Genomic DNA, 72,089 nt, shown 5'->3' with positions numbered 1-72,089 from the left:
CATAATCCTGTATTATATACTATCCTCTCTTTAATAATCCTGTATAATATACTATCCTCTCCTTCATAATCCTGTATAATATACTATCCTCTCTGTAATAATCCTGTATAGTATACTATCCTATCTGTAATAATCCTGTATAATATACTATCCTCTCTTTAATAATCTTGTATAATATACTATCCTATATTTAATAATCCTGTATAATATACTATCCTCTCCTTCATAATCCTGTATAATATACTATCCTCTCCTTCATAATCCTGTATAATATACTATCCTCTCCTTCATAATCCTGTATAATATACTATCCTATCTGTAATAATCCTGTATAGTATACTATCCTATCTGTAATAATCCTGTATTATATACTATCCTATCTGTCATGTTTTGTCATTTATTATCTTGTCTTGTCCCTGTGCTTCCCATTCTATTCGTTTCCCTCTGCTGGTCTTATTAGGTTCTTTCCCTCTTTCTATCCCTCTCTCTCCCCCTCCCTCTCTCACTCTCTCGCTCTCTCTTCTCTCTATCGTTCCGTTCCTGCTCCCAGCTGTTCCTATTCCCTAATCAATCATTTAGTCTTCCCACACCTGTTCCCGATCCTTTCCCTGATTAGAGTCCCTATTTCTTCCTTTGTGTTCCGTTCCTGTCCTGTCGGTTCCTTGTCTAGAATTCACCGTGCTGTGTTTGTGTATCGCCCTGTCGTGTCGTGTTTTCCTCAGATGCTGCGTGGTGAGCAGGTGTCTGAGTCTGTCTGGTTCAAGTGCCTTCCCGAGGCAACCTGCTGTTCACCTGCTGTTCAAGATCGAGTCTCCAGTTTGTCCTCGTCATTTCGAGTGAAAGTTGTGTTTTTTGTTTGTATTTACTTTACTGGATTAAAGACTCTGTTTTCGCCAAGTCGCTTTGGGTCCTCTTTCACCTGCATGACAGAAGGAACCGACCAAGGAATGGACCCAGCGACTTCAGACGCTCGTTACACTGCCGTTGAGATCCAAGGAGCCATGCTCGGCAGACACGAGCAGGAATTGTCTGCTGCTCGCCATGCCGTGGAGAACCTGGCCGCTCAGGTTTCCGACCTCTCTGGACAGTTCCAGAGTCTACGTCTCGTGCCACCTGTTACTTCCTGGCCTGCCGAGCCTCCAGAACCTAGGGTTAATAACCCACCTTGCTACTCCGGGCAGCCCACTGAGTGCCGCTCCTTTCTCACGCAGTGTGAGATTGTGTTCTCTCTCAACCCAACACATACTCTAGAGAGAGAGCTCGGGTTGCTTACGTCATTTCACTCCTTACTGGCCGGGCTCGAGAATGGGGCACAGCTATCTGGGAGGCAAGGGCTGATTGCTCTAACAAGTTCCAGAACTTTAAAGAGGAGATGATTCGGGTTTTTGACCGTTCAGTTTTTGGTGGGGAGGCTTCTAGGGCCCTGGCTTCCTTATGCCAAGGTGAACGGTCCATAACGGATTATTCTATTGAGTTTCGCACTCTTGCTGCCTCTAGTGAGTGGAACGAGCCGGCGCTGCTCGCTCGTTTTCTGGAGGGACTCCACGCAGTGGTTAAGGATGAGATTCTCTCCCGGGAGGTTCCTTCAGATGTGGACTCTTTGATTGCTCTCGCCATCCGCATAGAACGACGGGTAGATCTTCGTCACCGGGCTCGTGGAAGAGAGCTCGCATCAACGGTGTTTCCTGCTCCGCATCGCAACCATCTCCTCCTCTGGCTCAGAGTCTGAGCCCATGCAGCTGGGAGGGATTCGCATCTCGACTAAGGAGAGGGAACGGAGGATCACCAACCGCCTGTGCCTCTATTGCGGAGTTGCTGGACATTTTGTTAATTCATGTCCAGTAAAAGCCAGAGCTCATCTGTAAGCGGAGGGCTACAGGTGAGCGCAACTACTCAAGTCTCTCCATCAAGATCCTGTACTACTTTGTCGGTCCATCTACGCTGGACCGGTTCGGGTGCTACATGTAGTGCCTTGATAGACTCTGGGGCTGAGGGTTGTTTCATGGACGAAGCATGGGTTCGGAAACATGACATTCCTTTCAGAGAGTTAGAGAAGCCTACGCCCATGTTCGCCTTAGATGGTAGTCATCTTCCCAGTATCAGATTTGAGACACTACCTTTAACCCTCACAGTATCTGGTAACCACAGTGAGACTATTTCTTTTTTGATTTTTCGTTCACTGTTTACACCTGTTGTTTTGGGTCATCCCTGGCTAGTATGTCATAATCCTTCTATTAATTGGTCTAGTAATTCTATCCTATCCTGGAACGTTTCTTGTCATGTGAAGTGTTTAATGTCTGCCATCCCTCCCGTTTCTTCTGTCCCTACTTCTCAGGAGGAACCTGGCGATTTGACAGGAGTGCCGGAGGAATATCATGATCTGCGCACGGTCTTCAGTCGGTCCCGAGCCAACTCCCTTCCTCCTCACCGGTCGTATGATTGTAGTATTGATCTCCTTCCGGGGACCACTCCTCCTCGGGGTAGACTATACTCTCTGTCGGCTCCCCGACGTAAGGCTCTCGAGGATTATTTGTCTGTGTCTCTTGACGCCGGTACCATAGTGCCTTCTTCCTCTCCGGCCGGGGGCGGGGTTCTTTTTGTTAAGAAGAAGGACGGTACTCTGCCCCCTGCGTGGATTATCGAGGGCTGAATGACATAACGGTTAAGAATCGTTATCCGCTTCCCCTTATGTCATCAGCCTTCGAGATTCTGCAGGGAGCCAGGTGCTTTACTAAGTTGGACCTTCGTAACGCTTACCATCTCGTGCGCATCAGAGAGGGGGACGAGTGGAAAACGGCGTTTAACACTCCGTTAGGGCATTTTGAGTACCGGGTTCTGCCGTTTGGTCTCGCCAATGCGCCAGCTGTTTTTCAGGCATTAGTTAATGATGTTCTGAGAGACATGCTGAACATCTTTGTTTTTGTCTATCTTGACGATATCCTGATTTTTTCTCCGTCACTCGAGATTCATGTTCAGCACGTTCGACGTGTTCTACAGCGCCTTTTAGAGAATTGTCTCTACGTAAAGTCTGAGAAGTGCTCTTTTCATGTCTCCTCCGTTACTTTTCTCGGTTCCGTTATTTCCGCTGAAGGCATTCAGATGGATTCCGCTAAGGTCCAAGCTGTCAGTGATTGGCCCGTTCCAAGGTCACGTGTCGAGTTGCAGCGCTTTTAGGTTTCGCTAATTTCTATCGGCGTTTCATTCTGTAATTTCGGTCAAGTTGCTGCCCCTCTCACAGCTCTTACTTCTGTCAAGACGTGTTTTAAGTGGTCCGGTTCCGCCCAGGAGCTTTTTGATCTTCTAAAAGAACGTTTTACGTCCGCTCCTATCCTCGTTACTCCTGACGTCACTAGACAATTCATTGTCGAGGTTGACGCTTCAGAGGTAGGCGTGGGAGCCATTCTATCCCAGCGCTTCCAGTCTGACGATAAGGTTCATCCTTGCGCTTATTTTTCTCATCGCCTGTCGCCATCTGAGCGCAACTATGATGTGGGTAACCGTGAACTGCTCGCCATCCGCTTAGCCCTAGGCGAATGGCGACAGTGGTTGGAGGGGGCGACCGTTCCTTTGTCGTTTGGACAGACCATAAGAACCTTGAGTACATCCGTTCTGCCAAACGACTTAATGCCCGTCAAGCTCGTTGGGCGTTGTTTTTCGCTCGTTTCGAGTTTGTGATTTCTTACCGTCCGGGTAGCAAGAACACCAAGCCTGATGCCTTATCCCGTCTGTTTAGTTCTTCTGTGGCTTCTACTGATCCCGAGGGGATTCTTCCTTATGGGCGTGTTGTCGGGTTAACAGTCTGGGGAATTGAAAGACAGGTTAAGCAAGCACTCACGCACACTGCGTCGCCGCGCGCTTGTCCTAGTAACCTCCTTTTCGTTCCTGTTTCCACTCGTCTGGCTGTTCTTCAGTGGGCTCACTCTGCCAAGTTAGCTGGTCATCCCGGTGTTCGAGGCACTCTTGCGTCTATTCGCCAGCGCTTTTGGTGGCCGACTCAGGAGCGTGACACGCGCCGTTTCGTGGCTGCTTGTTCGGACTGCGCGCAGACTAAGTCGGGTAACTCTCCTCCTGCCGGTCGTCTCAGACCGCTCCCCATTCCTTCTCGACCATGGTCTCACATCGCCCTAGACTTCATTACCGGTCTGCCTTTGTCTGCGGGGAAGACTGTGATTCTTACGGTTGTCGATAGGTTCTCTAAGGCGGCACATTTCATTCCCCTCGCTAAACTTCCTTCCGCTAAGGAGACGGCACAAATCATTATCGAGAATGTATTCAGAATTCATGGCCTCCCGTTAGACGCCGTTTCAGACAGAGGCCCGCAATTCACGTCACAGTTTTGGAGGGAGTTCTGTCGTTTGATTGGTGCGTCCGTCAGTCTCTCTTCCGGGTTTCATCCCCAGTCTAACGGTCAAGCAGAGAGGGCCAATCAGACGATTGGTCGCATACTACGCAGCCTTTCTTTCAGAAACCCTGCGTCTTGGGCAGAACAGCTCCCCTGGGCAGAATACGCTCACAATTCGCTTCCTTCGTCTGCTACCGGGTTATCTCCGTTTCAGAGTAGTCTGGGTTACCAGCCTCCTCTGTTCTCATCCCAGCTTGCCGAGTCCAGCGTTCCCTCCGCTCAAGCGTTTGTCCAACGTTGTGAGCGCACCTGGAGGAGGGTGAGGTCTGCACTTTGCCGTTACAGGGCACAGACTGTGAGAGCCGCCAATAAACGCAGGATTAAGAGTCCAAGGTATTGTTGCGGCCAGAGAGTGTGGCTTTCCACTCGCAACCTTCCTCTTACGACAGCTTCTCGTAAGTTGACTCCGCGGTTCATTGGTCCGTTCCGTGTCTCCCAGGTCGTCAATCCTGTCGCTGTGCGACTGCTTCTTCCGCGACATCTTCGTCGCGTCCATCCTGTCTTCCATGTCTCCTGTGTTAAGCCCTTTCTTCGCACCCCCGTTCGTCTTCCCTCCCCCTCCCGTCCTTGTCGAGCGCACCTATTTACAAGGTACATAAGATCATGGACATGCGTTCTCGGGGACGGGGTCACCAATACTTAGTGGATTGGGAGGGTTACGGTCCTGAGGAGAGGAGTTGGGTTCCGTCTCGGGACGTGCTGGACCGTTCACTCATTGATGATTTCCTCCGTTGCCGCCAGGATTCCTCCTCGAGTGCGCCAAGAGGCGCTCGGTGAGTGGGGGGGTACTGTCATGTTTTGTCATTTATTATCTTGTCTTGTCCCTGTGCTTCCCATTCTATTCGTTTCCCTCTGCTGGTCTTATTAGGTTCTTTCCCTCTTTCTATCCCTCTCTCTCCCCCTCCCTCTCTCACTCTCTCGCTCTCTCTTCTCTCTATCGTTCCGTTCCTGCTCCCAGCTGTTCCTATTCCCCTAATCAATCATTTAGTCTTCCCACACCTGTTCCCGATCCTTTCCCCTGATTAGAGTCCCTATTTCTTCCTTTGTGTTCCGTTCCTGTCCTGTCGGTTCCTTGTCTAGAATTCACCGTGCTGTGTTTGTGTATCGCCCTGTCGTGTCGTGTTTTCCTCAGATGCTGCGTGGTGAGCAGGTGTCTGAGTCTGTCTGGTTCAAGTGCCTTCCCGAGGCAACCTGCTGTTCACCTGCTGTTCAAGATCGAGTCTCCAGTTTGTCCTCGTCATTTCGAGTGAAAGTTGTGTTTTTTGTTTGTATTTACTTTACTGGATTAAAGACTCTGTTTTCGCCAAGTCGCTTTTGGGTCCTCTTTCACCTGCATGACACTATCTGTAATAATCCTGTATAATATACTATCCTCTCCTTCATAATCCTGTATTATATACTATCCTATCTGTAATAATCCTGTATAGTATACTATCCTCTCTTTAATAATCCTGTATAGTATACTATCCTATCTGTAATAATCCTGTATAGTATACTATCCTATCCATATGGGACAGATCTGTGCCGCGGGTCTGGCTTTCTTGAAGGTGAAACTCTTTACTAGTATTCCCTTGTCTCTACCTCGCTCGCTTGTTGCTAATTTAGGCCAGCGCTCAGTCACGTGAACGGCCAAGAGAGGAAGGTACCAAGAGAGGAAGTCACAAGGTGAAGAGAAAAAAAAAACAAGTGTAAACATCCAGAACTGTCTGTACTGTTCCACGCAATGTTGAAATATTATGCAGAAGAGAAGGCGACTAGGAGCGATACAGGCCAGAGGGGTAAGAGGAAAGACAGGAAAATGGAAAAAGAGAGGTGAGGGATGACGGATAGAAGGATTACAACAGGGGCATATGGGCAGTGGTGTAAAGTACTTAAGTAAAAATACTTTAAAGAACTACTTAAGTCGTTTTTTGGGGTATCTGTACTTTAAAGGTAAAAGTGAAAGTCTAAAAGTATTTGGGTTTAATACGCTATATTTACTTTTACTCAAGCATGACAATTGGGTACTTTTTCCACCACTGCATATGGGGTCATTTCAAGTTCCCTATAGCATTTGTCTTATATCTATAGCATTATAGAGGATATACATCCCAGCCTAGCCTCCTAGCATGTCTGGCTGTAGGTCTGGTTTCTACAAGGAGGTAGACAGATTCCTCCAAGGTCTCTCCTGTTCAGTAAGCATGAGGTACTAGGTGACATGTACTGCCGGGGGAGGAGGGAGGAGGGGAGGGAGGGAGGGGAGGGGAGGGAGGGAGGGAGGGGAGGGGAGGGAGGGAAAGGGGGAGCGATATCCTTTTACAGTCTGGAAATAAAGCAAACCAGTGATGGTGGAGGAACTGTCTGTCTGTCTGTCTGTCTGTCTGTCTGTCTGTCTGTCTGTCTGTCTGTCTGTCTGTCTGTCTGTCTGTCTGTCTGTCTGTCTGTCTGTCTGTCTGTCTGTCTGTCTGTCTGTCTCGTCTGTCTCGTCTGTCCCGTCTGTCTGTCTGTCATGTCTGTCCCGTCTGTCTGTCTGTCATGTCTGTCCCGTCTGTCTGTCTGCCTGTCTGTCTGTCTGCCAGTTTTGTGGTGCATCACCCCTGACCTGTCTAATCATTAAAGGTACATCACCCCTGACCTGTCTAATCATTAAAGGTACATCACCCCTGACCTGTCCTGTCTACTCATTAAAGGTGCATCACCCCTGTCCTGTCTAATCATTAAAGGTACATCACCCCTGACCTGTCCTGTCTAATCATTAAAGGTACATCACCCCTGACCTGTCCTGTCTACTCATTAAAGGTGCATCACCCCTGTCCTGTCTAATCATTAAAGGTACATCACCCCTGACCTGTCCTGTCTAATCATTAAAGGTACATCACCCCTGACCTGTCCTGTCTAATCATTAAAGGTGCATCACCCCTGACCTGTCTAATCATTAAAGGTACATCACCCCTGACCTGTCCTGTCTAATCATTAAAGGTGCATCACCCCTGACCTGTCTAATCATTAAAGACTACTCCTAATATGCTGTATTTACAGCATGACCTGACCTTTCAGACAACCTCACCTGTTCATCTTGTCACCCAGTAACCACTCCTCCTCCTCTTTCTTTCTTTCTTTCTTTCTTTCTTTCTGTCTTTCTTTCTTTCTTTATTCTCTATCTCTCTCTCTCTCTTTCTCTCTCTTTTTCTCTCTCTTTCTCTCTCTTTCTCCTTCTCTCTCTAACCCTCACCTATTCATTTTAGCCCATCAGACACCTATCAGGCACTCTCATCATAATTTTGATTTAATTTGTTTTGATTTATTAGAATCCTCATTAGCCAACATCAATGCCGATAGCTAGTCTTACTGGGGTCCGACACATTACAAAAAAATAATTCCGGACAAAATAATGTACAATTTACATACATTTAAAAACATTAAAATGTAGTGTGTTTGTGTACATCTATCAGTTACACATACCTGTCAGTACATACACACAACCAGTAGGTCACATGTCAGTACATACACACAACAAGTAGGTCACATGTCAGTACATACACACAACAAGTAGGTCACATGTCAGTACATACACACAACCAGTAGGTCACATGTCAGTACAGACACACAACCAGCAGGTCACATGGGGGAGAGTCGTGATGCCGTGAGGCTTTGCTTTATTAGTTTTTTAAAAACCAGGCTTGCTATTCACTTGCGCTATATGAGATAAAACTAGAGCCTGCAGGACTTGCTTTGTGGAGTGTGGTGTCAATAAAGCAGAGCATCTCTTTAATAGGGACAGACCTCTCCCCATCTTTACAACCATTTAATCTATATATTTTGACCATGACAGTTTACAATCTAAGATAACACCAAGTAATTTAATCTCCTCAACTTGTTCAACAACCACACCGTTCATTCATTACAGCCACACCGTTCATTCATTACCAGATTGAGCAGAGGTCTAGAATTTAGGGAAGGATTTGTACCAAATACAATGCTCTTAGTTTGGGCTCCCGAGTGGCGCAGCAGTCTTAAGGCACTGCATCTCAGTGTTAGAGGTGTCATTACAGACACCCTGGTTCAAATCCAGGCTGTATCACAACTGGCTGTGATTGGGGGTCCGTAGGGCGGCGCACAATTAGCCAAGTGTTGTCTGTGTTTGGCCGGTGTAGGCCGTCATTGTAAATAAGAATTTGTTCTTAACTGACTTATCCAGTTAAATTAAGGGTACATTGTTTTAGAGATGTTCTGGACCAGTTTATTACTGGCCACCCATTCCAAAACAGACTGCAACTCTTTGTTAAGGGTTTCAGTGACTTCATTGGCTGTGGTTGCTTATGCGTATATAGTTGAATCATCAGCATACATGGACACACAAGAGTAGAGGGCCTTGAGAGCTGCCCTGCGGTACACCACACTTTACATGTTTGACATTAGAGAAGCTTCCATTAAGAAAACCCTCCACAATATGGCAGAGGTTGAAAAGCCAAAAGACAAAAGGTTTTCTCAACAACAGGTTATGGTCAATAATATCAAAGGCTGAACTGAAATCTAACAGTACAGCTTCAACAGTACAACAGTATAATCTATATGCGTTATGATACATCAAAGTCGTAGCTTATTCGTAACAGTGCAGATTAATTTATGCAAACACACACAGTGTATCTATCACCTCTTGCTGAAATCTCTATTTTCTCTATTTTCATCCCCTCTCTCTGTTGACGCTCTCTGGTGATGTCATCATGAGGTAAAGAACTGGCTCACAAATGGCTGATTATTGGGGTCAAGGGTCAGACGACCTCAGGTCCAGGGTTGTATACCTGACAACTGGCAGGTGGTGTGTGTGTGTTTTAAATGAGTGACAGTTGGTAATAAGCGGTGACAGGAATGCACTTGAAAGACACGCTGGCCTGTTAGTTAAATGGCTGCGGTCCAAACACTTAAAAGACACACCCTATCCCCTCAGCCCTCAAATTAAGTGAACACTTCTGATGACGCATCATGATGTCTGACGAGTATACACTTGCAGGGCAAGGGGTGAGGGAGGAAGGAACGATTTTTAAATGTACCACCGTTGGCCGGGAATTCGTCACTTGTTCATCCCACGATGATTGTATTTTCAGCCACCGGTGGCTTGTGGGTGCTTTATATGCGCTCCGTTCAATTATGATTGCATGTCTACTTATATTAAATATATCATTATTAATATATGCCTGCTGTATGATAGCTAGCAAATGAATTAGCTAACTAACGTTAGCTTGCCTAGCTGGAGCTTCTGAATAAATTTTATTTCTGCAATTTCCAACTGATAAACATATTGACTTTTTATGTAGTAGCAAAATGTCTAACTTATTTGCATTCGTTTTGACTTACACTTGTATGTTGACTTTTCCATTGATGTTGTTTAGAAGTTTTCGCTGACTTCTCTTAGCGGATGTACAATTGTCGCAAATTGAAATATGGGGAGATTCAGGCCGGAGATAATTGTACACTCGCAAAGCCGACCAAAAACCAGGGCTGAGGGGCTTACGTTGCAAACTTCCCTTGCTTGGCTAATCATTTGGACCACCCTCCAAGATGGCGACGGGGATTCCCCAAGGACATAAGGCGAGGGTAAGTGGACGAGGGTGTGTCTTTTAACTGTTTGGACCACAGCCACTGAAAACTTGTTTTTTAAAACAAAGACTTCATTACAAATCAAATTCTAGTTGAGGTAATATGTACATGAAGGTAGAGTTATTAAAGTGACTATACGTAGATAATAACAACAGAGAGTAGCAGCAGTGTAAAAGAGGGGGAGGGGCAACAAAAATAGTTTGGGTAGCTATTTGATTAGGTGTTCAGGAGTCTTATGGGATAGAAGCTGTTTAGAAGCCTCTTAGTCCTAGACTTGGCGCTCCGGTACCGCTTGCCGTGTGGTAGCAGAGAAAACAGTCTATGACTAGGGTGGCTGGAGGCTTTGACTATTTTTAGGGCCTTCCTCCAACACCGCCTGGCCCCAGTACTGAGCTGTTTGCACTACCCTCTGTAGTACCAGGCGGTCGGAGGCCGAGCAGTTGCCATACCAGGCAGTGATGCAACCAGTCAGGATGCTCTTGAAGATGCAGCTGTAGAACCTTTTGAGGATCTGAGGACCCATGCCAAATCTTTTTAGTCTCCTGAGGGGGAATAGGTTTTGTCGTGCCCTCTTCATGACTGTCTTCGTGTGCTTAGACCATGTTAGTTTGTTGGTGGTGTGGACACCAAGGAATGTGAAGCTCTCAACCTGCTCCTCTGCAGCCCCGTTGATGAGAATGGGAGCGTGTTCCATCCTATTTTTCCAGTAGTCTACAATCATCTCCTTTGTCTTGATCATGTTGAAGGAGCGGCTGTTATCCTTGCACCACATGACCAGGTCTCTGACCTCCTCCATATAGGCTGTCTCGTCATTGTCGGTGATCAGGCCTACCACTGTGTGTCATCGGCAATCTTAATGATGGTGTTGAAGTCATGCCTGGTCGTGCACTCATGAGTGAACAGGGAGTACAGGAGGGGACTGAGCACGCACCCCTGAGGGGCCCCTGTGTTGAGGATCAGCTTGGCAGATGTGTTGTTACCTACCCTTACCACCTGGGGGCGGCCCGTCAGGAAGTCCAGGATCCAGTTGCACAGGGAGATGTTTAGTCCCAGGGTCCTTAGCTTATTGATGAGATTTGAAGGCACTATGGTGTTGAACACTGAGCTGTTGTTATGCAGGTGAGTGAGGACTCAAAAGCGACTTAACAGAAACAGAGTTTATTCAAGTCCAAACAGAAAACGACAAATCCTGAATCCTTAACAGGAAATGTCCAAACGGGGAATAACAGAAATCCTCTAGTCTGTAGAGGGGAATAACATGAGAAGCGGCCACAGACTGCAGGTCGCTTCGGGTAGGCGCAGGCCGTAGCTGACAGAGACACCTGCTCACACGCAGCATCTGATGAAGGCAAAAACACGACAGGACGGAACAAGAACACAGCACAGCAAACATCAAACAAGGATCCGACAAGGACAGAAGCAGAAACAGAGAGAGAAATAGGGACTTAATCAGAGGGCAAAATAGGGGACAGGTGTGAAAGAGTAAACAAGGTAGTTAGGAGAATGAGGAACAGCTGGGAGCAGGAACGAAAAGATAGAGAGAGAGGGATAGAAACCTAATAAGACCAGCAGGGGGAAACGAATAGAAGAGAAAGCACAGGGACAAGACATGACAATATATGACAAAACATGACAGCTGTAGTCAATGAATAGCATTCTCACATAGGTGTTCCTTTTCTCCAGGTGGGAAACAGCAGTGTGGGGTGCAATAGAGATTGCATCATCTGTGGATCTGTTGGGGCAGTATACAAATTGGTGTGGATCTAGGGATTCTGGGATAATGGTGATGATGTGAGCCATGATCAGCCTTTCAAAGCACTTCATGGCTACAGACGTGAGTGCTACGGGTCAGTAGTCATTTAGGCAGGTTACCTTAGTGTTCTTGGGCACAGGCACTATGGTGGTCTGCTTAAAGCATGTTAGTGTTACAGTATTGGACATGGAGAGGTTGAAAATGTCAGTGAAGACACTTGCCAGTTGGTCAGCGCATGCTTGCAGTACACGTCCTGGTAATCCGTCTGGCCCTGCGGCCTTGTGAATGTTGACCTGTTTAAAGGTCTTACTCACATCAGCTGCAGCGAGCATGATCACACAGTTTTCCAGAACAGCTGGCGCTTTCATGCATGTTTCAGTGTTATTTGCCTCGAAGCGAGCATAGAAGTAGTTTAGCTCATCTGGTAGGCTCGTGTCACTGGGCAGCTCTCAGCTGTGCTTCCCTTTGTAGTCCGTAATGGTTTGCATGCCCTGCCACATCTGACTAGAGTCAGAGCCAGTGAAGTACGATTCAATCTTAATCCTGTATTGACGCTTTGCCGGTTTGATGGTTCGTCAGAGGGCATAGCGAGATTTCTTATAAGCTTCGGGGTTAGAGTCCCGCTCCTTGAAAGTGGCAGCTCTATCCTTTAGCTCGATGCGGATGTTGCCTGTAATTCATGGCTTCTGGTTGGGGTATGTTCTAGAGGTCGACCGATTATGATTCTTCAACACCGATACCGATTATTGGAGGGCCCCCCCCCCCCAAAAAAAAGGTGATACCGATTAATCGGCCGATTTAAAAAAATTGTATTTGTAATAATGACAATTCCTACAATACTGAATGAACACTTATTTTAACTTAATATAATACATAAATAAAATCAATTTAGCCTCAAATAAATAATGAAACATGTTCAATTTGGTTTAAATAATACAAAAACAAAGTGTTGGAGAAGAAAGTAAAAGTGCAATATGTGCCATGTAAGAAAGCTAACGTTTAAGTTCCTTGCTCAGAACATGAGAACATATGAAAGCTGGTGGTTTCTTTTAACATGAGTCTTCACTGACCCCTCCTGTCTCAGCCTCCAGTATTTATGCTGCAGTAGTTTATGTGTCGCGGGGCTAGGGTCAGTTTGTTATATCTGGAGTACTTATCCTGTCCTATTTGGTGTCCTGTGTGAATTTAAGTGTGCTCTCTCTAATTCTCTCTTTCTTTCTCTCTCTCGGAGGACCATGCCTCAGGACTACCTGACATGATGACTCCTTGCTGTCCCCAGTCCACCTGGCCGTGCTGCTGCTCCAGTTTCAACTGTTCTGCCTTATCAATATTTGACCATGCTGGTCATTTATGAACATTTGATTTGATTTGATGTCACGGCCTGGCCATAGAGAGGCTTTTTATTCTCTATTTTGGTTCGGCCAGGGTGTGACTAGGGTGGGCATTTTATGTCCCTTTTTCTATGTTTTGTATGTCTATGTCTTGGCCTGGTATGGTTCTCAATCAGTGGCAGCTGTCTATCGTTGTCTCTGATTGAGAACCATACTTAGGTACCCTTTTCCCCCACCTGTCTTTGTGGGAAGTTAACTTTGTAGTTGTTCAGGGGCCCGAAGCTTCACTGTTGTTTTTTTTTGTTCTTCGTTTTGTCGGCGTCATTTTTAAATAAAGTTAAAATGTACGTTTCCCTGCACCTTGGTCCTCACCTTCTTCCACCAACAACGGCCGTGACAGAACTTCCCAACACCAAACGGACCAAGCAGGTGGACTCCTGGACATGGGAGGACGTTCTGGAAGGCAAGGGAGTCTCTCCACAAGGGAGGAGATCCTTGCGGGAAGGGATCGGCCGGTTGTGATACAACCTGAGATCGAACCCGTGTCTGTAGTGACACTTCTAGCACTGTGATGCAGTGCCTTAGACTACTGCGCCACTCGGGAGACAAACTAAGAGCATTTATTTGGTAAAAATCATTACAGACATATTCTAAAATGAATTAAATAAAACTTTTTCCTCAGCAATCTACACATAATGACAAAGCGAAAACAGGATTTTCCAAATTTCAGCAAATTTATACAAAATTAAAAACTGAAATACCTTATTTACAGAAGTATTCAGTATTCATCCTGTTTCCATTGATCGTCCTTGAGATGTTTCAACAACTTGATTGGAGTCCACCTGTGGTAAATTCAATTGATTGGACATGCTTTGTAAAGGCACACACCTGTCTATATAAGGTCACACAGTTGACAGTGCATGTCAGAGGAAAAACCAAGCCAAAGGAACTGTCCATAGAGATCCGAGACAGGATTGTGTCGAGGCACAGATCTGGGGAAGGGTACCAAAAAATGTCTGCAGCATTGAAGGTCCCCAAGAACACAGTGGTGTCCGTCATTCTTAAATTGAAGAAGTTTGGAACCATCAAGACTCTTCCTAGAGCTGGCCTCCCGCTGGTCACTCTGACAGAGCTCTATAGTTCCTCTGTGGAGATGGGATACACTATCAGAAGTACAACCATCTCTGCAGCACTCCACCAATCAGGCCTTTATGGTAGAGTGGACAGACGGAAGCCACTACTCAGTAAAAGGCACATGACAGCCCGCTTGGAGATTGCCAAAAGGCACCTAAAGACTCTCAGAGCATGATGAACAAGATTCTCTGGTCTGATGAAACCAAGATTGAACTCTTTGGCCTGAATGCCAAGCGTCATGTCTGGAGGAAACCTGGCACCATCCCTATGGTGAAGCATGGTGGTGGCAGCATCATGCTTTGGGGATGTTTTTCCACGACAGGGACTGGGAGACTAGTCAGGATTGAGGCAAAGATGAACGGAGCAAAGTACAGAGAGATCCTTGATGAAAACCTACTGCAGAGTGCTCAGGACCTCAGACTGGGGCGAAGGTTCACCTTCCAACAGGACAACGACCCTAAGCTCACAGCCAAGACAACGCAGGAGTGGCTTCGGGACAAGTCTCTGAATGTCCTTGAGTGGCTCAGCCAGAGCCCGGACTTGAACCCGATCGAACATCTCTGGAGAGACCTGAAAATAACTGTGCAGCGACGCTCCCCATCCAACCTGACAGAGCTTGAGAGGATCTGCTGAGAATATTGGGAGAAACTCCCCAAATACAGGTGTGCCAAGCTTGTAGCGTCATACCCAAAAAGACTCAAGACTGTAATTGCTACCAAAGATGCTTCAACAAAGTACTGATTAAAGGGTCTGAATACTAATGCATATGTCATATTTCATATTTTATTTTTAATAAATTAACACAAAAAAAACGTGTCATTATGGGGTATTTTGTATAGATTGATGAAGGAAAATGATAATTTAATCAATTTTAGAATAAGGTTGTAATGTAACAAAATGTGGAACAACCAAGTGGCACCCTATTCCCTATAAGTCGCTCTGGATAAGAGCGTCTGCTAAATGACTTAAATGTAAATGTAATAGTACGCTATACTTTTGACAAGAGAGAATAGGGTGCCATTTGAGATTGAACTATATTTAGAGGGCTGAGGGAGGGGATAAGGTTAGCATTTGGGAAATAACCATACAGTTGTTGGGGAAGACTATTAAATGCCTAGGCGTTCAACCTTTCCATATGTATATTTTATTTTTCAAACATTGAGGATGTATTTGAGTACTCAGGAATGCTCAACCTTTTGCAAACGATATTGGACACTTTAACAAGCCTGAAGACGGTGACGCGTACCTGTAACCTAGATTAATGCACAGTGATGACTTCGTTATAACTGAATGATATTCGATAGGTAGCAGACATCGTTTATGATCGACATCCAATCGACGGTGAGTGTTTTATTCTTCAATAGGCCTAATTACCGCTTCGGTTTGTTAATGCTGGAGGCGTCGTGCCGCTTCGGAGACAGCTCACTTGGCTAAAGTCAATCGTTTTGAGGAAACGTGCCTTCACTTGTTGTCACTATAAAAACAGACCTTCATCGCTGTTCTCTCTCAACTGTTCACACAATAAGCAGCTAGGCTACCTGACTGTCTCAGTATGTTCTAGAACAGTCTTCAGGGATGTTCAAGATGAGACGCTGGACTTTACTTGTCGTGATTGCTCTTTGTGTGTCTCCGTTTCTTTTGGCTGGTGAGTAAAGGAATAGTAAAGTTTATTTTTTTCTCATCCTTGTGCGGGCTTGGATTGAGTTGGTACTCGCAAACTTTAGCGCGAGTCTGTCCAAGTACGGATGCAGGCATTGAGGATGATTTGATTATCGCGTAGAGTATGTTGCTTTGACATGTTTGTTGACTATCGTGCATCTCTCCCATCTACAAAAACGCTTTAATGTCTGTCCAATAGATCATTTTAAAATGTCAATGTAATATTGGATATTGTTTTGGCTAATCAGGCTGGTATCGTAATCTGTGAAGATTAATTTAAATTGGAACAGTGAATTTTGTGTTAGATACAAATACATTTATCCCCCAAAAATATATTCTCTCTCTCTCTCTGTATCCCCCCCAGGTCCTTCCAGCTCTTCAGGTCCAGTCTCAGAGACCCAGAGCCGCTGTGATGGCCGGGCCTGTAACCCTCCCATGGGGAACCTCGCCTTGGGCCGAGGACTACTCACCCAGTCAGTGTGTGGAATCAACTCCACTGAGCCCTACTGCTCCTACCAGCAGATGTTTAGCTCTACCTCTTCCTTCCACAGAGACACTTCCTGTCCAGCAGCACCCAAATGCAGCGAGTGCAACGCAGCTCTCCCCCACCAGGCTCACCTGGCCTCTGCCATGACCGATTCCTCATTCCGATACCCAGATACCTGGTGGCAGTCTGCCGAGGGGGCGGAGACAGAAACCCTCCAACTAAACCTGGAGACAGAGTTCTACTTGACGCATCTGATCCTGGTGTTCCGCTCCCCCCGGCCCGTCGCCATGTTGCTGGAGCGTTCTCAGGACCACGGGAGGACCTGGAAGATCCTCAGGTACCATCGAGGACCACTTTGGAAATGACTGTTTTAATTGATGTATTGACCCTCTACGGTCAAACACACATCTTATTGATGGATGTGATTGTTTTCTACCCAGGTACTTTGCGAGGGACTGTGAGGACACCTTCGGCCTGGCAGAGGAGGCTCGTGTGAAGGAGAAAGGAGAGAGCGGTGCGGCCTGCACCTCCAAATACTCAGGAGCGTTCCCATGTACCCGAGGAGAGGTTAGAGTTGTGTATTGTGGGGTCTCTGATTGCACTTACCTATCCTCTTCATGCCTGCTGACACATAAAGGCAGAGACTTATACCACTTCTGACTGTCTAACGCCTGTTTTCAAGCTTAGCTTAAGTTCCTTGTGGCTACTAAGATTGTTGAGAGCCCAGACACACAGCCTTTAGGACACAGGGGAAGGCAACATCCAGCTGTACGTTGTGGTTGCAGGGAAGATGGAGGACAGGACACAGGGGAAGGCAACATCCAGCTGAACGTTGTGGTTGCAGGGAAGATGGAGGACAGGACACAGGGGAAGGCAACATCCAGCTGTACGTTGTGGTTGCAGGGAAGATGGAGGACAGGACACAGGGGAAGGCAACATCCAGCTGTACGTTGTGGTTGCAGGGAAGATGGAGGACAGGACACAGGGGAAGGCAACATCCAGCTGAACGTTGTGGTTGCAGGGAAGATGGAGGACAGGACACAGGGGAAGGCAACATCCAGCTGTACGTTGTGGTTGCAGGGAAGATGGAGGACAGGACACAGGGGGGTTGAATAGAACAGAGCTGTGACAGATTTCAAAGTCTCCCGTTCGAAACAACCTGTTAAACAATCTCAATGCTTCACAGCGGTAATTCATAACATCTGTGCCATCTAATTGTTTGCTGTGGTGCTCAAATACATCTGTGTGTGTGTGTGTGTGTGTGTGTGTGTGTGTGTGTGTGTGTGTGTGTGTGTGTGTGTGTGTGTGTGTGTGTGTGTGTGTGTGTGTGTGTGTGTGTGTGTGTGTGTGTGTGTGTGTGTGTGTGTGTGTGTGTGTGTGTGTGTGTGTGACAAGCGTTGAACAAACAGACTAAGCTGTGTGTTTAAAGTAAACAAATCTAAACGGAGGCTTTTCAGATCGCATTTCTCAGCTGCACAAAGCCCATGACGACATCCATGCATCAGTAGAATATCAATGTTCACCTTATTCCTCTGATGAGGCGCCCTGAGGTCTTTTTTTTTAGACGTGCCATATCAACGGAGAGAGGAAAGTTTGAGCCAGAGAGCAACAGGCCTTGTTGGTTTATTCATGAGCATCGTGATTTTCATTCCTCGTCAGTCCTAGGGACTCGCAGCAAAAATAATCTGCTTTTTCATTTTCACTACTTCAATGTATCTGCATGTCCAGCTGTTATATTTAGCCTCACAATGAAGTGTTTTACCATTCTATTTTCCAGGCAGCCAGGGATACAAGTAGAACATAACACTATTTGACATAAACAGTTGTATTGATGAGTTTTATTAACAAATGTCAATAATTGAATAAGGTCTGCCAAGAAAAACCTAATAACAAATGTTTTTATGAGAACGCTGTAAGTACAGAAATGGTTTGCTCAGTGGGAAAATTAATATACAACTAGTCAGTGACAACTGTTTGGAGTTTGTGACAGCAACTATGTGACCTTATTACAATATTATAGACACAATGTCCTGGGATTTACTATGATCTATGTAGAAGAACCCCTTACAGTATTATAGACACTATGACCTGGGATTTGCTATGATCTGTGTTTTGGGCTGTGTCAGGTCATGCTGTGTGTTGGGCTGTGTCAGGTCATGCTGTGTGTTGGGCTGTGTCAGGTCATGCTGTGTGTTGGGCTGTGTCAGGTTATGCTGTGTCAAGTCATGCTATGTGTTGGGCTGTGTCAGGTCATGCTGTGTGTTGGGCTGTGTCAGGTCATGCTGTGTGTTGGGCTGTGTCAGGTCATGCTGTGTGTTGGGCTGTGTCAGGTCATGCTGTGTGTTGGGCTGTGTCAGGTCATGCTGTCTGTTGGGCTGTGTCAGGTCATGCTGTGTGTTGGGCTGTGTCAGGTCATGCTGTGTGTTGGGCTGTGTCAGGTTATGCTGTGTCAGGTCATGCTGTGTGTTGGGCTGTGTCAGGTCATGCTGTGTGTTGGGCTGTGTCAGGTCATGCTGTGTGTTGGGCTGTGTTAGGTTATGCTGTGTGTTGGGCTGTGTCAGGTCATGCTGTGTGTTGGGCTGTGTCAGGTCATGCTGTGTGTTGGGCTGTGTCAGGTCATGCTGTGTGTTGGGCTGTGTCAGGTCATGCTGTGTGTTGGGCTGTGTCAGGACATGCTGTGTGTTGGGCTGTGTCAGGTCATGCTGTGTCAGGTCATGCTGTGTGTTGGGCTGTGTCAGGTCATGCTGTGTGTTGGGCTGTGTCAGGTCATGCTGTGTGTTGGGCTGTGTCAGGTTATTCTGTGTCAGGTCATGCTGTGTGTTGGGCTGTGTCAGGTTATTCTGTGTCAGGTCATGCTGTGTGTTGGGCTGTGTCAGGTCATGCTGTGTGTTGGGCTGTGTTAGGTCATGCTGTGTGTTGGGCTGTGTCAGGTTATGTTGTGTTGGGCTGTGTCAGGTCATTCTGTGTGTTGGGCTGTGTCAGGTCATTCTGTGTGTTGGGCTGTGTCAGGTCATGCTGTGTGTTGGGCTGTGTCAGGTCATGCTTAGTGTTGGGCTGTGTCAGGTTATTCTGTGTCAGGTCATGCTGTGTGTTGGGCTGTGTCAGGTCATGCTGTGTGTTGGGCTGTGTTAGGTCATGATGTGTGTTGGGCAGTGTCAGGTCATGCTGTGTGTTGGGCAGTGTCAGGTCATGCTGTGTGTTGGGCAGTGTCAGGTCATGCTGTGTGTTGGGCTGTGTCAGGCCATGCTGTGTGTTGGGCTGTGTCAGGACATGCTGTGTGTTGGGCTGTGTCAGGTCATGCTGTGTGTTGGGCTGTGTGCTGTGTCAGGTCATGCTGTGTGTTGGGCTGTGTCAGGTTATGCTGTGTCAGGTCATGCTGTGTGTTGGCCTTGTCAGGACATGCTGTGTGTTGGGCTGTGTCAGGTCATGCTGTGTGTTGGGCTGTGTCAGGTTATGCTGTGTCAGGACATGCTGTGTGTTGGGCTGTGTCAGGTTATGCTGTGTCAGGACATGCTGTGTGTTGGGCTGTGTTTATGGTGTCAGGACATGCTGTGTGTTGGGCAGGTCATGCTGTGACAGGTCATGCTGTGTGTTGGGCTGTGTCAGGACATGCTGTGTGTTGGGCTGTGTCAGGACATGCTGTGTGTTGGGCTGTGTCAGGACATGCTGTGTGTTGGGCTGTGTCAGGACATGCTGTGTGTTGGGCTGTGTCAGGACATGCTGTGTGTTGGGCTGTGTCAGGTTATGCTGTGTGTTGGGCTGTGTCAGGTTATACTGTGTGTTGGGCTGTGTCAGGTCATGCTGTGTCAGGTCATGCTGTGTTTTGGGCTGTGTCAGGTCATGCTGTGTGTTGGGCTGTGTCAGATTATGCTGTGTGTTGGGCTGTGTCAGGTTAAACTGTGTGTTGGGCTGTGTCAGGTCATGCTGTGTGTTGGGCTGTGTCAGGTCATGCTGTGTGTTGGGCTGTGTCAGGTCATGCTGTGTGTTGTGCTGTGTGTTGGGCTGATTCAGGTTATGCTGTGTCAGGCCATGCTGTGTGTTGGGCTGTGTCAGGCCATGCTGTGTGTTGGGCTGTGTCAGGTCATACTGTGTGTTGGGCTGTGTCAGGTTATGCTGTGTGTTGGGCTGTGTCAGGTCATGCTGTGTGTTGGGCTGTGTGTTGGGCTGTGTCAGGTTATGCTGTGTCAGGTCATGCTGTGTGTTGGGCTGTGTCAGGTCATGCTGTGTTTTGGGCTGTGTCAGGTCATGCTGTGTGTTGGGCTGTGTATTAGGCTGTGTCAGATTATGCTGTGTGTTGGGCTGTGTCAGGTCATGCTGTGTGTTGGGCTGTGTTAGGTCATGCTGTGTTGGGCTGTGTCAGGTCATGCTGTGTGTTGGGCTGGTCAGGTCATGCTGTGTGTTGGGATGTGTCAGGTCATGCTGTGTGTTGGGCTGTGTCAGGTCATGCTGTGTGTTAGGGGTTATTCTGTCAGGTCATGCTGTGTGTTGGGCTGTGTCAGGTCATGCTGTGTGTTAGGCTGTGTCAGGTTATTCTGAGTCAGGTCATGCTGTGTGTTGGGCTGTGTCAGGTCATGCTGTGTCAGGTCATGCTGTCAGGTCATGGGCTGTGTCAGGTCATGCTGTGTGTTGGGCTGTGTCAGGTCATGCTGTGTGTTGGGCTGTGTTAGGTCATGCTATGTGTTGGGCTGTGTCAGGTCATGCTGTGTGTTGGGCTGTGTCAGGTCATGCTGTGTGTTGGGCTGTGTCAGGTCATGCTGTGTGTTGGGCTGTGTCAGGTTATGCTGTGTGTTGGGCTGTGTCAGGTTATGCTGTGTCAGGTCATGCTGTGTGTTGGGCTGTGTGTTGGGCTGTGTCAGGTTATGCTGTGTCAGGTCATGCTGTGTGTTGGGCTGTGTCAGGTCATGCTGTGTCAGGTCATGCTGTGTTTTGGGCTGTGTCAGGTCATGCTGTGTGTTGGGCTGTGTATTAGACTGTGTCAGATTATGCTGTGTGTTGGGCTGTGTCAGGTTGTACTGTGTGTTGGGCTGTGTCAGATTATGCTGTGTGTTGGGCTGTGTTAGGTCATGCTGTGTTGGGCTGTGTCAGGTCATGCTGTGTGTTGGGCTGTGTCAGGTTATTCTGAGTCAGGTCATGCTGTGTGTTGGGCTGTGTCAGGTCATGCTGTGTGTTGGGCTGTGTCAGGTCATGTTGTTGTGTGTCAGGTCATGCTGTGTGTTGGGCTGTGTCAGTTTATTATGTGTCAGGTCATGCTGTGTGTTGGGCTGTGTCAGGTCATGCTATGTGTTGGGCTGTGTCAGGTCATGCTGTGTGTTGGGCTGTGTCAGGTCATGCTGTGTGTTGGGCTGTGTTAGGTTATGCTGTGTGTTGGGCTGTGGTCATGCTGTGTGTTGGGCTGTGTCAGGTCATGCTGTGTGTTGGGCTGTGTCAGGTTATGCTGTGTGTTGGGCTGTGTCAGGTTATGCTGTGTGTTGGGCTGTGTCAGGTCATGCTGTGTGTTGGGCTGTGTCAGGTTATGCTGTGTCAGGTCATGCTGTGTGTTGGGCTGTGTCAGGTCATGCTGTGTGTTGGGCTGTGTCAGGTCATGCTGTGTTTTGGGCTGTGTCAGGTCATGCTGTGTGTTAGGCTGTGTCAGGTTATGCTGTGTGTTGGGCTGTGTCAGGTTATTCTGTGTGTGTTGGGCTGTGTCAGATTATCACTGTGTGTTGGGCTGTGTCAGGTCATTATACTGTGTGTTGGGCTGTGTCAGGTTATGCTGTGTGTTGGGCTGTGTCAGGTTATTCTGTGTGTTGGGCTGTGTCAGGTCATGCTGTGTGTTGGGCTGTGTCAGGTTATGCTGTGTGTTGGGCTGTGTCAGGTTATACTGTGTCAGGTCATGCTGTGTGTTGGGCTGTGTCAGGTCATGCTGTGTGTTGGGTGTGTTAGGTCATGATGTGTGTTGGGCAGTGTCAGGTCATGCTGTGTGTTGGGCTGTGTCAGGTCATGCTGTGTGTTGGGCTGTGTTAGGTCATGCTGTGTTGGGCTGTGTCAGGTCATGCTGTGTGTTGGGCTGTGTCAGGTCATGCTGTGTGTTGGGATGTGTCAGGTCATGCTGTGTGTTGGGCTGTGTCAGGTTATGCTGTGTGTTGGGCTGTGTCAGGTTATGCTGTGTCAGGTCATGCTGTGTGTTGGGCTGCTGTGTTGGGCTGTGTCAGGTTATGCTGTGTCAGGTCATGCTGTGTGTTGGGCTGTGTCAGGTCATGCTGTGTCAGGTCATGCTGTGTTTTGGGCTGTGTCAGGTCATGCTGTGTGTTGGGCTGTGTCAGGTCATGCTGTGACAGATCATGCTGTGTGTTGGGCTGTGTCAGGTTATGCTGTGTGTTGGGCTGTGTCAGGACATTATGTGTCAGGACATGCTGTGTGCTGTGTGTTGGGCTGTGTTAGGTCATGCTGTGTTGGGCTGTGTCAGGTCATGCTGTGTGTTGGGCTGTGTCAAGTCATGCTGTGTGTTGGGCTGTGTCAGGTCATGTTGTGTCAGGTCATGCTGTGTGTTGGGCTGTGTCAGTTTATTATGTGTCAGGTCATGCTGTGTGTTGGGCTGTGTCAGGTCATGCTATGTGTTGGGCTGTGTCAGGTCATGCTGTGTGTTGGGCTGTGTTAGATCATGCTGTGTGTTGGGCTGTGTCAGGTCATGCTGTGTGTTGGGCTGTGTCAGGTCATGCTGTGTGTTGGGCTGTGTCAGGTCATGCTGTGTGTTGGGCTGTGTCAGGTTATGCTGTGTGTTGGGCTGTGTGGTCAGGTTATGCTGTGTCTGGTTATGCTGTGTCAGGTCATGCTGTGTGTTGGGCTGTGTCAGGTCATGCTGTGTCAGGTCATGCTGTGTTTTGGGCTGTGTCAGGTCATGCTGTGTGTTAGGCTGTGTCAGATTATGCTGTGTGTTGGGCTGTGTCAGGTATACTGTGTGTTGGGCTGTGTCAGATTATACTGTGTGTTGGGCTGTGTCAGATTATACTGTGTGTTGGGCTGTGTCAGATTATGCTGTGTGTTGGGCTGTGTCAGGTTATACTGTGTGTTGGGCTGTGTCAGGTTATACTGTGTGTTGGGCTGTGTCAGATTATGCTGTGTGTTGGGCTGTGTCAGATTATGCTGTGTGTTGGGCTGTGTCAGATTATGCTGTGTGTTGGGCTGTGTCAGGTTATACTGTGTGTTGGGCTGTGTCAGGTCATGCTGTGTTGTGGGCTGTGTCAGGTCATGCTGTGTCAGGTCATGCTGTGTGTTGGGCTGTGTTAGGTCATGCTGTGTCAGGTTATTCTGTGTCAGGTCATGCTGTGTGTTGGGCTGTGTCAAGTCATGCTGTGTCAGGTCATGCTGTGTGTTGGGCTGTGTCAGGTTATTCTGTGTCAGGTCATGCTGTGTGTTGGGCTGTGTCAGGTTATGCTGTGTCAGGTCATGCTGTGTGTTGGGCTGTGTCAGGTCATGCTGTGTCAGGTCATGCTGTGTGTTGGGCTGTGTGTTGGGCTGTGTCAGATTATGCTGTGTGTTGGGCTGTGTCAGGTCATACTGTGTGTTGGGCTGTGTCAGGTTATGCTGTGTGTTGGGCTGTGTCAGGTTATGCTGTGTGTTGGGCTGTGTCAGGTCATGCTGTGTGTTGGGCTGTGTCAGGTTATGCTGTGTCAAGTCATGGTGTTGGGCTGTGTCAGGTCATGCTGTGTGTTGGGCTGTGTCAGGTCATGCTGTGTTTGGGCTGTGTCAGGTCATGCTGTGTCAGGTCATGCTGTGTGTTGGGCTGTGTCAGGTCATTCTGTGTCAGGTCATGCTGTGTGTTGGGCTGTGTCAGGTTATTCTGTGTCAGGTCATGCTGTGTGTTGGGCTGTGTCAGGTCATGCTGTGTGTTGGGCTGTGTTAGGTCATGCTGTGTCAGGTTATTCTGTGTTTGGGCTGTGTCAGGTCATGCTGTGTGTTGGGCTGTGTCAGGTTATTCTGTGTCAGGTCATGCTGTGTGTTGGGCTGTGTCAGGTCATGCTGTGTGTTGGGCTGTGTCAGGTTATTCTGTGTCAGGTCATGCTGTGTTGGGCTGTGTCAGGTCATGCTGTGTGTTGGGCTGTGTCAGGTCATGCTGTGTCAGGTCATGCTGTGTGTTGGGCTGTGTCAGGTCATGCTGTGTCAGGTCATGCTGTGTGTTGGGCTGTGTCAGGTCATGCTGTGTGTTGGGCTGTGTCAGGTCATGCTGTGTCAGGTCATGCTGTGTGTTGGGCTGTGTGTTGGGCTGTGTGTTGGGCTGTGTCAGGTTTTGCCCCCCTCTAATTATTTTATAATTAGATATATACTGAACAAAAATATATAAATGCAAAATGCTTCAATTTCAACGATTTTACTGAGTTGCAGTTCATATAAGGAAAATAGGTCAAGTACAATAGATGAATTAGTACCTAATCTATGGATTTCACATGGCTTGTCAGCGGCAAATGCCCTCAGTGGGGCCAGGTCCAGCCGTCCGGGTGGCTGGTCTCAGACGATCCCGCAGGTGAAGAATCCGGATGTGGAGGTCAAGGGTTGGCGTGGTTACGCGCTTACGGTTGAGAAATGAACATGAAATTATGTGGCAACCGCTCTGGTGGACATTCCTGCAGTCAGCATGCCAGTTGTCTCAAATTTTGAGGGAGCGTACATCTGTGGCATTGTGTTGTGTGACAGTAACTGCACATTTCCGGGTGTCCTTTTTTTGTCCCCAGCACAAGGTGCACCTCTGTAATGGTCATGCTGTTTAATCAGCTTCTTGATATGCCACACCTGTCAGGTGGCTGGATTGTTTTGCAAAGGAGAAATGCTCACTAACAGGGATTAGAGAGAGAGAGAGCGAGACCGGTCCTGTCCTAGATTTCACACATGGACTTTATTTAATTAACTAATTATGTGACTTCTGAAGGTAATTGGTTTCACCAGATCTTACTTAAGGGCTTCATAGCAAAGTGGATGAATACATATGTACGCACCACTTTGTTTTTAAATTTTCCATTTCACTTCACCAAGATGGACTATTTTGTGTATGTCCGTTACATGAAATTCAAACAAATATCAATTTAAATTACAGGTTGTAATGCAACACAATAGGAAACACGTCAAGCGGGATGAATACTTTTGCCAGGCACTGTACCACCACAGAATGATGCTGGCACTAGGACCGCACTCAACCAAATATATAAGGCCATAAGCAAACAAGAAAATGCTTACCCAGAAGCAGCGCTACTAGTGGCCGGGGACTTTAATGCAGGCAAACTTAAATCAGTTTTACCAAATTTTTACCAGCATGTCACATGTGCAACCAGGGAGAAGAAAACTATAGACCACATTCACGCCACACACAGAGATGCATACAAAGCTCTCCCCTGCCCTCCATTTGGAAAATCTGACCATAATTCTATCCTCCTGATTCCTGCTTACAAGCAATTAAAGTAGGAAGTACCAGTGACTCGCTCAATACGGAAGTGGTCAGATGACACGGATGCTACGCTACAGGACTGTTTTGCAGCACAGACTGGAAAATGTTCTGAGATTCATCCAATGGCGTTGAGGAATATACCACCTCAGTCATCGGCTTCATCAATAAATGCATCGATGACGTCGTCCCCACAGTGACCGTACGTACATACCCCAAACAGGAGCCATGGATTACAGGCAACATCTACAACAAGCTAAAAGACTAGAGTTGTTGCTTTCAAGGAGCGGGACACTAATCAGGACTCTTATAAGAAATCCCGCTATGCCCTCAGAGGAACAATCAAACAAGCAAAGCATCAATACAGGATTAAGATTGAATTTGATGCTCGTTGGATGTGGCAGGGCTTGAAAACTATTACGGACTACAAAGGGAAACCCAGACACCAGCTGCCCAGTGACGCGAGCCCACCAGACGAGCTAAATGCCTTATTATCCTTGCTTCGAGGCAAGCAACACTGAAGCATGCATGAGAGCACCAGCTGTTCTGGATGACTGTGTGATAACGCTCCCGGTAGCCGATGTGAGCAAGACCTTTAAACAGGTCAACATTCACAAAGCTGCGGGACCAGATGGATTACCAGGACATGTACTCAAAGCATGCGCAAATCAGCTGGAAAGTGTCTTCACTGACATTTTAAACCTCTCATTTTCAACTGAGTCTGTAATACCTAGATGTGTCAAGCAGACCACCATAGTCCCTGTGCCCAAGGAAGCGAAGGTAACCTGATTACGTCCCTGTAGCACTTACGTCGGTAGCCATGAAGTACTTTGAAAGGCTGGTCATGGCTCACATCAACAGCATCCTCCCAGATACCCTAGACCCAATCCAATTTGCCTACTGCCCCAACAGATCCACAGATGACATAATCTCAATCGCACCACACTGCCCTTTCCCACCTGTACAAAAGCAACACCTATGTAAGAATGCTGTTCACTGACTACAGCTCAGCGTTCAATACCATAGTGCCCACGAAGCTCATCACTAAGCCAAGGACCCTGGGACTCAACACCTCCCTCTGCAACTGGATCCTGGACTTCCTGATGGGCCGCCCCAGGTGGTAAGAGTAGGCAACAAAATATCTGCCACGCTGATCCTCAACACTGGGGCCCCTCAGGGGTGTGTACTTACTCCCTCTCTTGTACTCCCTGTTCACCCACTACTGCATGGCCTAACACGACTCCAACACCATCATGAAGTTTGCTGATGACGCAACAGTGGTAGGCCTGATCACCGACAACGATGAGATAGCCTATAGGGAGGAGATCAGAGAACTGGCAGTGTGGTGCCAGGACAACAACCTCTCCCGTAATGTGAGCAAGACAAAGGAGCTGATTGTGGACTACAGGAAAAGGCTTTAGTGGAGCGAGTCGAGAGTTTCAAGTTCCTTGGTGTCCACATCACCAACAATCTATCACGGTCTGAACACACCAAGACAGTCTTGACGAGGGCACGACAAAAGCTATTTCCCCTCGGGAGACTGAAAAGATTTGACATGGGTCCCCCGATCCTCAAAGTTCTACAGCTGCACCATCGAGAGCATCCTGACCGGTTGCTTCAACGCCTGGCTTGGGATCTGACCATAAGGCATTACAGAGGGTAGTGCGTACGGCCCAGTACATCACTGGGGCCAAGCTTCCTGCAATCCGTAGCAGTCAGACATCTGCTCTTTTGTCCCGTCCGGTCCCATGTATATATATATATTTGTTATGATTATTTTTCATCTCAATTCCCATCTACGGACTGAACATACTCTCCTGCAACCCGCCTCATCGTGGTACGGATCTGCTATTTTTTTTTACACTTTAGAACCGGAACCCTCATCAGAAGCTAGCCAGCTAACTAGCTACTTGCTAATAGTCATTTAGCCACTGCTAGCGGTCATCAACGTTAACTTGGACATCAGCCAGCCTCAGCCCGGTCAATTCCTGCCAGTCTGCACAGCGCGATATCAACCCAGAGCAAATCGGACTGCTTTTTCTCAGGAATCTCAAGATTCCTACCACAAGCTCTGAACCTTTACACTGGATCATCGCAGCTAGCTAGCTGCTATCTGAGTGGCTACACCTGGCTAACGTCTCTGTCCCGAAGCAAGCACCAGTTAGCCTGGAGCTAGCCTGGAGCTAGCCTGGAGCTAGCCCATCCCCCGGCTAGCTGAAGAGGTCCATCAGCCAATTCCTTGGGCTACAATACCTATTTTGCCAATTGGCCTGGACCCTTTTACTGCCAACATAGAGCCCCGCCGATCCATCACGACTGGTCTGCCAACATAACCATCCGAGGGGGTCTCAACAGGCCCTTCCATCGTGACATCCCCCGAAGGTCCTTCTGCTAGCCCTTGCCCGCTAGCTGTCTGAATCTCCATGTCTCCAGCTCACTTGGCTACGCATGCCTCTCCCTAACGTCAATATTGCTGTTTTGGTTAGTGATTATTGTCTTATTTCACTGTAGAGCCTCCAGCCCTGCTCAATATGCCTTAGCTAGCCCTTTTGGTCCACCCCCTACTCACGCGGTGACCTCACCTGGCCTAAATGGTGCCTCTAGAGACAACCTCTCATCGTCACTCAATGCCTAGGTTTACCTACACTGTATTCACATCCTACCATACCCTTGTCTGTACATTATGCCTTGAATCCATTCTTCCGGGCCCGGAAATCTGCTCCTTTTACTCTCTGTTCCGAACGCACTAGATGACCAGTTCTTATAGCCTTTAGCCATACCCTTATCCTATTCCTCCTCTGTTCCTCTGGTGATGTAGAGGTTAATCCAGGCCCTGCAGTGCCTAGCTCCACTCCCATTCCCCAGGCGCTCTCATTTGTTGACTTTTATAACCGCAAAATCCTTGGTTTCATGCATGTTAACATTAGAAGCCTCCTCCCCAAGGAGTGTCTGAATCCTGGTTTAGGAAGGCCTCCAAAAATCCAGAAATGTCTATCCCTAACTATAACATTTTCCGACAAGATAGAACTGCTTAAGGGGGCGCAGTTGCAATCTACGACAGAGATAGCCTGCAGAGTTCTGTCATACTATCCAGGTCTGTGCCCAAACAATTTGAGCTTCTACTTTTAAAAATCCACCTTTTCAGAAACAAGTCTCTCACCATTGCCGCTTGTAATAGACCCCCTTCAGCCCCCGGCTGTTAATTGATTGCCCCCCATCTATCATCAGAGTTCGTACTGTTAGGTGACCTAAACTGGGAAATGCTTAACACCCCGGCCGTTCTACAATCTAAGATGGATGCCTTCAATCTCACACAAATTATCAAGGAACATACCGTTTACAACCCTAAATCCGTAACCATGGGCACCCTCTTAGATATCATCTTGACCAACTTGCCCTCTAAATACCCCTCTGCTGTCTCCAACCAGGATCTCAGAGATCATTGCCTCTGCCTGCGTGTGTAATGGGTCTGCGGTCAAACGACTACCCCTCATCACTGTCAAACGCTCCCTAAAACACTTCAGCAAGCAGGCCTTTCTAATCGACCTGGCCTGGGTATCCTGGAAGGATATTGACCACATCCCGTCAGTAGAGGATGCCTGGTTTCTCTTTAAAAGTGATTTCCTCTCCATCTTAAATAAGCATGCCCCATTCAAAAAATGTAGAACTAAGAACAGATATAGCCCTTGCTTTACTCCAGACTGCCCTTGACCAGCACAAAACATCCTGTGGCGTTCTGCATTAGCATCGAATAGCCCCCGCGATATGTAACTTTTCAGGAAGTCAGGAACCAATATACTCAGTCAGTTAGGAGAGCTAAGGCTAGCTTTTTCAAACAGAAATGTGCATCCTGTAGTACTAATTCCAAAAAGTTTTGGGACTGTAAAGTCCATGGAGAATAAAAGCACCTCCTCCCAGCTGCCCACTGCACTGAGGATAGGAAACAAACATTGTCACCACCGATAAATCTACAATAACCGATCATTTCAATAAACAATTTTCTACAGCTGGCTACAACTACCCCACCTGGCTACAACTACCCCGGCCAACATCTCAGCACCTCCTGCAGCAACTTGCCCAAGCTCCCCTTCTTCTCCTTCACCCAAATCCAGACAGCTGATGTTCTGAAAGAACTGCAAACTCTGGATCCCTACAAATCAGTTGGGCTAGACAATCTGTACCCTTTCTTTCTAAAATGATCAGCCAAAATTGTTGCAACCCCTATTACTAGCTTATTCAACCACTCTTTCGTATAGTCTGAGATCCCCAAAGATTGGAAAGCTGCCGTGGTCATCCCCCTCTTCAAAGGGGGAGACACTCTAGACCCAAACTGTTATATACCTATATCCATCCTGCCCTGCCTTTCTAAAATATTTGAAAGCCAAGTTAACAAACAGATCACTGACCATCTCGAAACCCATCGTTTCTTCTCCACTATGCAATCTGGTTTCCGAGGTGGTCATGGGTGCACCTCAGCCACGCTCAAGGTCCTAAACGATATCATAACCGCCATCAATAAAAGACAGTACTGTGCAGCCGTCTTCATCGACCTGGGCAAGGCTTTCGACTCTGTCAATCACCGCGTTCTTATCGGCAGACTCAATAGCCTTGGCTTCTGAAATGCCTCGCCTGGTTCACCAACTACCTCTCTGATAGAGTTCAGTGTGTCAAATGGGATGGCCTGTTGGCTGGACCTCTGGCAGTCTCTATGATTGTGCCACAGGGTTCAATTCTCAGGCCGACTCTTTTCTCTGTATATATAAATGATGTCGCTCTTGCGGCTGGTGATTCTACGCAGACGACACCATTCTGTATACATCTGGCCCTTATTTGTACATTGTGCTAACAAACAGCAGCCTCCAACTGCTTTTAAATGCAAGTAAACCTAAGTGCTCTTCGACCAATTGCTGCCCTCACTAGCCGTCTTCATCGACCTGGACGGTACTGACTTAGAATATGTGGACAACTACAAATACCTAGGTGTCTGGTTAGACTGTAAACTCTCTTTCTAGACTAACATTAAGCATCTCCAATCCAAAATTAAATCTAGAATCGGCTTCCTATTTCGCAACAAAGCCTCCTTCACTCATGCTGCCAAACATACTTTCGTAAAACTGACTCTCCTATCGATTCTTGACTTCGGCGATGTCATTTACAAAATAACCTCCAACACTCTACTCAGCAAATTGGATATAGACTATCACAGTGCCACCCGTTTTGTCACCAAAGCCCCATATACTACCCACCACTGCGACCTGTATGCTCTCGTTGGCTGGCCCTCGCTTCATACTCGTCGCCAAACCCACCGGCTCCAGGTCATCTAAAAGCTAGGTAAAGCCCCGCCTTATCTCAGCTCACTGGTCACCATAGCATCACCCACCCGTAGCACGCACTCCAACGTGTATATTTCACTGGTCATCCCCAAAGCCAACACTTCCTTTGACCGCCTTTCCTTCCAGTTCTCTACTGCCAATGACTGGAACAAATTGCAAACATCACTGAAGCTGGAGTCTTATATCTCCCTCTCTAACTTTAAGCATCAGCTGTCAGAGCAGCTTTCCGATCACTGTGCCTGTACACAGCCTATCTGTAAATAGCACACCGACTACCTCATCCCCATATTGTTATTTATCCTCTTGATCTTTTGCACACCAGTATCTCTGCTTGCACGTCATCATCTGCACATCTATCACTACAGTGTTAATGCTAAATTGTAATTATCACTACAGTGTTAATGCTAAATTGCGGCAGGGTAGCCTAGTGGTTAAAGCATTGGACTAGTAACCGAAAGGTTGCAAGTTCGAATCCCTGAGCTGACAAGGTACAAATCTGTCGTTCTGCCCCTGAACAGGCAGTTAACCCACTGTTCCTAGGCCGTCATTGAAAATAATAATTTGTTCTTAACTGACTTGCCTAGTAAAATAAAGGTTAAAAAATTTTTTTTTTTTTTTTTTAAATTCACCTCTGTTTGCCTATGTGTTGCCTTACCTCCCTACTCTTCTACATTTGCACACACTGTAAATATAGTTTTCGCCAAGCCTAGGAGCAAAAGGCTCCTTAACAGTTTCTACCCCCAAGCCAGAAGACTGCTGAACAATTAATCAAATGGCCACCGGACTATCTACATTGACCCCTCCCTCCATTTATTTTGTACACTGCTGTTATTCTTATTGTGTTACTTTTTATTATTTTTTACTTTAGTTTGTTTGGTAAATATTTTCTTAACTCTTCTTGAACTGCACTGTTGGCTAAGGGCATGTAAGTAGGCATTTCACGGTAAGGTCTACACACGTGTGACAAATAAAGTTTGATTTGATCTGCCGGGAACTCTGACCCACTCTTCTCCCCTCTCTAGGTGATCTATCGCGCCCTGTCCCCCTGGTACTCACTGGACCCCTACGGCCCAGCAGCCCAGACTCAGTTGATGGTCACCAACCTGCGGGTGCGTCTGCTGCAGCGCCAGCCTTGCCCCTGCCAGGCTAAAGACCCAGATATCCAGGCACTGCCCACGAACCATTATGCCATCTATGACTTCATCGTCAAGGGCAGCTGCCTCTGCAACGGGCACGCTGAGCACTGTGTGCCAGCCAATGGGTACCGCCCCACCAGGCAGAGGATCAATCACGTGGTGAGTAAGGGTGAAGAGCAGCACGAACAACCAATCACCACTGACCACTTATCTCTGTGTCTATTAGCGTTTCTCCAAAAGCCTGCAATCATCACGTCACTCTGTTAACAAAAACAGTCAGGGATTGTGTGTGTGTGTGTGTGTGTGTGTGTGTGTGTGTGTGTGTGTGTGTGTGTGTGTGTGTGTGTGTGTGTGTGTGTGTGTGTGTGTGTGTGTGTGTGTGTGTGTGTGTGTGTGTGTGTGTGTGTGTGTGTGTGTGTGTGTGTGTGTGTGTGAGAATGCGTTATTGTTTCTGGCACTCTCCATTCCCACCACCCCTTGGGTTCTACATCTGTGTAGTGGTGCTTTAATGCGGAGCCTCTAGGCTTTTTACTGAAGACTATATTTACCCACAGATTTACCTTCCATTACGGGATTATGACTATGAGGAAACCTTAATTATAGTGTAAAATATAGTAGCTTCAACATATTTTTCCCACTGAGAGTAGAAACTGCCAGTGGACAGTGGAATTACATCAGCATTTCTCATATAGTAAACATTGGATGCTTTAGTCAAACAGTGGTGAGAAGATAACTAAGAGTGTTCCACACTTCACTGTGCAATCCACAGTTACTGCGAAGTAGAAAATACAAATACAACAACTCAACCAACATTTAAAAAAAAAACATTTTTTAGATGCATGCCAGCAAAGCAACTACACAACACTAAACAATACATTCATCGCACTATAACGGCGACAAGCAGTGCCCACAAATGTTTAGGGTCGACACAAAAGCTGTCCCAATAGCAGAGCTTTCTTTTCAGCACCATGGAGTGAATCCTGACCACCTCTACACCTGGCTATCAGCGGAGCCTCGTCTGGCAGTCTCGTTTACTGCCTCTTTAAAAAACATAGCTGTTGTGGCCATATCTTCCAATCATTCATGCAGCAGCAGATAAGACATTGTTTGACACTCGCCTTGGTTTGTCATCATCAAAGAAAAAGATGTACAATTCAGAGTTGGGTGACCGTTCAAAACGTATCTTCCCAGTCTGACTTCCCAGTCTGACTTCCCAGTCTGACTTCCCAGTCTGACTTCCCAGTCTGACTTCCCAGTTGCGATGCTTGTTTTCCCAGTCTGACTTCCCAGTCTGACTTCCCAGTTGCGATGTTTGTTTTCCCAGTCTGACTTCCCAGTCTGACTTCCCAGTTGCGATGCTTGTTTTCCCAGTCTGACTTCCCAGTCTGACTTCCCAGTTGCGATGCTTGTTTTCCCAGTCTGACTTCCCAGTCTGACTTCCCAGTTGCGATGCTTGTTTTCCCAGTCTGACTTCCCAGTCTGACTTCCCAGTTGCGATGCTTGTTTTCCCAGTCTGACTTCCCAGTCTGACTTCCCAGTCTGACTTCCCAGTTGCGATGCTTGTTTTCCCAGTCTGACTTCCCAGTCTGACTTCCCAGTCTGACTTCCCAGTTGCGATGCTTGTTTTCCCAGTCTGACTTCCCAGTCTGACTTCCCAGTCTGACTTCCCAGTTGCGATGCTTGTTTTCCCAGTCTGACTTCCCAGTTGCGATGCTTGTTTTCCCAGTCTGACTTCCCAGTTGCGATGCTTGTTTTCCCAGTCTGACTTCCCAGTTGCGATGCTTGTTTTCCCAGTCTGACTTCCCAGTTGCGATGCTTGTTTTCCCAGTCTGACTTCCCAGTTGCGATGCTTGTTTTTCCCAGTCTGACTTCCCAGTCTGACTTCCCAGTTGCGATGCTTGTTTTCCCAGTCTGACTTCCCAGTTGCGATGCTTGTTTTTCCCAGTCTGACTTCCCAGTTGCGATGCTTGTTTTTCCCAGTCTGACTTCCCAGTTGCGATGCTTGTTTTTCCCAGTCTGACTTCCCAGTTGCGATGCTTGTTTTCCCAGTCTGACTTCCCAGTTGCGATGCTTGTTTTCCCAGTCTGACTTCCCAGTTGCGATGCTTGTGGTTAGCCACTGTCACCGATTCCTTCCAAACAACTCATTGTTGAATTTGCGATTTTCAAACTTGTTATGTAATGTTTATATCCAGTGGTCGATGAGCACCGATACGTTTTATCTATCATTTCTCTTCATTATTTATCTTCATATGACAAGGATTAAAAAGGATTTGCCAGTAGATTGTCTACTTTATTTATGATGATGACTGCTAGCTAAGATTTTAGAAAGTAAGACGTTGACAGTCCAATCAAAGCTACTGTAGATATAATGTCGTTTGACGTTATTTTATCGGACCTTGAGCCTTCTTGGAAGGGAACTTCTAATGTAACTCTATGGCAGTAGCCAAATGGCTTCTTGATGTCTACCCATACTCAAGGCTGGTGACGGTGTCCCCATGAGTGACAGAACACTGAACCAATCACGGTGCAATGCTGAGCCAATCACAGTGCAATGCTCGTATTTTTTTGCTGGCCTGCCCCATCATCACAGAAAACACTGAGCTGGGCTGAAACACCCTGCGGCAGGTCCATGGGAAATGTGGGTGTGACTGTGTGTACCCGTCTGGAACCGTAATTCAGTAATACATACATAATACACTGCTCTCTCCCCTGCGGCAGGTCCATGGGAAATGTGTGTGTAAACACAACACTGCCGGCGACCACTGTGAGCACTGCGTTCCCCTCTACAATGACCAACCCTGGCAAGCTGCCAACGGCATCATAGGAGCACCTCGTGAATGCAAGAGTGAGTGTTACAAAGGCCAGGAAGGTCAACCAGCAGAACCACGTACACAACAAGTACATTACCCGATACACACAGCCAGATGTCTTTTTTTTGAGTTAGTAGTAGTTGTAGTACTCATGTAGAATTCAGTAGGTATATCTTCTTTTACCTATTCAATGCTCTCAAAGGGATCTGTCTTGTTGTTGTTGAAACATTCACATTCAGAAATGACCCCATTGATGCAAATGTTAATGAAACCCAGTATCTTTACTTTACCTTTCAGAGAAAGGAAACAATGGGAAAACAGAAATGCTTTTAAGGTGGTATTCTGACTAGAGATCTTTGCACTTAACTCAAATTGTGTTGTACCTGTCTCCCATTGACGTCAATAATGATTTACATAAAAAAGAGTTTTGCACGTTTATCTTAGGCGCTTCCTCTTTTTCTTTTACAGAGTGCAAGTGTAACGGCCATGCAGATAGCTGTCACTTTGACCGTGGTGTGTGGTTGGCATCGGGACGGCGTAGTGGGACTGTGTGTGACGTCTGCCACCACAACACAGAGGGCAGACACTGCCAGAGGTGCCGTAGAGGGTTCTACAGACACCCCAGCAGACCGAGCTCTGCCGGTGACTCCTGCACACGTAAGAGGACAAAACATACCCTCTGCCTGTCCAGATAGCAGGGAACAGAGGTCAAATCATTCAAATAGCAGGGAACAGAGGTCAAATCATTCAAATAGCAGGGAACAGAGGTCAAATCATTCAAATAGCAGGGAACAGAGGTCAAATCATTCAAATAGCAGGGAACAGAGGTCAAATCATTCAAATAGCAGGGAACAGAGGTCAAATCATTCAGACAGCAGGGAACAGAGGTCAAATCATTCAGACAGCAGGGAACAGAGGTCAAATCATTCAGATAGCAGGGAACAGAGGTCAAATCGTTCAAATAGCAGGGAACAGAGGTCAAATCGTTCAAATAGCAGGGAAGAACAGAGGTCAAATCGTTCAAATAGCAGGGAAGAACAGAGGTCAAATCGTTCAAATAGCAGGGAAGAACAGAGGTCAAATCGTTCAAATAGCAGGGAAGAACAGAGGTCAAATCGTTCAAATAGCAGGGAAGAACAGAGGTCAAATCGTTCAAATAGCAGGGAAGAACAGAGGTCAAATCGTTCAAATAGCAGGGAAGAACAGAGGTCAAATCGTTCAAATAGCAGGGAAGAACAGAGGTCAAATCGTTCAAATAGCAGGGAAGAACAGAGGTCAAATCGTTCAAATAGCAGGGAAGAACAGAGGTCAAATCGTTCAAATAGCAGGGAAGAACAGAGGTCAAATCGTTCAAATAGCAGGGAAGAACAGAGGTCAAATCGTTCGAATAGCAGGGAAGAACAGAGGTCAAATCGTTCGAATAGCAGGGAAGAACAGAGGTCAAATCGTTCAGACAGCAGGGAAGAACAGAGGTCAAATCGTTCAGACAGCAGGGAAGAACAGAGGTCAAATCGTTCAGACAGCAGGGAAGAACAGAGGTCAAATCGTTCAGATAGCAGGGAAGAACAGAGGTCAAATCATAGATATGTGTTGATATGTGTTGAATCAATTAGAGCATGCCCATCTTATTTTGGCCAACTTCCTGATCCTGCTTTGTAGTATACCCCTCAGATCATGGTAACAACACATTTAGAACATAGTAACAACAATGTAAAAACATAGTAATACCAAAATAACAACAAGTAACATAGTAACAACGTAGTAGCAACATAGTAACAACAAACTAAAAACATAGTAAAAACATAGTAACAATGTAGTGATAACATAGTAACAACAAAGCAACATAGTAACGACATAGTAACAACATTGTAACAACAAAGTAATGTAGTAACAACATAGTAACAACTAACTAGCAACGTAGTAACAACGTAGTAACAACAAACTAACAACGTAGTAACAACAAACTAACAACGTAGTAACAACAAACTAACAACGTAGTAACAACAAACTAACAATGTAGTAACAATGTAGTAACAATGTAGTAACAATGTAGTAACAACGTAATAACATAGTAACAACGTTGTAAGTAACAATGTAGTAACAACAAACTAACAACGTAGTAACAACAAACTAACAACGTAGTAACAATGTAGTAACAATGTAGTAACAACGTAATAACATAGTAACAACGTTGTAAGTAACAATGTAGTAACAACAAACTAACAACGTAGTAACAACAAACTAACAACGTAGTAACAATGTAGTAACAATGTAGTAACGACCTAGTAAAGATGTAGTAACAACATAGTAACAACATAGTAACAACATAGTAACAACAGTAACGATGTAGTAACAACAAGTCAGACATGGGTTGTCTACAACCGTGATAGTCATTAATGCTCTTGAGGAGGTGCAGCACCGCAGGTCAGCAGTGAAACACCTGATTCAGGTGTCAGCAAGGTGTTGTTGATTAGTTGAATCAGGTGTGATGACGGCACTAAGCTGAAACAAAAACATGCAGTAGTGGAAGGTTAGTGGTAGTTAGTCTGGCGGTTAGAGCGTTGGGGCCAGCCACTGAAAGGACTTGTAACCGAAAGATTGCAAGATTGAATCCCTGAAAATATGAATTTGTTCTTAACTGACTAGTTAAATAAAAGGTAAATAATATAGAACCACTGCGACCACAATGTTATTGCCAACTTATACAATACTGACAATACTTGAGTACTTTTCAGTGCAGGACTAGAAGATCAACCACATCTTTGAGGAATGTGACAGTAATTGAAAACAATAGATGAGTTTGCCATACTCGGCACATTTTTCCCATTCCTGTCCTTTTCCCCAGGCATGCTCTTTCGCTTCGGTCTTTTAAAGAACAAACAAACTGTGTTTGAGAGAAAGAGAAACACAAGTTTGCTCACACAGGCACGCATACATAGACACAGATACTGTACACACATGCACACATACATACATTTTCTACACAAGTTTGCTCACACAGGCACGCATACACACATACATACATGCATACATAGACACAGATACTGTACACACACACACACATACATTTTCAATGACGGCCTGGGAACAGTGGGTTAACTGCCTGTTCAGGGGCAGAACGACAGATTTGTACATTGTCAGCTCGGGGGTTTGAACTCGCAACCTTACGGTTACTAGTCCAACGCTCTAACCACTAGGCTACGCTGCCGCCCCATACATGCATACATACATACATACATACATGCATACATGCATACATGCATACATGCATACATGCATACATGCATACATACATACATACATACATACATACATACATACATACATACATACATACATACATACATACATACATACACACACACACACACACACACACACACACACACACACATACATGTGTAACCACATGCACACACACATTCACACATACACACTAAAAACCTATCCTTCACCAGGAGAGTCATCAACTAGTAAAAATGTCAGTGTGGAGGGATAATTATTTACTTTTTGTTTTTACAGTAGTAGTGTGTTTTTACAGTAGTAGTGTGTTTTTACAGTGGTGTGATGTATCCTCAGGGTTAAATACATACTCCCGTGCGTGCGTGTGCTGTTGTTTTGTCTGGGACGTATGGTATGGAATGAAGTATATTTTTTCTGAATAAAGTCAAGAAACCTATCCCGAGGCCCACACTATTAACGACATGAATAAATGAGCTCCGTATGTTGGATATAATTGTAGGAATGTGCTAAACTCTCCCTCTCTGTTCTGTTTGTCCCTCCTCTTACCCCATACCAACAGCATGTGCCTGCCACCCTGTAGGGTCTAGACCCGCGATCTCAGGTGGCCAGGACCTCTGTAACCCTAGCAACGGGGCATGCACCTGCAGATCGGGCGTGGGCGGTCCTCTCTGTGACAGATGCATTGTAGGGTTCTGGGGTTTCCATGGTTACGGGTGCAGACCGTGTGACTGTACAGGTGGGGACTGTGACCCCTACACCGGGGACTGCTTGTCTGGGTAAGTGTCTATGTCTGCTGGGTAAGTGTCTATGTCTGCTGGGTAAGTGTCTATGTCTGCTGGGTAAGTGTCTATGTCTGCTGGGTAAGTGTCTATGTCTGCTGGGTAAGTGTCTATGTCTGCTGGGTAAGTGTCTATGTCTGCTGGGTAAGTGTCTGTGTCTGCTGGGTAAGTGTCTGTGTCTGCTGGGTAAGTGTCTATGTCTGCTGGGTAAGTGTCTATGTCTGGGGTAAGTGTCTATGTCTGCTGGGTAAGTGTCTATGTCTGCTGGGTAAGTGTCTATGTCTGCTGGGTAAGTGTCTGTGTCTGCTGGGTAAGTGTCTGTGTCTGCTGGGTAAGTGTCTATGTCTGCTGGGTAAGTGTCTATGTCTGCTGGGTAAGTGTCTGTGTCTGCTGGGTAAGTGTCTATGTCTGCTGGGTAAGTGTCTATGTCTGCTGGGTAAGTGTCTATGTCTGCTGGGTAAGTGTCTATGGATTCATATAGTAGGCTGCGTTCCAAATAGCACCCTATATTCTCTATTGGCCCTGTTCAAATGTATAGTGAACAGGGAGCCATTTGAGACACAGACAATGCATATTCACTAGTACTTTTAGTATACTGTAACTCACCTGAAAGTCTCTCATTGACATCAATGAATAATTAATCAGACGCTTATCCTGAACCTGAATCAGACCCTTAATGAAGTAGTCTCCTCTACCCAGACGTCTCTCTCTGTGGTGTAGTCTCCTCTACCCAGACGTCTCTCTCTGTGGTGTAGTCTCCTCTCTCTGTGGTGTAGTCTCCTCTCTCTGTGGTGTAGTCTCCTCTCTCTGTGGTGTAGTCTCCTCTCTCTGTGGTGTAGTCTCCTCTCTCTGTGGTGTAGTCTCCTCTCTCTGGTGTAGTCTCCTCTCTCTGTGGTGTAGTCTCCTCTACCCAGACGTCTCTCTCTGTGGTGTAGTCTCCTCTCTCTGTGGTGTAGTCTCCTCTCTCTGTGGTGTAGTCTCCTCTCTCTGTGGTGTAGTCTCCTCTCTCTGTGGTGTAGTCTCCTCTCTCTGTGGTGTAGTCTCCTCTCTCTGTGGTGTAGTCTCCTCTCTCTGTGGTGTAGTCTCCTCTCTCTGGTGTAGTCTCCTCTCTCTGTGGTGTAGTCTCCTCTACCCAGACGTCTCTCTCTGTGGTGTAGTCTCCTCTACCCAGACGTCTCTCTCTGTGGTGTAGTCTCCTCTACCCAGACGGCTCTCTCTGTGGTGTAGTCTCCTCTACCCAGACGGCTCTCTCTGTGGTGTAGTCTCCTCTACCCAGACGGCTCTCTCTGTGGTGTAGTCTCCTCTACCCAGACGGCTCTCTCTGTGGTGTAGTCTCCTCTCTCTGTGGTGGAGTCTCTACACAGGCGGCTCTCTCTGTGTTGTAGTCTCTACCCAGGCGGCTCTCTCTGTGGTGTAGTCTCTACCCAGGCGGCTCTCTCTGTGGTGTAGTCTCTACCCAGGCGGCTCTCTCTGTGGTGTAGTCTCTACCCAGGCGGCTCTCTCTGTGGTGTAGTCTCTACCCAGGCGGCTCTCTCTGTGGTGTGGTGTAGTCTCTACCCAGGCGGCTCTCTCTGTGGTGTAGTCTCTACCCAGGCGGCTCTCTCTGTGGTGTAGTCTCTACCCAGGCGGCTCTCTCTGTGGTGTAGTCTCTACCCAGGCGGCTCTCTCTGTGGTGTAGTCTCTACCCAGGCGGCTCTCTCTGTGGTGTAGTCTCTACCCAGGCGGCTCTCTCTGTGGTGTAGTCTCTACCCAGGCGGCTCTCTCTGTGGTGTAGTCTCTACCCAGGCGGCTCTCGCTGTGGTGTAGTCTCTACCCAGGCGGCTCTGTCTGTGGTGTAGTCTCCTCTCTCTGTGGTGTAGTCTCCTCTCTCTGTGGTGTAGTCTCCTCTCTCTGTGGTGTAGTCTCCTCTCTCTGTGGTGTAGTCTCCTCTCTCTGTGGTGTAGTCTCCTCTACCCAGACGGCTCTCTCTGTGGTGTAGTCTCCTCCCTCTGTGGTGTAGTCTCTACCCAGACGTCTCTCTCTGTGTAGTCTCCTCTCTCTGTGGTGTAGTCTCTACCCAGGCGGCTCTCTCTGTGGTGTAGTCTCCTCTCTCTGTGGTGTAGTCTCCTCTCTCTGTGGTGTAGTCTCTACCCAGACGGCTCTCTCTGTGGTGTAGTCTCCTCTATCCAGACGGCTCTCTCTGTGGTGTATTCTCCTCTCTCTGTGGTGTAGTCTCCTCTCTCTGTGGTGTAGTCTCCTCTCTCTGTGTTGTAGTCTCCTCTACCCAGACGTCTCTCTCTGTTGTGTAGTCTCCTCTCTCTGTTGTGTAGTCTCCTCTCTCTGTGGTGTAGTCTCCTCTCTCTGTTGTGTAGTCTCCTCTCTCTGTGGTGTAGTCTCCTCTCTCTGTGGTGTAGTCTCCTCTATCCAGACGGCTCTCTCTGTGTTGTAGTCTCCTCTCTCTGTGGTGTAGTCTCCTCTCTCTGTGGTGTAGTCTCCTCTCTCTGTGGTGTAGTCTCCTCTCTCTGTGGTGTAGTCTCCTCTCTCTGTGGTGTAGTCTCCTCTCTCTGTGGTGTAGTCTCCTCTCTCTGTGGTGTAGTCTCCTCTCTCTGTGGTGTAGTCTCCTCTATCCAGACGGCTCTCTCTGTGTTGTAGTGGGGATGACATTATTAATGGAGTAGTCTTTATCTTAATGCAAAGTAAGTATGTAGAGTTGTATTCTAGCAGGCAGTGCTATGTTTGACCAGAGTTTCCTCTGTGGTGTGTTGTGATGTGATGTGATGTGTTGTGTTGTGTTCCAGCTCAGATCTGGACGTGTACTATACAGGAGGTGACAGCCACATACACAGAGGACCTAGCAGTAGTGAGCTAGCAACACTGTTTAGGGTGGAGGAGCTGTTCTCTGCACTGCACCACTCTGGTGAGTCATGGGTTATACACAAAAGCATGGGCACGCATGTAGGCACGCACACATGCAAGAAAGCACACACACACACACACACACACACACACACACACACACACACACACACACACACACACACACACACACACACACACACACACACACACACACACACACACACACACACACACACACACACACACACGGATATATAATGTATAAGCGTAATCTACAGTACATGTTATTGTTTTCCCTGTCTTTCCAGAGAAATGTCAGTGTAAGGTGGTGCCTATAGGCAGCCCCAAACTCTTCTGTGCCAACGAGTATGACTACGGTAGGTGGGACATACAGTAATATTAGAAAAGATACGCGTGGGAAAAGTTCCTGGGGAAAAACAATAATATTAATCTTAGCATTGTCCATACATGCTAAAAAGCTTAATGTCTTAACTTGTCTCCTGTGGATCCACCTGGTGTTGTGCTCTTGTTGTCTGAGAACTTTACAAGATATGAAAAGACGTAAACAATAGGAGAACATAAAGCAGAGTTGGTTGTAGATCAAAAGGAGATCTTTGAGGTTAACCACTCCTATGTTAGCCAACTCCCACGTTGTAGATCAAAAGGAGATCTTTGAGGTTAACCACTCCTATGTTAGCCAACTCCCACGGGCCTGATATGCATAACAGCGACCATAGAAGTTGGCTGTAAAGCACAAACAAATCTGGGGCCAGACTGTAGTGAACGATGCCAGCAGAATTGAAAAGGAAATCCCCCCCCCCCCTCCTGTTTGTAGTGGCAATTGAACCGCTTGCAGAAAGAATTAGACAGGACCCAAACGTAACAGGTATCAGTGTTGGTAAACATGAATATCAATTATAGTTATTTGCCAATGATCTACTGGCAAGATGGCGGTGACAGACATGGCAGCTTTGCTTCTAACTCTTAAGCAACTTTGCAGTATTTTGGTTTTTGGGGTGTTATTAGCCCAGAATGTTTTTTGTGTTATTACATACAGCCGTAAAGAACATTTTGATATCAGAGCGGCGGCATTACATTTACATTTAAGTCATTTAGCAGACGCTCTTATCCAGAGCGACTTACAAATTGCGAACCAGGAACACAACTTTCCCGAAATGGATCCTTTGTTCGTACCCCCCAGGGCAATTTAATTTATCCCAGAAGCTGCTCCAAGACGCCACCGGCGGAGAGAGGTATTTGGAGTGGACTTGTAGTCCGGCTCAGGAGGCGTGCACGCCGTCCACGGCTTCCTAGTATATTAATTGCTAATGTTCAGTCTCTGGACAATAAAGTGGACAAGCTCAGGGCGAGGATCTCCTTCCAGAGAGACATCAGGGACTGTAACATACTCTGTTTCGTGGAATAATGGCTCTCTCCTGATATACTGTCCCTGTCCATACAGCCAGCTGGGTTCCCAGTACATCGCACAGACAGGAATAAAGAACTCTCCAGGAAGAGGAAGGGCGGTGGTGTATGTTTCATGATTAACCACTCAGGGTGCGATTGTGATAACATACAGAAACTCAAGTCCTTTTGTTCACCCAATCTAGAGTACCTCACAATCAAATGCTGACCGTATTACCTTCCAAGAGAATTCTCTTCAGTTATAGTCACAGCCGTGTACACTACTGTTCAAAAGTTTGGGGTCTCTTAGAAATGTCCTTGTTTTCCATGACAACATACATGAAATTAGTTGCAAAATGGATAGGAAACATAGTCAAGATGTTGACAAGGTTATAATAATGATTTTTAATAAAACTTTGCTTTCGTCAAAGAATCCTCCATTTGCAGCAATTACAGCCTTGCAGACCTTTGGCATTCAAGTATTCTAGCAATCTGAATAGATGTCACCCCATGCTTCCTGAAGCACCTCCCACAAGTTGAATTGGCTTGATGGGCACTTCTACCATACGGTCAAGCTGCTCCCACAACAGCTCAATAGGGTTGAGATCCGGTGACTGTGTTGGCCACTCCATTATAGACAGAATACCAGCTGACTGCTTCTTCCCTAAATAGTCCTTGCATAGTTTGGAGCTTTGCTTTGGGTCATTGTCCTGTCCTAGGAGGAAATTAGCTCCAATTAAGCACCGTCCACAGGACATGGCATGGTGTTGCAAAATGGAGTGATAGCCTTCCTTCTTCAAGATCCCTTTTACCCTGTACAACTCTCCCACTTTACCACCACCAAGCCCCCCCAGACCATCACATTGCCTCCACCATGCTGACAGACGGCGTCAAGCACTCCTCCAGCATCTTTTCATTTTTTCTGTGTCTCACGAATGTTCTTCTATGTGATCCGAACACCTCAAATTTAGATTTGTCTGTCCATAACACTTTCTTCCAATCTTCCTCTGTCCAGTGTCTGTGTTCTTTTCTTTTTATTGGCCAGTCTGAGATATGATGTTTTCTTTGCAACGCTGCCTAGAAGGCCAGCATCCCAGAGTCACCTCTTCACTGTTGACATTGAGACTGGTGTTTTGTGGGTACTATTTAATGAAGCTGCCAGTTGAGGACTTGTGAGGCATCTGTTTCTCAAACTAGACACTCTTAATGTTAATGTTTATATCCCAGGACAAATGATCTAGCCAGTGCAAGATAACTAGCTAAATAGCCATATATGTTTAATGCTGTCCCCAAATTAATGTCATTGGTTCAGAGTTTGTTTTGATATTTTAACCTGTGTGTCGTGATCATGTTCGGTGTAGGGGGACAAAATAAATGTATGCACGATAGCGCACGATGGGCGCACGATTCTCCTCCCTTCCTATAGGCAGAAACTCATACAGGAAGTACCCGTGCTAAGGTCTATTCAACGCTGGTCTGACCAATCGGAATGCATGCTTGAAGATTGTTTAGATCACGCAGACTGGGATATGTTCCCGGGTAGCCTCTGAGAATAACATTGATGTTTACACGGACACGATGTCATCAGGAAATGTATAGGGGATGTTCCCACTGTGACTATTAAAATCTACCCAAACCAAAAACCGTGGGTGGATGGTAGCATTCGTGCAAAACTAAAAGCGAGAACCACCTCATTTAACCATTGCAAGGTGACTGGGAATATGGTTAAATACAAACAGTGTAGATATTCCATCCGTAAGGCAATGAAACAGGCAAAATGTCAGTACAGAGAAAAAGTGGAGTTGCAATTCAACGGCTCAGACACAAGACATATGTGGCAAGATCTACAGACAATCACGGATTACAAAAGGAAAACCAGCCACATGGCCGAAGTCTTGCTCCTGGACAATTTGAACACCTTCTTCACCCGTTTTAAGAATAACACAGTGCCTCCGATGCGGCCCACTCCCAAGGGCTATTGTTCTCTGTGGCCGACGTAAGACATTTAAGTGTGTTAACCCCCGCAAGGCTGCTGGCCCAGATGGCCTCCCTAGCTGCATCCTCAGAGCATGCGGAGACCAGCTGGCTGGAGTGTTTACCGACATATTAAATCATTAAGCTCGGGGCACTGGGTCTGAACCCCGCCCTGTGCAACTGGATCCTGGACTTCCTGATGGGCCACCCCCTGGTGGTGAAGGTAGGAAACAACACCTTCAATTTGCTGATCCTCAACACAGGGTCCCCACAAGGGTGCGTGCTCAGCCCCCTCCTGTACTCCCTGTTCCCATGACTGCGTGGCCACCCACTCCTCCAACTCTATCATCTAGTTTGCAGACGACACAACAGTAGTAAGCCTGATTACCAACAATGATGAGACAGCCTACAGGGAGGAGATGAGGGCCCTGGCGGGGTGGTGCCAGGAAATAATTTCTCCCTCAACGTCAACAAAATGAAGGAGCTGATCATGGACTTCAGGAAACACATCAATGGGACCGCTTCAAGTACACATCACAGACAATCCGATATTGTCCACCCACAGAGACAGTGTGGTGAAAAAGGCGCAACAGCCACGGCCTGTTCACCCCACAACAGCGTTTATAGATGCACAATTGAGGGCCAAAAAAATAAATCACCATTTACAGCAATCCTTTAAGTGGACCATTAAAAAATGAAATATTTAGGATGCTTAATAAGTGACAACAAATATATAAAGATAACTTTATTTCATTACTCAACAATATGAAAGCAGATCTATTTCAATTGAATAGTCTTACAGGGAGAATAAATGTTTGGAATGGCTAAAGTTTTTGAATATTTTTGTTCTAGGTAATACCAATTACCCCACCAGAGACATTCTTTAAAAAAAGTATATTTGGCCACAACAGACTTTTTTGTCCAAATAAAAATATATAATAAAAAGGAACGTTTTACATCTTCCTAAGTCTATGGTTGGTGTAAACCATCCAGACGTGGAATTGGATCAACTCGCCACCCAAGGCTTTTACTACAGACAGATAGTTAGATGCACTAAAGAGGAACAATGGGTACATATTGAAGATGTGCATGCTCATCCCCAGAATCATTTTGTGTCTGTTTTCAAAGAACAAAGAAAACTAAAAACATGAACAACTTCATCGTTAAGAAAATTCAACGTATTCTAAAACAACCAATATGTAACGGTTTTCTAGGTGTGAAGGAGAGTCGGACCAAAATGCAGCGTGTAGATGTCGATCCATGTTTAATGAACAACGTAAACACGAATTAACACAAACACTACAAAACAAAGAACGTAAATAACGAAAACCGAAACAGCCTATACTTGTGTCAACTAACACAGCGACAGGAACAAAGACACTAAGGACAATCACCCACGACAAAACTCAAAGAATATGGCTGCCTAAATATGGTTCCCAATCAGAGACAACGATAAACACCTGCCTCTGATTTGAGAACCACTCCAGACAGCCATAGACTTTGCTAGATACCCCACTAAGCTACAATACCAACACCAAAACCCCAAGACAAAACACACCACAGTACAAAAACCCCATGCCACACCCTGGCCTGACCCAATACATGAAGATAAACACAAAATACTTCGACCAGGGCGTGACACAATATCACTTCATAAAGCATAACCTTATGGAACAATCCTTAGATAGCTTTTCAGAATTCACTGATTAAAATAGTCCTCATGGAAAACTAAAGGCATAGAAACCGTAATTGACTTGGTAACAGGAAATACATTTATATTTTAAGTCTTTTGGACATCAGAGAAACCTTAAGGGAATCTTATTTGAGTCAGAAAATGATATCCATGTGACAGGTAAGATATACAACACCTTGTGATAGGTAAGATATACAACACCTTGTGATAGGTAGATATACAACACCTTGTGACAGGTAAGATATACAACACCTTGTGATAGGTAAGATATACAGGACAGGTAAGATATACAACACCTTGTGATAGGTAAGATATACAACACCTTGTGACAGGTAAGATATACAACACCTTGTGACAGGTAAGATATACAACACCTTGTGACAGGTAAGATATACAACACCTTGTGACAGGTAAGATATACAACACCTTGTGACAGGTAAGATATACAACACCTTGTGACAGGTAAGATATACAACACCTTGTGAAGGTAAGATATACACACCTTGTGACAGGTACAACACCTTGTGATAGGTAGATATACAACACCTTGTGATAAGATATACAACACCTTGTGATAGGTAGATATACAACACCTTGTGACAGGTAAGATATACAACACCTTGTGATAGGTAGATATACAACACCTTGTGTAAGATATACAACACCTTGTGATGACAACACCTTGGTAAGATATACAACACCTTGTGATAGGTAGATATACAACACCTTGTGACAGGTAAGATATACAACACCTTGTGATAGGTAAGATATACAACACCTTGACAGGTAAGATATACAACACCTTGTGACAGAGAGTCTATCAACTGACAATCTCTTAGGGAAAAAAAATAAACAATTAGAACCAAGACTTAACTGATGTTGACTCAAGACGGAAGGAAAGTAGGAGCATAACTAACAAAATGACAGTGAACAAAACTGTAGGCTTAATCCAGTATAAACTAATGTATAGAATTGACTATACCAAGAGACAAAATTCACAAATTCTACAGCACATTTACATTTAACATTTACATTACATTTAAGTCATTTAGCAGACGCTCTTATCCAGAGCGACTTACAAATTGGTGCATTCACCTTATGACATCCAGTGGAACAGTCACTTTACAATAGTGCATCTAAATCTTAAAGGGGGGGTGAGAGGGATTACTTATCCTATCCTAGGTATTCCTTAAAGATATACAACACCTTGGTGGGGTTTCAGGTGTCTCCGGAAGGTGGTGATTGACTCCACAACAGCAGAGTCATGTGTAAAACTAACAATGACTCAATAATTCATACCTTCCGGGAATGCTGGAATAAGATATACAACACCTATAAGTCCAAAATGACAGGTATGGGTGGAGCTAGAGAGTCAGTTGTCAGAAGTATTACAATATAAATGTACTTTTAACCCAACACCTTGTCTGTCTGCTTATTTCAAGATGGTGTATGGGGGTGTAGTGAGAGACCCAATTGGTTGGATGATTCTCTTGTCAATCGTCTGGAGAAAAAAAAACCTTGTGATAGGTAAATACTAAAAACTTGGAAATCAATCAATCCTCCATCGTTAACACAATGGAAACATCTAACGATGTATTATTTAAATACAAAATGTTGCAGTTTGTGGCGGAGAATGATGTGTACGCTGGAGATGACAGTGTGTGCTAGTGGGTCTGGGCAGGGTTGATGTAGTTGATGTTTCTACGACTTTGTCGTTTGTATGTGTATGTTTTTGTATTGTTCGTAAAATATAAAATTAAATCTTACAAAAAAATTGATAATAATACAGAATTGAAGAGGAAATGCTAACAGGAAATGCTAACAGGAAATGCTAACAGGAAATGCTAACAGGAAATGCTAACAGGAAATGCTAACAGGAAATGCTAACTCACTGCATGTTTCAGTAGTAGATGGTGCCAGCAGAATTGAAAAGGGGTTGACGCCAACAGTATTGAGATTGATTGATCAGATGTGTGTGTGTGTTCACAGTGCTGATGGTGAGGATCATTGCGGCCCGTGATCAGGGCTCCCATGCTGAGGTGGAGGTTAAGGTAAAGAAGGTCCTGTACCACGGCAGCCAGGTGAACATCAAGAAAGGTCACATCACCCTCTACCCAGAATCCTGGACCACCCGAGGGTGCACCTGCCCCCTCCTTAACCCAGGTGAGCTCTTACGTTTTGGCCAGGCAACTGGACCTCGACTGCTTCTTGCCCCAATAGTTATTTTCTCTGACATCTCTGGATGCCCACCTGCCTTGTAGGAAGGTATGAGAACTCTGAAGGTATGAGAACTCTGAAGGTATGAGAACTCTGAAGGTATGAGAACTCTGAAGGTATGAGAACTCTGAAGGTAAGATGAGGTAACGATGAAGGTATGAGAAATAGGCCTCTGAACACCTTAAGCAGATGGGTAACCCCATATATGGGTAAATAGGCCTCACACTACCTTAAGCAGATGGATGGGTAACCCCATATATGGGTAAATAGGCCAGGTATATATGGATATATATATATATATATATATATATATAAACAGTATTTAAAGCCTGGCTAATACCCCACTCTATCAGTGTCCATTAAAAGTAAATGGACCGAATATAAACTGGAATTGACCCTGCTCTCTCTATTCTACTCCCCCAGGATCAGAGTATCTGGTGGGTGGCCACGAGGACCGGAGGACGGGTCGTCTGCTGGTGAACACCAAGAGTCTGGTCAAACCCTGGAGGCCCAGCCTGGGACGCAAGCTCCTGCACCTCCTCAACAAACACTGTAGCTCCTCCTCCTCCTCTTCCTCTTCAAGGAAGACTGCAGCAGAGAGACTGCAGAATGCAAACGTCTTTAGTCTGCAGAAGAAAAACTAGAGCCATGGAACAAGATGAAGAGAGGGAGGGAGAGTTAAAAAGTGATCCATGTTTTGGTGGATTGCATGAGAAGGACGATGAGTCGAATATAAAGACGTGTGAGAGTGTATTTTTGGACGAATGTGGGCTGGACATGGGGATACAGCCACAGCTTGGGCAATATGGGGAAAGCAGAACTCTTGTGCCATTCAGGCCCTCATTTGCCTGTTTCATCCACAGACGAACGGAACACATTTCTGAAACGATGACCTCCACGGCAGGACCATTATGATGGATAGTGTTCTGTGCTGAATGGCACTGTGTGGCTCAGTTGGAAAGAGCATGGCGCTGGCAACACTGAGGTTGTGGGTTCAATTCCTGCAGGGATCATAAACAAAAACATATGTATGCACTCACTCACTGTATTGCAAGTCACTTTGGTGAAACGCGTGAGTCTGCTTAGTGGTATATATTGGATGATATAATATGATGACAGGCAGCTGCACAGAGACAGAGTACAGACTCTCGTCTCCCTTTTTTTACAGGAAGAGGAAAATGCATTTCCAAAGGGAAGACCAGATATCCTGAGTGAAGGTTTACTGTCTGAGGATGATTGATTGATCTGACTTCTCATTCTGATCTTGGATGTTCCAGTCCCAAAGTCATCAGAGCCACTGGGCTGGTGTTTAAATCCACTTTAGATTTGTCTCCGACTATAGTTGAAACCAAGACAAATATAGAACCAAAGTCATCAGAGCCACTGGGCTGGTGTTTAAATCCACTTTAGATTAGTCTCCGACTATAGTTGAAACCAAGACAAATATAGAACCAAAGTCATCAGAGCCACTGGGCTGGTGTTTAAATACTTTAGATTGACTAACCAAGACAAATATAGAACAAAGTATAGAACTGGGCTGGTGTTTAAATCCACTTTAGGATATTATTAAAAGTGAGCCACTGGGCTTTTTATCCAAATGACTGTTGAGACACAAATCTATTATTAATGAATGTTTTATCAAATGATGTTCTATGTTCTATTTAGCCTTCCGATCTATCCAAGGTTTTATGTTTGGAGTCCTGACATTTGTATCCTGGAGTTATTGGCAGTAAACCTGCAGAAGCATCATCGTGTGTGTGTGTGTGTGTGTGTGTGTGTGTGTGTGTGTGTGTGTGTGTGTTGTGTGTGTGTGTGTGTGTGTGTGTGTGTGTGTGTGTGTGTGTGTGTGTGTGTGTGTGTGTGTGTGTGTGTGTGTGTGTGTGTGTGTGTGTCCACAAACTCGCTGTCCTTGGCTCGAAGGGACTGAGCAGGCCTTAACAAGTAGTATCTCCTGGAGCAGAAGAAGAGTAGAGAGAGAACAGAAAGTCTGTCTGGACCCCTCTGGGACTAAAGCACTGAAGACGCTCTCAGTTAGAATTGAACTGACTTCACGTCTTCCCTCACTCTCAGTCTGATTTCAATGACTCTTTGTCAGGTTTATGTCAAAACATGACACGATGATGTTGTCTACTTACTCACATGGTTTGGTGTCCTCACTTCTATTGCACTCAGGGATGTGGTGGTAAAACCTCTGAACACCTTAAACAGATGGGTAACCCCCATATAAGGGGGAAATAGGACTCGATTTTATTTCATTGGGCATAAGTGTGATCTAATCACATTGGTTCACAGGAACTATTTCATATGACCTCCACGGCAGGACCATCCTACAGATCATGTGGCAAAGTCAGGAGAAGTCCGTGTACTCAGATCAAGAATGGTGAACTGAGTTTATGTTTATTTATTTAAATGGGCAAATCAGTTAAAGAACTATTCTTATTTACAATGACAGCCCACCCCAGACAACACCCTATGGTACTCTCAATGACAGCCCACCCCAGACAACACCCTATGGTACTCTCAATGACAGCCCACCCCAGACAACACCCTATGGTACTCTCAATGACAGCCCACCCCAGACAACACCCTATGGTACTCTCAATGACAGCCCACCCCATACAACACAGTGCACCACCCTATGGTACTCTCAATGACAGCCCACCCCATACAACACAGTGCACCACCCTATGGTACTCTCAATGACAGCCCACCCCATACAACACAGTGCACCACCCTATGGTACTCTCAATGACAGCCCACCCCAGACAACACCCTATGGTACTCTCAATGACAGCCCACCCCAGACAACACCCTATGGTACTCTCAATGACAGCCCACCCCAGACAACACCCTATGGTACTCTCAATGACAGCCCACCCCATACAACACAGTGCACCACCCTATGGTACTCTCAATGACAGCCCACCCCATACAACACAGTGCACCACCCTATGGTACTCTCAATGACAGCCCACCCCAGACAACACCCTATGGTACTCTCAATGACAGCCCACCCCAGACAACACCCTATGGTACTCTCAATGACAGCCCACCCCATACAACACAGTGCACCACCCTATGGTACTCTCAATGACAGCCCACCCCATACAACACAGTGCACCACCCTATGGTACTCTCAATGACAGCCCACCCCATACAACACAGTGCACCACCCTATGGTACTCTCAATGACAGCCCACCCCATACAACACAGTGCACCACCCTATGGTACTCTCAATGACAGCCCACCCCAGACAACACCCTATGGTACTCTCAATGACAGCCCACCCCAGACAACACAGTGCACCACCCTATGGTAGTCCCAATGACAGCCCACCCCAGACAACACCCTATGGTACTCTCAATGACAGCCCACCCCAGACAACACCCTATGGTACTCTCAAAGACAGCCCACCCCAGACAACACCCTATGGTACTCCCAATGACAGCCCACCCCAGACAACACAGTGCACCACCCCAGACAACACAGTGCACCACCCTATGGTACTCTCAATGACAGCCCACCCCATACAACACAGTGCACCACCCTATGGTACTCTCAATGACAGCCCACCCCAGACAACACCCTATGGTACTCTCAATGACAGCCCACCCCAGACAACACCCTATGGTACTCTCAATGACAGCCCACCCCAGACAACACCCTATGGTACTCTCAATGACAGCCCACCCCAGACAACACCCTATGGTACTCCCACCCCACAATGACAGCCCACCCCAGACAACACCCTATGGTACTCTCAAAGACAGCCCACCCCAGACAACACCCTATGGTACTCCCAATGACAGCCCACCCCAGACAACACAGTGCACCACCCCAGACAACACAGTGCACCACCCTATGGTACTCTCAATGACAGCCCACCCCATACAACACAGTGCACCACCCTATGGTACTCTCAATGACAGCCAACACCCTATGGTACTCTCAGACAGCCCACAGACAACACCCTATGGTACTCTCAAAGACAGCCCACCCCAGACAACACCCTATGGTACTCTCAATGACAGCCCACCCCAGACAACACCCTATGGTACTCTCAATGACAGCCCACCCCAGACAACACCCTATGGTACTCTCAATGACAGCCCACCCCAGACAACACCACCACCCTATGGTACTCCCAATGACAGCCCACCCCAGACAACACCACCACCCCAGACAACACCCTATGGTACTCTCAATGACAGCCCACCCCAGACAACACCCTATGGTACTCTCAATGACAGCCCACCCCAGACAACACCCTATGGTACTCTCAATGACAGCCCACCCCAGACAACACCCTATGGTACTCTCAATGACAGCCCACCCCAGACAACACCCTATGGTACTCCCAATGACAGCCCACCCCAGACAACACAGTGCACCACCCTATGGTACTCTCAATGACAGCCCACCCCAGACAACACCCTATGGTACTCTCAATGACAGCCCACCCCAGACAGTGACACCCTATGGTACTCTCAATGACAGCCCACCCCAGACAACACCCTATGGTACTCTCAATGACAGCCCACCCCAGACAACACCCTATGTAAACAAGAGTTTATCCTTCACCATGAAACACCTTCACCATGTAAACACGAGTTTATCCTTCACCATGTAAACAAGAGTTTATCCTTCACCATGTAAACAACAGTTTATCCTTCACCATGTAAACATGAGTTTATCCTTCACCATGTAAACAGAGTTTATCCTTCACCATGTACAACACTGTGCACCACCTTCACCATGTAAACATGGTACTCTCAATGACAGCCAGATGTGAACAGCCTTCACCATGGATTTGAACCAGGGACTATAGTGACACCTCTTGCACTGAGATGCAGTGCTTTAGACCGCTGCGACACTCAGGAGAATGAGTTTATCAATCACCATGTAAACAAGAGTTTATCCTTCACCATGTAAACACGAGTTTATCAATCACCATGTAAACACGAGTTTATCCTTCACCATGTAAACATGAGTTTATCCTTCACCATGTAAACATGAGTTTATCCTTCACCATGTAAACATGAGTTTATCCTTCACCATGTAAACAAGAGTTTATCCTTCACCATGTAAACATGAGTTTATCCTTCACCATGTAAACATGAGTTTATCCTTCACCATGTAAACAAGAGTTTATCCTTCACCATGTAAACAAGAGTTTATCCTTCACCATGTAAACATGAGTTTATCCTTCACCATGTAAACAAGAGTTTATCCTTCACCATGTAAACAAGAGTTTATCCTTCACCATGTAAACAAGAGTTTATCCTTCACCATGTAAACATGAGTTTATCCTTCACCATGTAAACATGAGTTTATCCTTCACCATGTTAACAAGAGTTTATCCTTCACCATGTAAACAAGAGTTTATCCTTCACCATGTAAACAAGAGTTTATCCTTCACTGCAGCGCCGATTCCACTCTATACCAGGTTGTTGTTGTTTTTGTTAGGGAAGACGGAAGAATAACCCCATGTGTGTTTCTCTCATTAGTAAACAACCCAACAATCCATGAATCCCAAAATAAACATGGAGCTACTTAGCTAAGAAAGGAAGGGATGAATTGACGTCACTGTGTCAGATCTGTATCTGGAGAGGCTCGGTACATATTTGACCCAGACCTAGCATGCTTCCCAAATGCTACCCTATTCCCTACATAGTGCACTACTTTTGACCAGAGAGCCCTGGTTAAGAATATGTCTGTGTTGCTGTCTCTAAGGCTGCGTTTACACAGGCAGACCAATTCTAATATTGTTTTTTTTTTTTTTTTTTTTTTTCAGATTTGCTCTGAAAAAAAGTTTGCATATTGGGGCTGTCTGTGTAACACTGCCTAAGGAGTAGCTAGGTCAGTAGCTGCTGGCCTGGGCTGAAGAGACATGATGCATTCCTGCACTGTGACGTCATCCGAATGCTTCACCCTTGTCCCAAAGACTTTACTAAAGGAGTTTATAAGTGGTGAATGGAGCAGAGCTATGAGATCACACATTTTATTAAATATATATTTTTTTACCTTTAACTAGGCAAGTCAGTTAAGAACAAATTCTTATTTTCAATGACAGCCTAGGAACAGTGGGTTAACTGCCTGTTCAGGGGCAGAACGACAGATTTGTACCTTGTCAGCTCGGGAGTTTGAACTTGCAACTAGTCCAACGCTCTATCCACTAGGCTACCCTGCCGTCCCTACACTCTAACCACTAGGCCACCCTGCCGTCCCTACACTCTAACCACTAGGCCACCCTGCCGTCCCTACACTCTAACCACTAGGCCACCCTGCCGTCCCTACGCTCTAACCACTAGGCCACCCTGCCGTCCCTACGCTCTACCACTAGGCCACCCTGCCGTCCCTACGCTCTAACCACTAGGCCACCCTGCCGTCCCTACGCTCTAACCACTAGGCCACCCTGCCGTCCCTACGCTCTAACCACTAGGCCACCCTGCCGTCCCTACGCTCTAACCACTAGGCCACCCTGCCGCCTCTACACTCTAACCACTAGGCCACCCTGCCGTCCCTACGCTCTAACCACTAGGCCACCCTGCCGCCTCTACACTCTAACCACTAGGCCACCCTGCCGTCCCTACACTCTAACCACTAGGCCACCCTGCCGTCCCTACACTCTAACCACTAGGCCACCCTGCCGTCCCTACACTCTAACCACTAGTCTACCTGCCGTCCCTACACTCTAACCACTAGGCCACCCTGCCGTCCCTACACTCTAACCACTAGGCTACCCTGCCGTCCCTACACTCTAACCACTAGGCCACCCTGCCGTCCCTACACTCTAACCACTAGGCCACCCTGCCGTCCCTACACTCTAACCACTAGGCCACCCTGCCGTCCCTACACTCTAACCACTAGGCCACCCTGCCGTCCCTACACTCTAACCACTAGGCCACCCTGCCGTCCCTACACTCTAACCACTAGGCCACCCTGCCGTCCCTACACTCTAACCACTAGGCTACACTGCCGTCCCTACACTCTAACCACTAGGCCACCCTGCCGTCCCTACACTCTAACCACTAGGCCACCCTGCCGTCCCTACACTCTAACCACTAGGCTACACTGCCGTCCCTACACTCTAACCACTAGGCCACCCTGCCGTCCCTACACTCTAACCACTAGGCTACCCTGCCGTCCCTACACTCTAACCACTAGGCCACCCTGCCGTCCCTACACTCTAACCACTAGGCTACCCTGCCGTCCCTACACTCTAACCACTAGGCCACCCTGCCGCCCCGAATGGAAAATGGACATGTACATATCATCACAATCATATCACCTGTGTAGCTACATACCGTAACTGTAAGTATTAGTTGTTATTAAAAAAATACATTTCTTTTTTTATTTAACTTGGCAAGCCACTAAAGAACATACTCTTATTTTACAATGACGGCCTAAGAACAGTGGGGTTAACTGCCTTGTTCAGGGGCGCAACAACAGATTTTTACCTTGTCAGCTTAGGGATTCGATCTAGAAACCTTTCGGTTACTGGCCCAACGCTCTAATTTACTAGGCTACCTGATTTGTTTACGTCTTACATTTTCATTCGAATTTACATAAATGAGCTACAATTTGCATTTGATGGTAAATGCACAGATATCATGTGGAATCCATGAACTTCGCCTTTTTAAAGGGACATCTGTATGTCTGTCTATATGTGATACCTGACGTGCATGCAAGCATTACGTTTAATAAATAAGTCAATGGTTTATTGTCCTACGTGTTGTAGGAATTAGTTTCTGACATGGTTCAGTACATCTTTGAACTCAATTTGAATGTGTATTCCTGTTAAGTTGTCTTGCCACTGAAACCACTGAAGTACATATTTGAGTACATACCACTGGAGTACATATTTTAGTACATACCACTGGAGTACATATATTAGTACATACCACTGGAGTACATATTAGTACATACAACTGAAGTACATATTTTAGTACATACCACTGGAGTACATACATACTTTATGTACTTTATGTATGTACTAATATCGCCCTCCTTTGGTTAAAAGTGAGAATAGAACACTTCTACTCCGGATTTTGAATGGTTGGCTTAGGCATGATCCCTTTACATTCAAACACGAATACAAATATACAAAAACAACAAAACAGATTTAAAGATGTGCAACAATTCAATTTTTTTTTTTTTTAAATCACCTCAAAATAAATAGGGACAGAGAAACAAAATATAGAAATATAAATAATTTCATAGCATTATTATAGTCATATCACAGGTTATTTTCAAGGCATTGAATATGCTTTGAATGAATAAATAATACATTGGAGGTGTCCACCCAAAACACAGGCAGTCAGCTTTGCATATTTTATCTATTTCTAAATAAACAATACAGGAATCGGGTAAAGTACAATAAAGAAAAAGACGATTATATTTCTTGCTTTTTATATGCCCTTATTTATTGGCTTGATCCTTTGAAATAATACTTATATTAATGCACGTGTTAAGTAATAATTAACGGTCTCTTGCTAAAACACTTGAAAGGTAGGATTCAAGCAACTTAAAATTACATCACAATAATAACGTTGCATAAATGTTATCGTCGGTCGAGGACATATTTCAGGGATCGTGTTCATTAGGCACCAAACTGAAAGAAAACGCACGGAAACACAGACGGACTACCTAGACTTGTCCAATAAGAAACGTTATTAAAGGGACATAAACGGAGTGGAATGTGCATGTGGTGAATAGATCCGTGTTATGGCATCCAATGAACATGACCCTGATTTACAGTACATCACAAAATTGAGTACACCCCTCACATTTTTGTAAATATTTTAGTAGTATATCTTTTCATGTGACAACACTGAAGAAATTACACTTTGCTACAATGTAAAGTAGTGAGTGTACAGCTTGTATAACAGTGTAAATTTGCTGTCCCCTCAAAATAACTCAACACAGCCATTAATGTCTAAACCTCTGGCAACAAAAGTGAGTACACCCCTAAGTGAAAATGTCCAAATTGGGCCCAAAGTGTCAATATTTTGTATGGCCACCATCATTTTCCAGCACTGCCTTAACCCTCTTGGGCATGGAATTCACCAGAGCTTCACAGGTTGCCACTGGAGTCCACTTCCACTCCTCCATGACGACATCACGGAGCTGGTGGATGTTAGAGACCTTGCACTCCTCCACCTTCCGTTTGAGGATGCCCCACAGATGCTCAATAGGGTTTAGGTCTGGAGACATGCTTGGCCAGTCCATCCCCTTTACCCTCAGCTTCTTTAGCAAGGCAGTGGCCGTCTTGGAGGTGTGTTTAGGGTCGTTATCATGTTGGAATACTGCGCTGCGGCCCAGTCTCCGAAGGGAGGGGGATCATGCTCTGCTTCACTATGTCACAGTACATGTTGGCATTCATGGTTCCCTCAATGAACTGTAGCTCCCCAGTGCCGGCAGCACTCATGCAGCCCCAGACCATGACACTCCCACCACCATGCTTGACTGTAGGCAAGACACAATTGTCTTTGTACTCCTCACCTGGTTGCCGCCACACACGCTTGACACCATCTGAACCAAATAAGTTTATCTTGGTCTCATCAGACCAAAGGACATGGTTCCAGTAATCCATATCCTTAGTCTGCTTGTCTTCAGCAAACTGTTTGCGGGCTTTCTTGTGCATCATCTTTAGAAGGGGCTTCCTTCTGGGACGACAGCCATGCAGACCAATTTGATGCAGTGTACGGCGTATGGTCTGAGCACTGACAGGCTGACCCCTTAAACCTCTGCAGCAATGCTGGCAGCACTCATACGTCTATTTCCCAAAGACAACCTCTGGATATGACGCTGAGCACGTGCACTCAACTTCTTTGGTCGACCATGGCGAGGCCTGTTCTGAGTGGAACCTGTCCAGTTAAACTGCTGTATGGTCTTGGCAGCTCAGTTTCAGGGTCTTGGCAATCTTCTTATAGCCCAGGCCATCTTTATGTGGAGCAACAATTATTTTGTTCAGATCATCAGAGAGTTCTTTGCCATGAGGTGCCATGTTGAACTTCCAGTGACCAGTCAGTATGAGGGAGTGTGAGAGCGATGACACCAAATTTAACACACCTGCTCCCCATTCACACCTGAGACCTTGTAACACTAACGAGTCACATGACACCAGGGAGGGAAAATGGCTAATTGGGCCCAATTTGGACATTTTCACTTAGGGGTGTACTCACTTTTGTTGCCAGCGGTTTAGACATTAATGGCTGTGTGTTGAGTTATTTTGAGGGGAAAAGCAAATGTACACTTTTATATAAGCTGTACACTCACTACTTTACATTGTAGCAAAATGTCATTTCTTCAGTGTTGTCACATGAAAAGATATACTCAAATATTTACAAAAATGTGAGGGGTGTACTCACTTTTGTGATATACTGTATCTTCTCTCATTCTTTGTCTTCCTGTTCTTCCTGGTTCGAGTACAGCTGGCCCACGGGAACGTACTCAGTAGTCATCACCCCTGCTCACCACTTCCTTACAGGTGGGCCTGAGAAGGATGGTGTGTTCGTATTGGGCAGTGTAGGAGCCCTTGGTGTCACAGAGAGGAGGGTACGGGTCTATGATGCCCAGGTCACACAGGTTCTTCAGGGCCATCAGGTACTTGCTCTCTCCCTGCCGGTCCAACCAGCGACGGCAAAACGCCAACGTCCCGAAGTTGTCATTGATCACGTTGAGCAGATGCTTAGCTCTGGGGAGCCTGCGACAGGGACACACACAGCACAATGGGAGGAGGCGGGGAAACAGAGGGGAGGAGGCGGGGACACAGAGGGGAGGAGGCGGGGACACAGAGGGGAGGAGGCGGGGACACAGAGGGGAGGAGTCTGGGACACAGAGGGGAGGAGGCGGGGACACAGAGGGGAGGAGGCGGGGACACAGAGGGGAGGAGGCGGGGACACAGAGGGGAGGAGGCGGGGACACAGAGGGGAGGAGGCGGGGACACAGAGGGGAGGAGGCGGGGACACAGAGGGGAGGAGGCGGGGACACAGAGGGGAGGAGGCGGGGACACAGAGGGGAGGAAGCGGGGACACAGAGGGGAGAGGCGGGGACACAGAGGGGAGGAGGCGGGGACACAGAGGGGAGGAGGCGGGGACACAGAGGGGAGGAGGCGGGGACACAGAGGGGAGGAGGCGGGGACACAGAGGGGAGGAGGATAATCCACATTGATCAACATATCTGTAAAAATGCCAGATTTAGCCAGATGGCTAATTTGTGTCTGTAGTTTATGTGTTCATTGTTGTATTAGTACAGTAGTATTCAGTTCAGGTGTATACAGTAAGAATCAGTGCGTTGGAAAGGATCAGACTGAACAGGGTCATTCGCCCTCAATGGTAAACACAATGACATCTGCAGTATAGATTTCTACTGAGCATCGATGTTCAGTATTATCATTCAGCATTAAATTCAGGTGAGGCTCGCACTCAGTGAGCGCCGACCGAACCGAGCGACCGACCTTATTGGCACGTGTCCAACGTTGAAGTTTTTCATGTAATGTGAGCAGTCCATGTCACCGTGAACAGCTCCCCTCCCAGTGCTGCCAAACGTCTCGATTGCGTACACCTCACCTTCCTGTAGAGCAGAAGGGTAGAGGAGGACACCGAAAACTCAGCAGATCCTAGAAACAACTGATTGACCGTAATCCATCTGCAACTTACATAAGACCAAAGTCCTTGAAACTGAAAGCCTTTATTGGCAGAAGGAAAAGGGAGAGAAACTCACAGCATTTTTTATGTCATTGAAATCCTTCTGGTAACGAATGTAGATGTTTAGAGATTATATTTTTTCTTTTTACAAGAATCAACATCATAGATGAGCATAGATGAGAATCAACATCATAGATGAGCAATTGGTTTTCCAGAGGATTCTATAAATGCTGATGTCATTACAGTAACTATTTCATCTCTTATAGTGTTCATTACAGTAACTCTTTATCTCTTATAGTGTTCATTACAGTAACTATTTAATCTCTTATAGTGTACTTATAGTGTACCATTAAGCAATGGTAAGTCCGACCCGACCCACTGGTGTGGGGGTAAGTCTCAATGGAAAAGCACCATATCAGGTGGTGGTGATTCAAGACCCTGTGGTATTAGCTGTCACCCTTCCTCTCTGCTCAGATAATCACTCAGTGAGAGCAGCCTCTCGGCACGCCCTACTGACACTCCACCCCAGTGAGAGCAGCCTCTCGGCACGCCCTGCTGACACTCCACCCCAGTGAGAGCAGCCTCTCGGCACGCCCTGCTGACACTCCACTCCAGTGAGAGCAGCCTCTCGGCACGCCCTACTGACACTCCACCCCAGTGAGAGCAGCCTCTCGGCACGCCCTGCTGACACTCCACTCCAGTGAGAGCAGCCTCTCGGCACGCCCTGCTGACACTCCACCCCAGTGAGAGCAGCCTCTCGGCACGCCCTGCTGACACTCCACTCCAGTGAGAGCAGCCTCTCGGCACGCCCTGCTGACACTCCACCCCAGTGAGAGCAGCCTCTCGGCACGCCCTGCTGACACTCCACCCCAGTGAGAGCAGCCTCTCGGCACGCCCTGCTGACACTCCACCCCAGTGAGAGCAGCCTCTCGGCACGCCCTACTGACACTCCACCCCAGTGAGAGCAGCCTCTCGGCACGCCCTGCTGACACTCCACCCCAGTGAGAGCAGCCTCTCGGCACGCCCTACTGACACTCCACCCCAGTGAGAGCAGCCTCTCGGCACGCCCTGCTGACACTCCACTCCAGTGAGAGCAGCCTCTCGGCACGCCCTGCTGACACTCCACCCCAGTGAGAGCAGCCTCTCGGCACGCCCTGCTGACACTCCACCCCAGTGAGAGCAGCCTCTCGGCACGCCCTGCTGACACTCCACCCCAGTGAGAGCAGCCTCTCGGCACGCCCTGCTGACTCTCCACCCCAGTGAGAGCAGCCTCTCGGCACGCCCTGCTGACACTCCACCCCAGTGAGAGCAGCCTCTCGGCACGCCCTGCTGCCACTCCACCCCAGTGAGAGCAGCCTCTCGGCACGCCCTGCTGCCACTCCACCCCAGTGAGAGCAGCCTCTCGGCACGCCCTGCTGACACTCCACTCCAGTGAGAGCAGCCTCTCGGCACGCCCTGCTGACACTCCACCCCAGTGAGAGCAGCCTCTCGGCACGCCCTGCTGACACTCCACCCCAGTGAGAGCAGCCTCTCGGCACGCCCTGCTGACACTCCACTCCAGTGAGAGCAGCCTCCGGCACGCCCTGCTGACACTCCACCCCAGTGAGAGCAGCCTCTCGGCACGCCCTGCTGGCACTCCACTCCAGTGAGAGCAGCCTCTCGGCACGCCCTGCTGACACTCCACCCCAGTGAGAGCAGCCTCTCGGCACGCCCTGCTGAGTGAGAGCAGCCTCTCGGCACGCCCTGCTGACACTCCACCCCAGTGAGAGCAGCCTCTCGGCACGCCCTGCTGACACTCCACCCCAGTGAGAGCAGCCTCTCGGCACGCCCTACTGACACTCCACCCCAGTGAGAGCAGCCTCTCGGCACGCCCTACCCACACACACATGACACTCCACTCCAGTGAGAGCAGCCTCTCGGCACGCCCTGCACACTCCACCCATCAGCCTTCCACGCCCTAGCTGACAACCCCAGTGAGCAGCCTCCATCCACGCCCTTGACCTCCACTTGAGCTGCCTCTCGGCACGCCCTGCTGACACTCCACTCCAGTGAGAGCAGCCTCCGGCACGCCCTACTGACACTCCACTCCAGTGAAAGCCTTTCGGCACGCCCTGCTGACACTCCACCCCACCAGAGAGTTCAGCCTCTCGGCACGCCCTGCTGACACTCCACTCCAGTGAGAGCAGCCTCTCGGCACGCCCTACTGACACTCCACTCCAGTGAGAGCAGCCTTTCGGCACGCCCTGCTGACACTCCACCCCACCAGAGAGAACAGCCTCTCGGCACGCCCTGCTGACACTCCAGCAGAACAGAGATCACACACACACATGCTGGCAAGCAAGCCTGCACCCATACACACACACATACAAAGAGGGTAATGGCCCTAACCCAACACCACTCACTCCAGCTAAATATAAAACCTTCTAACCTGGCACATCAGCAACTTCATCCATCCCTTCCTGGCTTAGCTGAAAACATCAGCAACTCCATCCATCCCTTCCTGGCTTAGCTGACAAACATCAGCAAAACGTACCACTCAGCAGTCCGCCAATTAAAATGTTCAATTCTGTCCAAACGGAGTTAAGCATCGCATCTGTGTGTGTCAGGGTGGGTGGTTAATAAACTACGGACCTTTAGCCTGAAACCCCGATCTGTTTGTGCTGTCTTACCAACAAATGTGGTCATTCTCACACCTTAGGAGTTGGCAAAACAGCACAGATAAATCTGGTACCAGGCTAATTGACCTCTGTGACCTCACCGATATGGTCCTTACCTGGGCAAAATATTTAGATCCTCAGGTATCTAGGTATCTCTAGAGATATGTAGCAGGTATCTAGGTATCTCTAAAGATATGTAGCAGGTATCTAGGTATCTCTAAAGATATGTAGCAGGTATCTAGGTATCTCTAAAGATATGTAGCAGGTGTCTAGGTATCTCTAAAGATATGTAGCAGGTGTCTAGGTATCTCTAAAGATATGTAGCAGGTGTCTAGGTATCTCTAAAGATATGTAGCAGGTATCTAGGTATCTCTAAAGATATGTAGCAGGTATCTAGGTATCTCTAAAGATATGTAGCAGGTGTCTTGGTATCTCTAAAGATATGTGGCCGGTGTCTAAGCGATATCTCCTATAGTGAGTGAACTGGTCATTAATTGACTTTGAGTGGTGAGAACTCGACGTGTTTAGAGATATAATTGCTACTTGATGCTTCCAGGTGGTAATGTGCTTATAAGTGTAATAATGTGATTTTAAAGGTGCAATAATGTGACTAAAAGTGTCATTAAAGAACTGAAGGAGACGACTAAGGAGGTGTGTGTGTGTGTGTGTGTGTGTGTGTGTGTGTGTGTGTGTGTGTGTGTGTGTGTGTGTGTGTGTGTGTGTGTGTGTGTGTGTGTGTGTGTGTGTGTGTGTGTGTGTGTGTGTGTGTGTGTTTATACGTGTGAGATGTTAATCTGAGCTGATCTCGACACCTTGTAACTCTATAGAGATGTTCTCGCTATTACGCTTCCTTAAGGGTTGTATTTATAGGCTACTTCTAGGATTTTATTATTTGTATATATAATTTCACTTGAACAGAATGAACCTGCAAGAGAGGAGATGTGTACCTTGAGTGTGTTGTTGCGGACATGATGGAAAAAAAGAAGAAAAGAAGAAGAAGTTTAACAACATTGTACTGAGGTAACATCTGAAAAGGCCTCTGTTCAAATGAGCAAAAGACACCACCAGTCAGTACTCAGTCTTTTTTTAAACCTTTATTTAGTCAGTTAAGAACAAATTCTTATTTACAATGACGGACGGCCCCGGCCAAACCAGGACGACACTGGGCATATTGTGCGCCGCCCTATGGGACTCCCGATCATGACCGGATGTGATACAGCCTGGATTCGAACCAGGTAATGCAGTGACGCCTCTTACAATGAGATGCAGTGTCTTAGACCACTGTGTCACTCGGGAGCCCTAATCATCAGTCAGTCTCTAGTCAGTCGCTAGACAGTACCCGGTCAGTCGCTGACAGTACCCGGTCAGTCGCTGACAGTACCCGGTCAGTCGCTAGACAGTACCCGGTCAGTCGCTAGACAGTACCCAGTCAGTCACTGACAGTACCCAGTCAGTCACTGACAGTACCCAGTCAGTCACTGACAGTACCCAGTCAGTCGCTGACAGTACCCGGTCAGTCGCTAGACAGTACCCGGTCAGTCGAGACAGTAGACAGTACCCGGTCAGTCGATAGACAGTACCCGGTCAGTCGCTGACAGTACCCGGTCAGTCGCTGACAGTACCCGGTCAGTCGCTAGACAGTACCCAGTCAGTACCCGGTCAGTCGCTGACAGTACCCGGTCAGTCACTAGACAGTACCCGGTCAGTCTCTAGACAGTACCCGGTCAGTCGCTGACAGTACCCGGTCAGTCGCTGACAGTACCCGGTCAGTCGCTTGACAGTACCCGGTCAGTCGCCAGACAGTACCCAGACAGTACCCGGTCAGTCGCTCAGACAGTACCCGGTCAGTCGCCAGACAGTACCCGGTCAGTCCCGCTAGTCGTCACCAGACAGTACCCGGTCAGTCGCCAGACAGTACCCGGTCAGTCGTCCCAGACAGTACCCGGTCAGACAGTACCCAGTCAGTACTCAGTCAGACAGTACCCGGTCAGTACTCAGTCAGTCACCAGACAGTACCCAGACAGTACCCAGACAGTACCCAGTCACCAGTCAGTACCCAGTCACCAGACAGTACCCAGTCAGTACTCAGTCACCAGACAGTACCCAGTCACCAGACAGTACCCAGTCACCAGACAGTACCCAGTCACCAGTCAGTCACCAGACAGTACCCAGTCACCAGTCAGTACCCAGTACCCAGACAGTACCCAGTCACCCAGTCAGTATCCAGTACCCAGACAGTACCCAGTCACCAGACAGTACCCAGTCAGTACCCACCAGTCAGTACCCAGTACCCAGACAGTACCCAGTCACCAGTCAGTACCCAGTCAGTCACCAGTCAGTACCCAGTACCCAGACAGTACCCAGTCACCAGTTAGTACCCAGTCAGTACCCAGTCAGTCAGTCACCAGTCAGTACCCAGTCACCAGTCAGTACCCAGTCACCAGACAGTACCCAGTCACCAGACAGTACTACCAGTCACCAGACAGTACCCAGTCACCAGACAGTACCCAGTCAGTACCCAGTCACCAGTCACCAGTACCCAGTCACCAGACAGTACCCAGACAGTACCCAGTCACCAGACAGTACCCAGTCAGTACCCAGACAGTACCCAGTCACCAGACAGTACCCAGTCAGTACCCAGTCACCAGTCAGTACCCAGTACCCAGACAGTACCCAGTCACCAGTCAGTACCCAGACAGTACCCAGTCACCAGTCAGTACCCAGACAGTACCCAGTCAGTACCAGTCACCAGACAGTACCCAGACAGTACCCAGTCACCAGACAGTACCCAGTCAGTCACCAATCAGTACCCACCTCCGTTCTGGTAGTACTCAGTCCCAGACAGTACGATGGGGACAGTCTTGCCTGCATGTATCCTGTACCCAGACAGATGGAGTCACCAGACAGGTTCCTGATTGGCAGTACCCAGACAGTACCCAGTCACCAGTCAGTCAGACAGTACCCAGTCACCAGTCAGTACTGACAGTCCCAGTCAGTCCCAGTACCCAGACAGTACCCAGTCACCAGTCAGTCAGTACCCAGACAGTACCCAGTCAGTACCCAGACAGTACCCAGACAGTACCCAGTCAGTCACCCAGACAGTACCAGGTCAGTACCCAGTCAGTACCCAGTCAGTACCCAGACAGACCAGTCACCAGTCAGTCAGTACCCAGACAGTACCATCTGTCAGTACCCAGACAGTACCCAGTCAGTACTCAGTCAGTACTCAGTCACCAGTACCCAGTCACCAGTCAGTCACCCAGTCACCAGTCAGTACCCAGTCACCAGTCAGTACCCAGTCACCAGACAGTACAGTACAGTCACCAGACAGTACCCAGTCAGTACCCAGTCACCAGACAGTACCCAGTCACCAGACAGTACCCAGTCACCAGACAGTACCCAGTCACCAGTCAGTACCCAGTACCCAGACAGTACCCAGTCACCAGACAGTACCCAGACAGTACCCAGTCACCAGTCAGTACCCAGTACCCAGACAGTACCCAGTCACCAGTCAGTACCCAGTACCCAGACAGTACCCAGTCACCAGACAGTCACCAGTCAGTCAGTACCCAGACAGTACCCAGTACCCAGACAGTACCCAGTCACCAGTCAGTCACCCCAGTCAGTACCCAGTCCCAGACAGTACCCAGTCACCAGTCAGTACCCAGTCACCAGTCACCCAGACAGTACCCAGTCACCAGTCTGTACCCAGTACCCAGACAGTACCCAGTCACCAGTCAGTACCCAGTACCCAGACAGTACCCAGTCACCAGACAGTACCCAGTCAGTACCCAGTCACCAGTCTGTACCCAGTACCCAGACAGTACCCAGTCACCAGTCAGTACTCAGTCACCAGTCAGTACTCAGTCACCAGTCAGTACCCAGTCACCAGACAGTACTCAGTCACCAGACAGTACCCAGTCACCAGACAGTACCCAGTCAGTACCCAGTCAGTACCCAGTCACCAGTCAGTACCCAGTCACCAGACAGTACCCAGACAGTACCCAGTCACCAGACAGTACCCAGTCAGTACTCAGTCACCAGTCAGTACCCAGACAGTACCCAGTCACCAGTCAGTACCCAGACAGTACCCAGTCACCAGTCAGTACCCAGACAGTACCCAGTGACCAGACAGTACCCAGTCAGTACTCAGTCACCAGACAGTACCCAGTCAGTACTCAGTCACCAGACAGTACCCAGTCAGTCACCAATCAGTACCCACCTCCATTCTGGTAGCTTCTCCTCCCTTGACGATGGGGACAGTCTTGCCTGCATGTATCCTGTACTGGCCGATGGAGTGGCCATTGAGGTTCCTGATTGGCTTTACTACATAGGAAAAAATATATATATACACAGTTGAAGTCGGAAGTTTTACATATAACTTAGGCAAAAAACATTTAAACTCAGTTTGTCACAATTCCTGACATTTTATCTGCCTAGTAAAAATTCCCTGTCTTAGGTCAGTTAGGGTCACTAGTTTATTTTAAGAATGTGAAATGTCAGAATAATAGTAGAGATAATGATTTATTTCAGCTTTTATTTCTTTCATCGCATTCCTAATGGGTCAGAAGTTTACATACACTCAATTACTTTTGGTAGCATTGCCTTTAAATTGTTTAACTTGGGTCAAACGTTTCGGGTATCCTTCCACAAGCTTCCCACAATAACTTGGGTGAATTTTGGCCCATTCCTCCTGACAGAGCTGGTGTAACTGAGTCAGGTTTGTAGGTCTCCTTACTCGCACACGCTTTTTCAGTTCTGCCCACAAATGTTCTATAGGATTGACTTTGTTGTCCTTAAGCCATTTGCCACAACTTTGGAAGTATGATTGGATTCCTGACTGATATCTTGAGATGTTGCTTCAATATATCCACATAATTGTTCTTCCTCATGATGCCATCTATTTTGTGAAGTGCACCAGTCCCTCCTACAGCAAAGCACCCCCACAACATGATGCTGCCACCCCCTTGCTTCACGGTTGGGATGGTGTTCTTAGGCTTGCAAGCCTCCCCCTTTTTCCTCAAAACATAATGATGGTCATTATGGCCAAACGGTTCTATTCTTCTTTCAGACCAGAGGACATTTCTCCAAAAAGTACGATCTTTGTCCCCACGTGCAGTTGCAAACCATAGTCTGGCTTTTTTATGGCGGTTTTGGAGCAGTGACTTCTTCCTTGCTGAGAGGCCTTTCAGGTTATGTCGATATATGACTCGTTTTACTGTGTATATAGATACTTTTGTACCTGTTTCCTCCAGCATCTTCACAAGGTCCTTTGCTGTTGTTCTGGGATTGATTTGCACTTTTGCACCAAAGTACGTTCATCTCTAGGAGACAGAACGCGTCTCCTTCCTGAGCAGTATTACGGCTGCGTGGTCCCATGGTGTTAATACTTGCATACTTTTGTTTGTACAGATGAACGTGGTACCTTCAGGCGTTTGGAAATTGCTCCCAAGGATGAACCAGACTTGTGGAGGTCTACAATTGTTTTTCTGAGGTCTTGGCAGATTTATTTTGATTTTCCCATGATGTCAAGCAAAGAGGCACTGAGTTTGAAGGTAGGCCTTGAAATACATCCACAGGTACACCTTCAATTGACTCAAATGATGTCAATTAGCCTATCAGAAGCCATTACATAATTTTCTGGAATTTTCCAAGCTGTTTAAAGGCACAGTCAACTTAGTGTATGTAAACTTATGACCCACTGGAATTGTGATACAGTGAATTATACGTGAAATAATCTGTCTGTAAACAATTGTTGGAAAAATTACTTGTGTCCTAAACGACTTTCCAAAATTATAGTTCCTTTATCAAGAAATTTGTGGAGTGGTTGAAAAACCACTTCAATGACTCCAAACTAAGTGTATGTAAACTTCCGACTTCAACTGTACATACACACAATAATATATCGTAATCTCATATATATATATATATATATATATATATATATATATATATATATATATATATATATATATATATATATATATATATATACATATATACAGTATATATATATATATATATATATATACAGTATATATATACATATATACAGTATTTTGCATATATATATATATAATACAGTATAAACTATATTCCTAACCTAATGTATGATATTATATTGTCATATATACTTGTCCCTGTGCTCCCCATGTATATATATATTCCCCTAATCATATTTATATACATATATACAGTATATATATATATATATATAGATACATATATATATATATTGTTTTCCCCTCTATCTAGAGGATTTCTGTTATTCCGTTTTGGACTTTAATAAACTCTGTTTCTGTTATATATACAGAAGGAACCGACCAAGGAATATATATATATATATATATATACAGTAGAGTCAGTATATTTTATACAGGATATATGAGTTTTTTTCTTCCAACCCAACACATACTTTTTAACTTTTGGCCGGGCTAACAAGTTATTTTGCATACTTTTGCAAGGCATGTGTATATACATATTCCATTGAGTTTCGCACTCTTGCTGCCTCTAGTGAGTGGAACAGTAATATGAGAGAGAGAGAGAGAGAGAGAGAGAGAGAGAGAGAGAGAGAGAGAGAGAGAGAGAGAGAGAGAGAGAGAGAGAGAGAGAGACAAAATGAGGTGGAAACTGAGCTGCACTTCCTAACCTCCTGCCCAATGTATGACCATATTAGAGAGACATATTTCCCCCAGATTACACAGATCCACAAAGAATTCGAAAACAAATCCAATTGTGATTAACTCCCATATCTACTGGGTGAAATTCCAGTGTGACATCACAGCAGCAAGATTTGTGACCTGTTGCCACGAGAAAAGGGCACCCAGTGAAGAACAAACACCATTGTAAATACAACCCATATTTATGCTTATTCATTTTATCTTGTGTCCTTTAACTATTTGTACATTGTATATATATATATATAATATGACATTTGTAATGTCTTTACTGTTTTTAAACTTCTGTATGTGTAATGTTTACTGTTAATTTTTGTTGTTTTTCACTTTATATATTCACTTTGTATGTTGTCTACCTCACTTGCTTTGGCAATGTTAACACATGTTTCCCATGCCAATAAAGCCCTTGAATTGAATTGAATTGAGAGAGAGAGAGAGAGAGATACCTTGGTATATATATATATATATATATATAGAGAGAGAGAGAGAGAGAGAGAGAAATACCTTGGTATGTTTTCCCATCTATCTCCACCTCATAAGACTCCATGACCTCCTGGATGGTTTCACCCACGTCACACAGACGCACATCTATCCCCGCACACTGGCACAGAAAACAGTTGACAGTTACACAAGCTCTCTCCACAGGGGTCACAAAATAGACATGAGTTGACAGTTACACAAGCAAACATCAACCAACCATCTCTGCAGAGCTCATTATCAGACGAGTGGGGAGTGAGGGTTACATCACATATCCTCTTAGGATGTTAGCTAGCATCCAAAATATGGTCATTTAGCAGAAGCTTTTATCCAAAGAGGATTACAGAACTGTCAACATTAACAGATATATTCAGTATTATGTGGCCCATTCAGGAGTCAAACACACAACCCTGATGTTGCGTGCACTGTAAAAACAGCTAGCTAGAGTCGTCTCAGCAGCTGGCTGTAGATGTCACTTAATGCTGGCTCTACTTTGGCCTGACCCCACTACAGGTCTACTTTGGTCTGACCCCACTACAGGTCTACTTTGGTCTGACCCCACTACAGGTCTACTTTGGTCTGACCCCACTACAGGTCTACTTTGGTCTGACCCCACTACAGGTCTACTTTGGTCTGACCCCACTACAGGTCTACTTTGGTCTGACCCCACTACAGGTCTACTTTGGTCTGACCCCACTACAGGTCTACTTTGGCCTGACCCCACTACAGAAGGTCTACTTTGGCCTGACCCCACTACAGGTCTACTTTAGTCTGACCCCACTACAGAAGGTCTACTTTGGTCTGACCCCACTACAGGTCTACTTTGGTCTGACCCCACTACAGGTCTACTTTAGTCTGACCCCACTACAGGTCTACTTTGGTCTGTCCCCACTACAGGTCTACTTTGGTCTGACCCCACTACAGGTCTACTTTGGTCTGACCCCACTACAGGTCTACTTTGGCCTGACCCCACTACAGGTCTACTTTGGTCTGACCCCACTACAGGTCTACTTTGGTCTGACCCCACTACAGGTCTACTTTGGCCTGACCCCACTACAGGTCTACTTTGGTCTGACCCCACTACAGGTCTACTTTGGTCTGACCCCACTACAGGTCTACTTTGGTCTGACCCCACTACAGGTCTACTTTGGTCTGACCCCACTACAGGTCTACTTTGGTCTGACCCCACTACAGAAGGTCTACTTTGGCCTGACCCCACTACAGGTCTACTTTGGTCTGACCCCACTACAGGTCTACTTTGGTCTGACCCCACTACAGGTCTACTTTGGCCTGACCCCACTACAGGTCTACTTTGGTCTGACCCTACTACAGGTCTACTTTGGTCTGACCCCACTACAGGTCTACTTTGGTCTGACCCCACTACAGGTCTACTTTGATCTGACCCCACTACAGGTCTACTTTGGTCTGACCCCACTACAGGT

At 46.8% G+C, this 72,089-nt stretch overlaps 2 protein-coding genes across 2 annotated transcripts in view; one reads left to right on the top strand and one right to left on the bottom strand.

The window, feature by feature from the left end:
* The first annotated feature begins 15,290 nt into the window (after positions 1–15,290).
* Positions 15,291–50,213, top strand: LOC124032380 (netrin-4-like). The gene is made up of 11 exons (XM_046344750.1): positions 15,291–15,842; positions 16,221–16,680; positions 16,784–16,910; positions 32,111–32,383; positions 34,945–35,071; positions 35,505–35,693; positions 38,839–39,055; positions 41,836–41,954; positions 42,205–42,273; positions 48,957–49,130; positions 49,608–50,213. The coding sequence occupies exons 1-11, from the start codon at positions 15,773–15,775 to the stop codon at positions 49,826–49,828; spliced, it is 2,046 nt and encodes a 681-aa protein (XP_046200706.1). The 5' UTR covers positions 15,291–15,772; the 3' UTR covers positions 49,829–50,213.
* Positions 50,214–59,512: 9,299 nt separating this feature from the next.
* Positions 59,513–72,089, bottom strand: part of LOC123996595 (methionine aminopeptidase 2-like) — a 25,699-nt gene continuing 13,122 nt past the window's right edge. The window contains exons 8-11 of the mRNA XM_046300122.1: positions 70,675–70,771; positions 67,716–67,819; positions 60,647–60,762; positions 59,513–59,893 (exon numbers count right to left, since the gene is read on the bottom strand). Of these exons, the coding sequence (XP_046156078.1) occupies positions 59,641–59,893; positions 60,647–60,762; positions 67,716–67,819; positions 70,675–70,771 (570 nt within the window). The 3' untranslated portion in view covers positions 59,513–59,640. The remainder of the gene's footprint in view (positions 59,894–60,646; positions 60,763–67,715; positions 67,820–70,674; positions 70,772–72,089) is intronic.

Source organism: Oncorhynchus gorbuscha, linkage group LG01 (genome assembly GCF_021184085.1).
Source record: "Oncorhynchus gorbuscha isolate QuinsamMale2020 ecotype Even-year linkage group LG01, OgorEven_v1.0, whole genome shotgun sequence".
NCBI lineage: Eukaryota > Metazoa > Chordata > Actinopteri > Salmoniformes > Salmonidae > Oncorhynchus > Oncorhynchus gorbuscha.
The sequence above is the reverse complement of the archived record's forward strand: the minus strand, read 5'-3'. Positions and strand labels throughout refer to the sequence as shown.

Coding starts and splice junctions, on each gene's coding strand:
- LOC124032380 (XM_046344750.1), top strand. CDS start 15,773: ATGTTCAAGATGAGACGCTGGACTTTACTTGTCGTGATTGCTCTTTGT. Junction 39,056..41,835: donor ACCGGGGACTGCTTGTCTGG/GTAAGTGTCTAT, acceptor GTTGTGTTCCAG/CTCAGATCTGGACGTGTACT. Junction 42,274..48,956: donor TGCCAACGAGTATGACTACG/GTAGGTGGGACA, acceptor GTGTGTTCACAG/TGCTGATGGTGAGGATCATT.